We start from the raw sequence: 72,089 nt of genomic DNA on the forward strand, positions 1-72,089 counted from the left end.
TCCAAACTCAACCTTGGAACGTCCATGATTTGATAATAGGATGTATCAACACAGCGGGCACCAACAGCAAATCACCAAACCGCTGACATTCTTCACACCCCTTATACTGCTTGAAACAATTAGACATCATGGTATACTAATACAAATCGGCTCTTCTAAACAGCTACTTCATCTTGGAAGCCGATTGATGTGTACCACAAATGGCTTCATGAACTTTGATTATGGCAACTCTGGCCTGATCCGAGCTTAAACATTTACTTCGGCTGTTCAACGATAGAACTTATCATCGACTAAAACATTTTTTAGTGTTATCCGCCGAACATGCCTTTCTACACCACGACCAGGATCCTTAGATAGGAGATTATAGGAACCCTCCAATCCTGATCTTCGGATTTAGTGATGAATCACCTTTCATAGCCGAACTGGTGTCTCCAGTAGTATGGGCGGTCAGACCGGTTGCATCGACCGGTCGGACCGGTTCGTCCAGAACCTGCAACTCGGCTTTTGCTTGCATCGGCTTTCGAATATGAAAATATTTCATCACAATCGCTTAGCCAGATGCTTGCTTAGCTAGAGCAATAGCCTGTCCATTTTCTTCCCTTGGTATATATCTTATAACAAATTCATCAAAGGAAGAAATAATATCGAGGCACTTGTCAAGATATGCATTTAAATATCCATTGCATCATTAGAATACCTTGAATACTTGCTGCACCGTCAGAAGTGATTCACCAAAGGCTTCAACATGTTTCACGCCCATAGATTGCAGAAATTCCAAGACAAATAAGAGCGCTTCATACTCAACTCAAAAATAGCACCATTCAGAGAAATAAGAGCAGCACCATTTCCTTAACCATCATCACAAACCGATCAATCGAAATATAATTTTCATGGTGTGCAAGTAACATAGCCGACTTCCAAACCATGCTTATCATTAATCCGATGTTCAACAATGAAATCCGCTACAATTTGGCCTCTCATAGATTTCAAGGATTCACAAGCTAAATTATATTCAACTAAAGCATAAGCCCACTTACCGATTCTACCACTTAAAATCGGCTTTTGTAACATACACTTGAGAACATCGGTTTGACATACTACTATGCGAGTACTAGATAGTAGATAACGCCTCAATTTGGTACAAGCATAATAGAGAGACAAACATAACTTCTCAGTAAAAGTATAACTTATCTCCGCATCAATAAGTCATTGGCTTTATATAAGTGATGACATACTCCTTGTCTTTGGTTTCTTGAGTCAAAACAGCCCCAATGATCTTGTCTTCAGCACCCACATAAAGCCTGAAAGGAACCTCTCTCCTAGGCATCTTGAGAACCGGAGGTGAAGGCAAATATTGCTTGATCTTTTCAAATGTCTCCTGCTATTTTGTTCCCCAAGTAAATTCGGTTTCATCCTTAACCGAAGGATAGGAGTAAAAGCATCGATCTTTTCAGATAAGTTAGATATAAATCTTCTCAAGAAATTCACTTTGTCTAGAAACTTTCGTAAATCTTTCAACTTGAGCGCCCCTTGCAAACCGATCTCTTGAATAAAAACTTTATAAGATAAATTATCATTTGCCAATATTTTGCCCCCCGAGCACTTAAATCTCGTTGAGCTCCATATTGCTGCGTTTTTGGCGTAGCCTCATAATCCACTAGCTCTTCATCGCCCTGTACTGAGAACGCTAGCGGTGTTTTTCCATCGCAAGGAGCCGAAACAGGCATTGCCAATTCGGCTTTCTGTTCTGCTGCAACCTCAACCAGTCTGGCCAGTTTCTCTGGGCAGTCAGACCGGTCGCTTGTACCGGTCAGATCGGTCACTTGAGGCGGTTCGACCGGTCGTGCTGATTGGTCAATTGCTTTGACCCTCCATACCTTGCCCTGAGGGACCATAGATTTGTAGTTGTTGAATCGTTTGTCCCTCAGCCTCTTGAACTCCTGCTCCTTCTTCTCCTGAGCACGTAGGCGCTGTAGCTTTCTTCTTTGAGTACGAGTCAACCCTGGAGGACACCACCTTGGTTGAAAATACTTTGATGTTGAATTACTGCTGCTGGCCTCATGATCATTATCCATGATCGGCCTTTGAATAGAAGGATTGACCGATTTACCAGAAATCATCGGTCTTGTACCCGCATCATTAACAATCACTTTAATATTGCCGATCTGCACAACATCATCGGCTTTAGCTTTCTCTGGATCAACAGTGGGTTGTACCTCTTCTTTCTTCTCCTTGACACGGTAAACCTGTCTTAGAGAATGAGCTTTGCCCCGCCTCCGATGAGACCGGTCTGACCGGTGCAGGCTGGCGCCTCTGACCTGATTGGTAGGGTCCCAATCGGTCGTGCATTGATCGTGTCACTTTGTCGAACATAGGCCTCATGTGATCCTCCTCCCTATGGTTAGAAGGTGGGTATAGCATCGGATAACAATACATCCAAATTTCTTCATGCCCCCATGTAGGACAAGAAAGACCCAATGCCGGTGACGCCCACGGCGTAGTAGTACACACCTTCTGAGGAGGGAACACTTTAGTACTATCATCCCTACGCTTGCTGGATTCTCCCCTAGGAGAAGAACGCTTGTCTTGACGCGGAGGTGAACTTGATTCTTTTTTTAGTGACCGATCTTTTAGAACGACCTTTGTGTACTTGTTCAGTAGCTGAGCAAAGGTGAGCTTCTGCTTTGTAAAATTCCCTTGCAACTTTGACTCATTAACCTTCCTAGTACATTCTTCCGGGTGCCTAGGCTTGAAAGTTTTGGGTCGGCTTTTTGCCTGACCGGTCTGACCGGTTGATGCGACCGGTCTGACCGGTCGTGCCTGAGTTGCAGGCCGACTTGTCTTTTGAGAGGAACTCTCTTGCCCTTCGGGCCTTGAAGATTTGACAGTGATCTTCAGTGACTCCTTTCCATCAGGGGTCTTCTCCATCGTCACTCCCCTAGCCTGAATCTTGTCATTGATATTTTTCGGCCTTGGCTCACCAATGATAACAATTTTTCCTTTTGCTCCTTCGGCTTGTTCCGGCCGAATGAGTACCTTGACATTATCCAAATCAATCGTATGGGTAGGGAATGACGTCTTATCATCTTTCATCTCATGCATTGCTAATCGTCCTTCATTAACGGCCGATTGAATTTTTCGACGAAAGATATTACAATCATTAGTTGCATGAGAAAAAGTATTATGCCACTTGCAATATGCATGCCGCTTTAGCTCCTCAAGCAGCGGTATGGCATGAGACAACTTGATGTTTCCGCTTCTAAGCAATTCATCAAATATACGATCACACTTAGAAACATCAAATGTGAAATGAACTTATTCTTGCCGATTCTTCGAAATCAGCTTAAGCGATGAACAAGAACATGGCTTAGCTTCTAATGGCCATATAAATTCAACAACTTCTTTTTTCTCATCGTCCGAATCAGATTTATAATCAACATATATGGACCGTTGAGTATTATGGGCATCTTTTGCATTCTGGAGTCTAAATTCTATACCCAAGACTTTCATATGCATATAATTAACAGTGTGGTACTCAAAGCCTTCGAGTTCTTTTTTTTAAATAAGAATGCAAACCATCAAAAGCCAAATGAGCCAATTCTTTTTCTGAAACTGTTAAATTGAAGCATCATTTTTTTATATCTTTAAACCTTCGAAAGTAATCCGAAGCATGCTCATCTTGGCCTTGCCTAACCGACGCTAAATCCGACAGTTTAGCTTCATTGTGCCCATTATAAAAACGATCATGAAATTTATGTTCCAACTGATTCCAAGATTGAACAGAATTTGGGATCAATGAAGAAGACCAGGAAAAAACGGTTCCAGTCAAAGATAATGAAAATAAGCGAATGCGTAAAGCCTCATGGAAACCAGCCTTTCCTAGTTGTAAGATATATTGGTCAATGTGCTCCCAAGGTGCTTTATTATCATCACCACTAAATTTCACAAAATTAGGAACACACCAACCATCAGAAAAAGCAACCAAATCAAATTCAGTTGGATACGGCTTTTGTTATAATCTAGAATTATTCGTATTCTCACCAAGTTTGATTTTCATCGCACTAGCCGGATCCTCTTTTAACCTAGCGGGATCGGCTTCGCATCGACCACTCGTGGATGCTTGTGCTGCAGAAGTAAGATGATATTCTATAGGATCATCTTGTACCATCATCTGAACTGAACTTATTGGTGCATGCCTTGCAGAATTTCCATGTACATTAACAAAAATCGGTTCATGTGGAGGACCAGATTCTTGTGAAGGAGAAGGATGCACACAATGCCATCTCATTGGTTCGGCTAAGGGTTGCCGAGCAAGGAGTAGACGTGTTCGATGTAGATGTTACTAGGCTGACCGCCGATGCACCGGTCTGACCGGTTTGTTGGAAATATTTGAGTTGGTAAAAGATAATTAAAACAAGACATGCAATGCGCATTATATTTTTCAGTTTCATAGACTAGTCATAGTATTTGATTATGAGGCATAGGATTCGATACAATCGGACGAATTGAAACTCATTACCCCTGAATACAAATTTCAACATGCACTTTTCAATCTTGGAAACATTATACACTCAATTTCAACCTGATGAAATCCTTCCCTCTCACTTCGTTGTTTCTGTCGGTACGGCGGGTTGGCGGTAGTGGCGGGGTACAATCTATATCTATACCTATTACTAAAGCGAGTAAGGTCTCTATCTAAATTTTTAGTTTGATCTATCTTGTGACATTAACAGGTGGAACTTAGTTTATCTTGTATGCGAGTCGGACTGCCTTTCATCAATCAAAATCCTAACTCGAACCCAGACAAATCAACCGGAATCTCAATCAGATTCCGGACAATCAATATCTCACATGACCACAACATAGACTATATACAGAGTGAACGAGCACAAAGTTAGTAATATTACTTTGTTAATAATATTATGTAAATCTATTATATTACTCATAGCAACGCACGGGCACTGCTATTATATTGTAAAGTAACAAAATCCAGCTTCAAATTCTATAAGAAGGGATCATATGGTAAGTTGTTACATGAGTATATTGGGTTTCTTGACAAATTAGTGGAACGAATTTACAAATTACCCATATCATCAGAGGCAGACAATCCTTTTTTATTTATACTTGAAATAAATCGAATTGCAGATGATACACGCATGCATAATACATCATAGGGCACGCAGACTATTGCTCTCTCTTGAAAAATTATTTAGGGGATCATATGATTTTTCGTTCTTCGGCGCCAGAGAGCTCGGCGGCGTCCGATCGATCGCTTAGACCTGGAGGCTGGTCTTGTAGTCGGAGCCGGACTTGAAGTCGGTGGGGATGGCGTCGTCGACGACGCGGTAGCCGCCGGACTTGGCAGCGAAGCGGATGGAGAAGGGGCCCTTGAGCGGCTCCTTGCCCTCGAGCGTCCAGGTGCCGGTCGGCCCCTCCTTGAGCGCCGTGAAGTCGTCGGCGCCCTTCTCCTTGACCTCCACCTCGGAGATGGCCACGCTGGGGATGAGGACCAGCTTGGTGGCGCTGCAGCCCGGGCCGGTCTTGAAGGTGAGCGCCGAGGAGCCCACGGCCAGCAGCGCCGCCAGCGCCGCCGCGGCGAGCAGGATGGAGGACCTGGTGGAGGCCATTGCTGGTGGCGAGCTGTGGCTTGTTTCTTTATCGAAAGAGGGACGATGGAAGCTTGTGTGTATCAGTGTGTGTCGATCGATGTTGCAGCTGGGCATGTATTTGTAGGCGGCGGAGGCAGGGAAGCCGGGCATGGACGTACGGCGCGCCATGGAGATCGCTGGCCGGCTTGTTCGACGACCAACGCATGTACAGTTGCTACAAATAGATCCGATCGAGCTTGTCTCACTGTCAGGCGAAACCAGCGCGCTGGGCATCTCTCCTCTCAAAAAAGAAAAGAGAAGAACACACGGCATGCAGTCCTCATCGCCTCTCCACTTATTTTTCCATCAACTAAAAATGTAAATCACCTTCGCTTATGGATTTAGTCTATGGCCTCGAGAGAGAGAGAGAAATTCCACAATGTCATCAATGATGTATTTTTTTTTATGATACTACCATTTCCGACCTCTAACTAAATACTGATGAGAATTTGTTGTTTTACGAAATTTAATAGCAAAATGAGTCGTCATTTCACATTGGCTTTCTTGGCAGCGCATAGCATAGTATGGATAGTACCAATTCAGCTACCCGATCTTGATTTTACAGTCAACCGGAGGGTCTGATCCTCACGGTCGATCTGAACCGTTTCGTGTATAACTCATGTCATATGGCCCACAACTCCTTAATCCTTACCCTTTCGGCAAAAACCAGTCACTCATCTTCCTCCTGTCCATTTTTCCTTTTTCTAATTTCCCTTTCCAAAGTTTTTTCACATAACATTTCCTGAATTAGCTAGCGAAAGTTTCATATACAACTTTTCCACCAAAATAGTTAGGTATATAGCCATTTGGGTTGTTTTCTTTTTTGAATTCTTTTGTGCGAATGTTGGTTATCATTGTTCCTAAAAGTTGTTTTCCCTAAATTTTTAAGATAAATTTTGTTCTCATTTTTTTCTTTCCTAATGATTTGTTTACAACTTTTGCTTTAGAATTTCTTTTTCTGCCTAATTTTTTAATAATTGTTTTCTTCAAAATTTTCCAATTTTTATTTCTTTTGAACATTTTGCATTTTTTTGTTATTTCTAAAATATTTTTTCCTATTTTTAATAAAATTGTACTTAATTTTTTTATCGAAAGTTTTTGTACAATTTTTTTTAAAAGTATATGCACATTTTTTGCTTCCATTTTTTGTTTTTCTCTACATATTTATTTTAGAATGCAAGGTGCACATGAGAGCAAGTGGGAAGTTAACAGTGTGCAAGAGAGGCACAGCAATCGTGTCAGAACTTTTCAAAGAATAGAGTAGGGGTTCGCAGAGAGGAGAGGGAAATGGGAGTCGTGAGAGGCTGGGGCTCACGACTCTTGCACAAACAGAAATAGTGCAGGAAAACAAATCAATAATTCCAAATAAGGATGGTCGGACATCGACCGTACGTGGGCAAACTTCCGGGCCACCATAAATTAGCGATCGAGGCCCATTCAGCGATGGTGTTAAAATGACCACAATTGGAATTCTATTGTTTGGATGACTATTGTATTGTTTTTTTGGAACCGTTAGAAGCAGTCAAGTTCAATTCACGTTTGGATGTGCAAAAGGAAGATATTGGAATTTTCTCCACCATCAGATCCTCTGCTCGTTCAAGCTCAAGCTCAGCGCGCCGCTCATCCTTGACACGGTACTTCCTCATGGTGGAAATTAACCAACCCTCCGATCTCTGCCTAGAAAAAACAAGGACTAGCCAAATATTCTTACAAAAAAAGAAAAAAAATCTTTCGAAAAAAAGAAAAACGGTGGCCCTGGTAATAGTCTAGTACTCTAGTGCACTTAACTTTTTCAATCTTTCTTTCAAAGAAAAAACATTTTCAATCTTTCTTCCTCAAGATGGCACATTGGTGGATGCACCTAAGATCTTAGCGATGGAACGAGATATTACGTGGATTATAGCCAACGAAAAATCTTGAGATATTGTTGAATTTTTCGTGTGGGTCAAATTTAAAAGGCATGTTATGTGTATTAACGGAGCATTGATTCTCCTGCTTGCTGCCAAATTAATCGTCAGTTTGAATGAAACGAGATTTACAAATCCTCCATTAGCCGGTCATCAAATACAGACATTTAAATCCTTGGATTTCATTCCTTGACTGCTAATCGAACCACACGATTTGATAAATTTTCTCAGCAATTTGAACAATCACCGGTCGATAAACGCATGCGTGGACGGACGCTAGCAGCTGTACATTGCGCGATCGAGAGCATAGAGGAGTGATCGATAGATGGATCAGGTGATGAATGAATTCAGAACTGGCCCCTGCCCTGGAAGCTCTGGCCGAAGGCCCACCCCGGCGGCACGACGCTGTCCAGCTCCACGGACCGGCAGTCGCCGGCGACGACGCGGAACGAGAGCCCCTGCCCGACCTCCCGGCCGTCGCCGTTGGTCCAGATCTGGCCCCAGTTGCGCGACATGTCCGCCCACCGGGCGTCCCGGGACCCCCTGACAGCGAGGGCCTTGACGTCGCCGGCGCCGGCGACGTTGAAGACGAGCACGGCGACCCACCAGCGGTTGCCCTTCATCTCGAAGCGCACACCGCCGCGCCTGGCGCAGGGCACGCGGCGGTACTGCACGGGGATGATGCCGATGTGGAAATCGGTGACGAGGCGGAGGAACACGGGCTTGGACAGGTCGAAGTGCCGCAGCGGCGGGTTGCACCAGTTGCCGCTGGGCTTGGAGTAGTTGGCCGGGCACAGGTTGTGAAACGAACCGGGTTGTCGAACGGACAACCCGACTCCCTGTATTGTCATGATAGTCACTGTATCAGTAGCTATCACATACAGAACTCATTTCAATTACATATCGCAGTCATACTTCGCGATAAAACACACCAAAGGTTTAATTATTACATAATCCAGCGGATTGTTATACGAAATTCTGATACAAGCCCATTGGGTTAAAAGGGAACAAACAGAACTCGGAAGCGGTAGCTAGACTTCTGGGGTATCCTCCATCTTGACGTCTTCTTTCATCCACATGCAAACTTGAGCGAAGCACGAGTCGTCCTTAGTCCTTCCTTCAAAGTCATCGTCGATCTTCGAGTCGGATCCTGCACCTACCAAACTATCCCCAAGGACGGGATAGGTTCACGTCACCATCCGTATGCAAGCTTTAAGTGGATGCATTATGATATAAGAAATAGTCAACGGATAAGGCTAGGGTTTCCTATGCATAGCATCAACAAAGTATAGCATCTGCCAAGTCACCTGACACGGGCCATTCCGGCATCCCGGACTCCATTCCGGCATCCCGGACTCCCGGTCAACTCACACCTCCGAGACTCACCCAAGTCCCTGATAACCAAGTCGGTGCGAGAACTCTCTCTCCTCGCACCTCAGCTGCTATCCAAGCAGGAAAGTAGACTAGTGGGAGGTAGAAAAGTATCAAGTCACACTAACTAATGGTAGTAACAGAAGAGTAGGAAAGTACATGACCGAGTACGCGGCTATACGTATAGTTTTCACCCTGCAGGGGTTGTACACATGTACCCACTCGAATCGCTGCCAGCCGACTGACACCAAGACACCGGTCTACTGAGAACAAGAACTAGCAGCCATGGCACCATCCTGCTTTCCCGGGTTTGGGCGCGTTCTCTCGCAAGAGGTCGCCCCGGGACTGTGAAGCCATCAAGAATAGGATTCCCATTAATCCCGCGAATCGGGGAACGTCAGGTCCACACCTGCTCCCCTGCACTGATACTACATCCGCCTACAGGCTTGGCACCACGCTTACTAGCCTCGGACCGGATCCACCAGCATAGTGGATAAGTGGTGTGCACGCTCACAAAGTCCCACTAATCATAGTTACACCAACCGGTTCCTTATATGCCGGGGCGAGCATCTCCGTCCTCATGCGTATCCGCCACAGCGGTCCGCGTCTGGCACCCATTACAGGTAAGGCCCACAAAACACCTCAAAAGTCCAACCGTGTCCAACGACACAAACATGCACCCGCAACAGGTACTCGCAGGGTGTGCCCAACACACACCCCCAGCAAAGTCAACTTGCTCGCCCCCTGCTAAAAGCCCCAGTCATCAACTCCTGATATGGTGGATCTCCACACACGCCAAGACTATCATATCACGAGAAAATCCCACACATACACATGCAAGCACATGAACCACTCAAACATGGTTTATATTAGGAGTTCAAGGAATAAGGGTACACAATTGGCTATGCAGGTTCATCTCATAACAGTAATAAAGCGATAGAAGTTCTAGCAAGCAATGCCTAATAGGTAATCAAATCATAGATGGGCGTGAACCTGAGACTTCTTGTAGTCGTCCTAGGTCTTCGGAGTCTTCTCGTAGTCCGGTACGTCCTTCTGGGTCCTCTGGGCGTCCGGGGCGTCGATCAGCTCCTCCTCGCTAAGGGCCTAATCGTTAATACGAATTACTAAGGGGGCCAAAGTGCAAAAGTGCACAAAAGTATCCAAATAAGATCCAAATCACACCAAAACCTACTCTAACGGATAGATCATGATTTTAGATAAATTATGAAACTGGTTTCATAATTTTCGGAGCTCCGGTTAATTAATTAATAATTTTTGAAGCCTTAATCTATTTCTGAAATGATTAACTGATTTTCGGAAAAAGAAAAACACACAGTCAACGGTCAACGTCCAGGTCAGCGGGTCCACGGGCCAAGTGGGGTCCACATGTCAGCGGCATCGAGTCGCTGACCAGTGGGTCCCGCGTGTCAGGTCTGGTTAAAAGAAAAAGAAAAGAGAAAGGCCGAAGCGGTACTGGGCTCAAAGCAGATAAGGCCGGCTCGATCTGGCCCAAGAAACGTCGGCTCAGGCTTGGCGGGCTGACATGTCGGCTCGGGCTGCGGCTTCGGTCCGTGACTTGTGGGCCGGCTTGGCTCAGAAACACGGCTCGCAGGCCGGCTCGACAAATCGGGTCGGCGGCCCATTCTTCTTCTTCCCTTTTCTTCTCTTCTTTTCTCCTCCTCCTCCTCTCGCTGGCTCGTGGATCCTGGTCGGTGGCTGTGGCAAGACGACGGCGAGCCCAAGGGCGGCGGTGGCGGGTTCGCGTGGGCGCGTGCTGTTATGGGGCATTCGTTCTCGCGGTGTCTGGGCATCCCCTGTCCGCGGCGGCGAGGTGAAAGCGAGGCTGTGGGGCGGCGGAGCGGGGTGTGGGCGAGGTGAAGGCCGGACCTTGCGGCCGGCGTGACCGCGTTGCGTCGGCTCCTGCAGAAGAGGTAGGACGGGGCCTATGGCTTAAGTCATGCCCTTTGGCTTGTCCGGCAGCGGTGCAGAACGGCGGCACAACGCCCATGGCGGCGTGGCAGAGGACAGGGTAGGGCGAACACAATGGCAAGGGAACCACAGGGGTGCGGCAGTTGGGGTGCTTGCTCACCGGCTGGGCTCGAGGACAACGTCGCGACGCGGTGGCGAGTCGAAGTAGAGGAGATGCGGGGCTGTGTCGTGCCGCGTGGGATCGTCTGTGTAGCTGTTCGGGGCGCCGGCCTGGTGGAGCTCCTCGCGGCGGTGTGGCGTCAGGGTTCGGGCGGCGTCCTTCTCCTCCTTCCTAGTTCCGGCTCCTTGGCGCGGTGGCAACGTCGAGCTCCGCCTCCTTCCTTCCCTCTTCTCCTCTTCCCCTTCCGCCTTCCTCTGTTTCCTCGAATTGGCGGCGATGGCGCTCGATTGGGGCAAAGTGGAGGGCCTCTAGAGTTTGGAGGGTCGCGGGCGCTGGGCTTTATAGGGGGCGCCGGCTAGGGTTGAAGCTCATGGCGGGCCCGGATGCTGAGGGCGTGGATGGGACGCGCGCGCCGAGCTTGGACGCGTGGCGACAACAGGGCCTCCGCGGTGGGGCTTGGCGCGAAACGAAAGAGGGGACAGGGCAGTAGCGGGCATCGCGGGCGTCTGCTGGCATGGCGGGCGAGGCCGTTGGCCCTCTTTGGCACGGAGTGGAGGCACGCGCGTGGGCAGGTGAGAGCAGAGCAGGGGCGGCGTCACCCGCGTGGGCGAGCTGCTGGAGGCGTGAGGGGAAAGGAGGAAGAGGAAAGCTGCAGCATGGGACCGGCTAGGCAGCATCTCAGGGTGGAAGGGAGTGAGGGGCGCTGGTGGTGTTGGGCCGGACTGGGTCAAGGCGCGGCCGAACGGGCCGGTTTAGGTCAGGTGGGCCGCGCGGGTGAGGCTGGTTCGGCTGTGCAGGCTGGGCCGGGCGCGCGGGCTGTGCGCGTGGGCCGTGCAGGCCGGTGTGTGTAGCTGGGCCAGGCTGGTTTAGTTAGGAGGTTTAGGCCCAAGGCAAGTTAGAAGGCTTGTTAGCATTTGAACTTAATTTGATTGGTTCAAATCAAATTAAGTTCCACACGATTCAAACAAAAATAAATCAATCCAAATTTAAACACGGTAGATTCAAATAAACTCCAACTCCAAATATAGCACACTATCATTTATAAACCTTATATTTGTTTTGGTTTTAATTTACTAGGAATTTAAGGTGGAAGAGAGATCAACCTTATGTTGTTTCTACCTATTAGCACTTGCACACAAAAAAGTTTTTGAAATTTCGTATTTTTGCACTATATAACATTCCGTAAAAATACGGGATGTTACAGTCTACCCCCGTCACAAGAATCTCGTCCCCGAGATTAAAGTTTTACCTGGGTTTCGAAGAGGTGAGGGTACTTCTCCTTCAGATCAGCTTCTTTCTCCCAAGTGGCTTCTCGTTCTGTGTGATTACTCCATAATACCTTGCAGTACAGAATGGTGGTCCTTCTAGTTTCTTTCACTGCTCGGTCCAATATCTTCATAGGATATTCCACATATTCAAGAGTTTCTTGCAAATCTACTGCCTCAGTCGGAACTATCTTTGCTGGTACTCGCAAGCAGTTGCGTAACTGAGATACATGGAAAACGGGGTGCATTCCAGCAAGTTCTTCAGGAAGCTTCAGCTTGTATGCCAATTTCCCGATTCTCTGAATGATTGGATACGGTCCAATGTACCTAGGGGCAAGCTTCCCCTTCACATGAAACCTCCTGGTACCTCGGAGTGGTGATACCTTCAAATACACATGATCTCCAACTCTAAACGAGAGTTCTCTTCTTCCTTTGTCGGCGTAGCTCTTCTGCCTGCTATGGGCGAATTTCAAGTTCTCTCTGATCTTGGCCACATTCTCTTCGGCATCAATAATGGCATCTGGACCGAAATATGACCTTTCTCCAGTTTCTGACCACATTAGCGGTGTTCTGCACTTTCTGCCGTAAAGAGCTTCAAACGGTGACATCTTCAAGCTGGCCTGAAAGCTGTTGTTGTACATGAACTCGGCATATGATAGAATTTTCTCCCAGTCAGATCCATAGGTAAGTACACATGCTCTCAACAAATCTTCTAATATCTGGTTCACTCTTTCAGTCTGACCATCTGTCTGAGGGTGATAAGCGGAGCTGTACTCGAGATTAGTCCCAATGGACTTGTGCAAACTCTGCCAGAACTTAGCGGTGAACTGTGGACCTCGATCTGAAATAATACATCGCGGAGCTCCGTGAAGCTTCAGGATATTATCTATATAAAGCTCTGCTAGCTTACTCACGGTGAAAGTCGTCTTGACTGGTATGAAATGAGCAACTTTGGTCAAACGATCGACTATCACCCAAATAGCATCATGTCCTTTCTGAGTTTGGGGTAATCCCACAATGAAGTCCATGCTAATGTCATCCCATTTCCAAATGGGTATATCCAACGGCTTCAACAATCCCGCAGGGCGCTGGTGTTCAGCCTTGATTCTCCTGCAAATGTCGCATTTAGCCACATACTCGGCTATGTCCTTTATCATGTCTCTCCACCAGAAATGATCCTTTAGATCTTGGTACATCTTCGTACATCCTGGGTGTATCAAGTACTTGGAGTTATGGGCCTCATTCAGGATCTCCATTCGAATCTTCTGATCTCGGGGTACACATATACGGTTCCTTAGCCAGGTGGTACCTTGGTCGTTGACTCGGTAGTCGGGGGCCTTTCCGTTTCTCATTAACCTTCTCAATTTCCGAATTTTTGGGCACTACTTCTGAGCTAGTCTGATTCGATCTTCAAGATCATACTTGATCATCAGTTCGTTCAGTTGTCCTTGCTCAACAATCTCAAGCTTCAGTTTCTCCATTTCGTCATACAACTCAAGTTGTTCTTCGCGAACCATCAGATTGCTGCAATAGCTCCTCCTGCTCAAGGCATCTGCCACTATGTTGGCCTTCTCGGGGTGATACTGGATGTTCAGATCATAATCCTTGATCAGCTCTAGCCATCTTCTCTGTCTCATGTTCAACTCTACCTGAGTGAAGAAGTACTTGAGACTCTTGTGGTCGGTGTAGATATTGCACTTGTTGCCAATCAAGTAGTGCCTCCAAATTTTCAAGGCATGCACAACTGCTGCTAGCTCGAGATCGTGAGTAGGGTAGTTCTCTTCATGCTTCCTCAACTGTCGCGAAGCATACGCAACAACTTTGCCTTCTTGCATCAGTACACATCCAAGTCCTTGACGAGAAGCGTCACAATATACCACGAAATCTTTTCGGATGTCTGGAAGTGTAAGAATTGGGGTGGTGGTGAGTTTGGACTTGAGCTCTTGGAAGCTTACTTCACACTTTGCTGACCAAACAAACGGTACTCCATTCTTGAGCAGTTCCGTCATTGGCTTAGCAATCTTGGAGAAATTCTCGATGAAACGCCTGTAATATCCTGCCAATCCCAAAAAACTTCTGATGTCAGTAACATTCTTCGGTTGCTGCCATTCTGATACGGCTTCGATCTTTGCTGGATCCACTGCAACTCCATCAGCTGTCAACACATGTCCTAGAAAGGCAACCTTCTCTAGCCAGAACTCACACTTGCTGAACTTTGCATACAATTGGTTCTGCCTCAGCTTCTCGAGAACAATCCTCAAATGCTCGGCATGTTCTTCAGCAGTCTCGGAGTAGATCAAGATATCGTCGATGAAAACCACGACAAACTTGTCTAACTCTTCCATGAACACCTTGTTCATCATATTCATGAAGTATGCAGGTGCGTTGGTCAGTCCAAATGACACAACTGCTCATACTGCCCATATCTTGTCACAAAAGCTGTCTTCGGGATGTCACTCGGTCGAATCTTCATCTGATAATAGCCGGATCTCAAGTCAATCTTGCTGAAAAATTTGGCCTTCCTTAATTGGTCCAGTAAGTCATCAATTCTGGGCAAAGGGTACTTGTTCTTGATGCTTACTGCGTTCAAGGAACGGTAGTCGATACACAGTCTCATAGATCCGTCTTTCTTCTTCACGAATAAAATTAGTGATCCCCATGGTGAAGCACTAGGTCTGATGTACCCCTTATCCAGCAAATCCTTCAGTTGCTTTTTCAGTTCCACAAGTTCTTCTACTGGCATCCTGTAGGGTCGCTTTGCGGTAGGAGCTGTGCCTGGCACAAGTTCAATCACGAACTCGATATCTCTATTAGGTGGCATTCCTGGTAGCTCTTCCGGGAATACATCGGGGTACTCACAGACAACTGGCACGTCAAAGAGTGTCTTCTCCTTCAGGTTGCTCAAATTGCACACCTGAGGTACATCTTGGGACTTCAAAGGCTCTACTTCTATCTTCTTCTCACTGGGGTGTTCTAGAGTCACAAGTCTGGGTGAACACGAAATCACTCCTTTGTGTGTAGTCAACCAGTCCATTCCCAAAATGACATCTATCCCATCTGATTTCAGCACTGTCAAATCGGCTAGGAATGGTAACCCATGTATCATGATCTTCACTCCTTTGCAAGCATGAGTGCATCGGAGATCTCCCAACGGAGAGCTAGTGACAATGGGACGACTTCTGAGAGTCATCGGGAGTGCATTCTGTGCAACAAACTTAGTAGAAACATAGGAGCTAGTAGCTCCTGAGTCAAACAAAACTAAGGCGTTAGAGCCATTGATAAGATACTTACCTGTCATAACATCAGGTGCATCACGAGCTTCTTCTTCTGTGATGTGTGCGAGACGAGCACGATCAGTGGTGTGTGGAGTCTTGCTTGTAGAGTCGGAAGCTTGAGCTTTGGTCTGCGTCTTCTTCTCGGGGCACCTGTAGGACTTGTGCCTGGGTTGGTTGCAAGTGAAGCAAATGACTATCGGAGTCTCAACATTAGTTTCTTGCATCAGCGGTTGGTTGTGGTCTTCACCATCTTGGGTTTGTTCTTCCTGATCTCTGTCGTCGGTGAGCTGGTTGCCTCCTTCACTGATGTTCCTGCTCGGCTGGATGTGGCCAAAGCAGAAATTGTTCCTTGGTGGGAGTGGTGGTACACTTTCTGGGCTTCTGAAGAATTCGGTTGCGAGGCTGGTGATTGGCCTTTCTCTTCTTCTCGCGCTTGCGATCCTCCCATGCTAACCTTTCAGTCTCCACGGCGATAGCGCAGTTGATCAGATCGTGATACGACTGATGAATGCTTCCTGCCAAAATCTGACGAATCCCGTGGTGTAGATCGCGGTGAAACCAGAACTGCTTCTTCTCATCGGTGTTCACATCCTTGAGGGCGTATCTCATCATCTTGGTGAAGTGGCGTTCATACTCCTGAACCTTCATTGTTCCTTGGGTCATGGTGCGAAACTCTTGAGCCTTCTGAATGAGAAGTTGTCGAGGCACATGATGGTCACGAAACGCCCTGGCAAACTCCTCTCAAGTGATGCTCGCTGGGTTGGCGTGAGAGTTATAGTAACTGTCGCACCAAGATCTGGCGGTCCCTTCGAGTTGGTGTACTGCTAGTGCAACACACTCCTTGTCGGTGCAGTCGGTCAAATCCAGCTTGGACTCAATCACTCTTAGCCAATAGTCGGCATCCATAGGATCCTGAGAGTAACTGAAGGTCGGTGGCTTCAGACGAATAAACGTCTCGATCCTGCGAAGTAGACTCTCTGCTTGTAGGTCTGGGTGATGGTCCACATTGATCTGCTGCTCGGTCGCCTCGGTCAGGCACCGAAGTAGCTGAGTCTTTGCAACTATGCTCTCAGTGATGTCCGGTGGCGGTGGTGGATCTGCGTTGATCTCCTTGTTGACTCCTTCCCCGTCTTCTCTTTCGTCCACCTGTCCATTAGGACTGTTAGGAGCTCCAGCAGACAGGTCTGTGCCCCTGCTTTGCTCCGGGGGTGGAATAGGTACCTGAGCACGTCTGGGTGCTGCGGCGGTAGCTTCCTCTTGAGCGGTTTCCTCGAAACGTGCCATCGAGCGGCTGATTCTTTGATCTGACATCTTCTGCGAAGGATTGACTAAAGGATGTACTATTTAACGTACGTCACTCACCAAAAAGAGCACACATTCTAAAACCTACACTTAGTAGTAAGAACCATAGAAGCAGACAAAATCCAATCAAGAATCAGGCACTCAGCAATCAAACATCCTACGAAGACTATTTCGCACGCTATTAGTGCACGGACTTCTTTGAAAGGGTAGTCACTACTTTAAGGAACTCAGGGTCACTTGTCTGTCGACAAGATCGTCTCAATCTCATCCCAAGGGCTTTGTGAGAAGTTCGATAAGCACAGGTAAGAGAATGAGTCGGTAGTGTGGAAAAGAATAAAAAAGATAGAACTTATAGTTCAAGGGGGTATATAAAGTAGACGGAAGTGTTTAGAGAGTCCTAAATCTAACGACCATTGCTATCGCTCGTGCTACGGTCAAGTATGGCTCTGATACCAACTGAAACGAACCGGGTTGTCGAACGGACGACCCGACTCCCTGTATCGTCGTGATAGTCCCTGGATTAGTAGCTATCACATACAGAACTCATTTCAATTACATATCACAGTCATACTTCGTGATAAAACACACCAAAGATTTAATTATTACATAATCCAGTGGATTGTTATACGAAATTCTGATACAAGCCCATTGGGCTAAAAGGGAACAAACAGAACTCGGAAGCGGTAGCTAGACTTCTGGGGTATCCTCCATCTTGACGTCTTCTTTCATCCACATGCAAACTTGAGCGAAGCACGAGTCGTCCTTAGTCCTTCCTTCAAAGTCATCGTCGATCTTCGAGTCGGATCCTGCACCTACCAAACTATCCCCAAGGACGGGATAGGTTCACGTCACCATCCGTATGCAAGCTTTAAGTGGATGCATTATGATATAAGAAATAGTCAACGGATAAGGCTAGGGTTTCCTATGCATAGCATCAACAAAGTATAGCATCTGCCAAGTCACCTGACACGGGCCATTCCGGCATCCCGGACTCCATTCCGGCATCCCGGACTCCCGGTCAACTCACACCTCCGAGACTCACCCAAGTCCCTGATAACCAAGTCGGTGCGAGAACTCTCTCTCCTCGCACCTCAGCTGCTATCCAAGCAGGAAAGTAGACTAGTGGGAGGTAGAAAAGTATCAAGTCACACTAACTAATGGTAGTAACAGAAGAGTAGGAAAGTACATGACCGAGTACGCGGCTATACGTATAGTTTTCACCCTGCAGGGGTTGTACACATGTACCCACTCGAATCGCTGCCAGCCGACTGACACCAAGACACCGGTCTACTGAGAACAAGAACTAGCAGCCATGGCACCATCCTGCTTTCCCGGGTTTGGGCGCGTTCTCTCGCAAGAGGTCGCCCCGGGACTGTGAAGCCATCTAGAATAGGATTCCCATGAATCCCGCGAATCGGGGAACGTCAGGTCCACACCTGCTCCCCTACACTGATACTAAATCCGCCTACAGGCTTGGCACCACGCTTACTAGTCTCGGACCGGATCCACCCGCATAGTGGATAAGTGGTGTGCACGCTCACAAAGTCCCACTAATCATAGTTACACCAACTGGTTCCTTATATGTCGGGGCGAGCATCTCCGTCCTCATGCGTATCCGCCACAGTGGTCCGCGTCTGGCACCCATTACAGGTAAGGCCCACAAAACACCGCAAAAGTCCAACCGTGTCCAACGACACAAACATGCACCCCCAGCAAAGTCAACTTGCTCGCCCCTTGCTAAAAGCCCTAGTCACCAACTCCTGATATGGTGGATCTCCACACACGCCAAGACTATAATATCACGAGGAAATCCCACACATACACATGCAAGCACATCAACCATTCAAACATGGTTTATATTAGGAGTTCAAGGAATAAGGGCACACAATTGGCAATGCAGGTTCATCTCATAACAGTAATAAAGCGATAGAAGTTCTAGCAAGCAATGCCTAATAGGTAATCAAATCATAGATGGGCATGAACCTGAGACTTCTCGTAGTCGTCCTAGGTCTTCGGAGTCTTCTTGTAGTCCGGTACGTCCTTCTGGGTCCTCTGGGCGTCCGGGGCGTCGATCAGCTCCTCCTCGCTAAGGGCCTAATCGTTAATACGAATTACTAAGGGGGCCAAAGTGCAAAAGTGCACAAAAGTATCCAAATAAGATCCAAATCACACCAAAACCTACTCTAACGGGTAGATCATGATTTTAGATAAATTATGAAACTGGATTCATAATTTTCGGAGCTCCGGTTAATTAATTAATAATTTTTGAAGCCTAAATCTATTTTTGAAATTATTAACTGATTTTCGGAAAAAGAAAAACACACATGCAACGGTCAACGTCTAGGTCAGCGGGTCCACGGGCCAGGTGGGGTCCACATGTCAGCGGCATCGAGTCGCTGACCAGTGGGTCCCGCGTGTCAGGTCTGGTTAAAAGAAAAAGAAAAAGAAAAGAGAAAGGCCGAAGCGGTACTGGGCTCAAAGCAGATCAGGCCGGCTCGATCTGGCCCAAGAAACGTCGGCTCAGGCTTGGCGGGCTGACAGGTCGGCTCGGGCTGCGGCTACGGTCCGTGACGTGTGGGCCGGCTCGGCTCAGAAACACGGCTCGCAGGCCGGCTTGACAAATCGGGCCGGCGGCCCATTCTTCTTCTTCCCTTTTCTTCTCTTCTTTTCTCCTCCTCATCCTCTCGCTGGCTCGTGGATCCCGGTCGGCGGCGTGGTCTTCGAGCGGCGAGGGTCCCCCGGCGGTGACGACGGCGACGGCAGAGCCCAAGCGAGGAAAAAGGCGGAGGCAGACAGGTCAAGGATGGGGGCGATGCGGGTTTGCGCACACGCGCGCGGGTTCCTGGTACACCAGGTCCGCGACGTGGCCATGGCAAGGCGACGGCGAGCCCAAGGGCGGCGGTGGCGGGTTCGCGTGGGCGCGTGCGGTTACGGGGCATCCGTTCTCGCGGTGTCTCGGCGTCCCCAGTCCGCGGCGGCGAGGTGAAAGCGAGGCTGTGGGGCGGCGGAACCGCGTGTGGGCGAGGAGAAGGCCGGGCCTTGCGGCCGGCGTGGCCGTGTTGCGTCGGCTCCTGCAGAAGAGGTAGGACGGGGCCTATGGCTTAAGGCATGCCCTTTGGCTTGTCTGGTAGCGGTGCAGAACGGCGGCACAACGCCCGTGGCGGTGTGGCAGAGGACAGGGCAGGGCGAACACGACGGCAAGGGAACCACAGGGGTGCGGCGGTTGGGGTGCTTGCTCACCGGCTGGGCTCGAGGACGACGACGCGACGCGGTGGCGAGTCGAAGCAGAGGAGACGCGGGGCTGTGTCGTGCCGCGTGGGATCGTCTGTGTAGCTGTTTGGGGCGCCGGCCTGGTGGAGCTCCTCGCGGCGGTGTGGCGTCGGGGTTCGGGCGGCGTCCTCCTCATCCTCCTTCCTAGTTCCGGCTCCTTGGCGCGGCGGCAACGTTGAGATCCGCCTCCTTCCTTCCCTCTTCTCCTCTTCCCCTTCCGCCTTCCTCTGTTTCCTCGAATTGGCGGCGGCGGCGCTCGATTGGGGCAAAGTGGAGGGCCTCTAGGGTTTCGAGGGTCGCAGGCGCTGGGCTTTATAGGGGGCGCCGGCAAGGGTTGAAGCTCGCGGCGGGCCCGGACGCCGAGGGCGTGGATGGGACGCGCGCGCCGGGCTTGGACGCGTGGCTACATCAGGGCCTCCGCGGCGGGGCTTGGCGCGCAAGGAAAGAGGGGACAGGGTAGCAGTGGGCATCGCGGGTGTCTGCTGGCGTGGCGGGCGAGGCCGTTGGCCCTCTTTGGCACGGAGCAGAGGCACGCGCGTGGGCAGGTGAGAGCAGAGCAGGGGCGGCGTCACTCGCGTGGGCGAGCGGCGGGAGGCGTGAGGGGAAAGGAGGAAGAGGAAAGCTGTAGCGTGGGACCGGCTAGGCAGCGTCTCAGGGTGGAAGGGAGTGAGGGGCGCTGGTGGTGTTGGGCCGGACTGGGTCAAGGCGCGGCCGAACGGGCCGGTTTAGGTCAGGTGGGCCGCGCGGGTGAGGCTGGTCCGGCTGTGCAGGCTGGGCCGGACGCGTGGGCTGTGCGCGTGGGCCGTGCAGGCCGGTGTGTGTAGCTGGGGCAGGCTGGTTTAGTTAGGAGGTTTAGGCCCAAGGCAAGTTAGAATGCTTGTTAGCATTTGAACTTAATTTGATTGGTTCAAATCAAATTAAGTTCCACACGATTCAAACAAAAATAAATCAATCCAAATTTAAACACGGTAGATTCAAATAAACTCCAACTCCAAATATAGCACACTATCATTTATAAATCTTATATTTGTTTTGGTTTTAATTTACTAGGAATTTAAGGTGGAAGAGAGATCAACCTTATGTTGTTTCTACCTATTAGCACTTGCACACAAAAAAGTTATTGAAATTTCGCGTTTTTGCACTATATAACATTCCATAAAAATACGGGATGTTACTGGTTGGTCGCCTCACCGTCACCGGCGCGCCGCCGGGCGCGCAGTAGCTGCTGCCCCGGCACCGCACCACCTAGCAGCCGCCGCAGGACCAGCCCTGGTTGAAGAGCGCCACGCTCAGCGCCGTCGTGTCCAGCCCGTACCGCTGCTCGAACAGGTTGCCGTACCCGCACGCGCCCTCTGCATGCAAGGTCGTCAGACCAAGGGTTGTTAGCTAGAGATCCACGTGGTGATGAAATCAAGAGCTAGATGGACGCCATGGCAGCAGCTTTCTTACGCATGGTCTCGCCACCGGTGTCGTCGCCGTAGAACGTGGCGTGCGCGTCCGCCCAGTCGTCGGCGGCTGCCAAGGCCGGCAGCAGCAGCAGCGTCGCCGCCGCCGCCACGACAGCGACGGCGGACGCCGCAAAGCGAGACGACGACGCACTTGGATCCATGTCAACCACTACTAGTATACTAGCTAATGCAACAAGATTTTGGACTGGGGTCGTCTAGCGATGGCCTATGGGTTCGGCTTGGCGAGCCTGCAGCTTTATATAGAGCACGAGCAGCCACAGCATGCATGCTTGCACTTGGCGACCTCTTGTACATGTTGCCAGAAACTGATGAAATCCCACGTGGATTTTGACCGGAACACACGTAGTCAAAACAACCTTTGACACGATTACGGACGTGATCGCAGGGGGAGATTTGGTATTAAACGCGGTTGCTAAATCCAAATTAGAGCGATTTATCGCTGGAGATCGTGTAAATCTGCTGCGGGGTTGGTGTATCCGTGTATATGGGCCAAGAAATTATCTACTCCATCCGTTCTAAATTAAATTACTATGTGCATAGTTTTTCTACGTATAGTTTTTAGCATTTCTATATGTATAGGTTTTCTATGTATCTATTTCGCAAAAAAAAGGTTTTCTACGTATCTGGACATAATGTACATCTAGATATGTATAGCAAAATCTATGCACCTACAAATGTTAAAACGATCTATAATTTTGAACGGAGAGGGAGTACTGCTGCATTTGTGTATCACACATGGAGGCCACTTGTTACGGGTTGATGCATGCATTCCACCAGGTATTTTGCCATTGATGGGTAGCTTGTGGATCTCGGCGTGTCCTCTAGACCTCTACTACATTTATCCTCAAGATGTAGTAATCCGAATTCACTAGTGTTCCGATGCTATAGCCACCCCACTAAGTGAGCAGGGATATATTCACGGACATTAACTTGTTTGTAAATTAACATACTTAAAATGTCGCTGGAAATGGAAACTTAATTAGTGGGGATTTATTTTATTGCAAACCGAATATCAGGCGAGGCTTACTACACCAAATTGGATTTGCTGGCGGCCAAAATTCAACCGCCAAGGAAACTGTAGTTTCCTTGGCGGTGCTTGTAAACAGCCAAAAAATGTATATATCTTGGCTAGTTGAAAGAACTGCCAAGAAAAGTTCGTATTTCCTTGGCTGTTAGGTTAGACTGCCAAGAAAATGATGCATTTACTTGGCGGATTCATTGAACTGCCAAGATAATGGTGCATTTTCTTGGCGGTTTATTTACACTGCCAAGAAAAGGTGCATTTACTTGGCAGTTGGAGGCCAAGGAAATGATGGCAGTTGGAGGCCAAGGAAATGATTATTATGTGCATATCATCCGTGTTTTCACTTCAACATATACAATACATATAGATATTTAAGTGATGTTTGTGCCTTTTGAGGTTCAACAGTATATATGGCACTTAAATTTGTTGAACTTGCTGCGCTCGAGCAAGATTCAAACTAGGAAGATATATGTCATGCTTGTGAACTCTCTCCTCTCTATCAAGATTCATGATGATCAATAGCTAAGTTTATCTTTTTTGTACAAAATTTAATATAAACTTGGTTTAGCAATGTTAGTTCATGAAAATAAGTTAATTATAATTATTCTGCAATACGTATTAGGATTTAAATCCATTTATGTATATTTATTGGAATTACTTCTCATTTGAATTATATGTATTGCAAAAAGGATCTTTAAGTGACAAAAGAATATATATTCAAGTGCATTTCTGCATTTAAATACCACATACGAATTTGGAAAGATAAATTCATATGTTTGTTTACTTTCAATTATATTCTCTTAGACATTTTTTTAGTTTCTAAAATTTCATAATTTTATAGGAAAAATCTAAAATCTAGATTGAGGTGAAACTCCATACTTATGACGTCCCCAAATAAGTTTCAGCAAGAAAATGGAAATAAGGAAATGGTTTGCTACATTTGGTGTTCACTCAAAGCACATGTTCACGGTCAACTCTCTCCTCTCTTACAAGATTCAATGTAAGTAATACCTAACTTATCATTTGTAAACCAAAATTTAAATTAATTTTGGCTTAGTATGTTTGTTTACATAAAGAATTTAACTATAATTTCTATGCAACAATATATCCTTTGGGGAATTTAAATGAATTTCCGCTTAAGTAATAATAAGAATTGTAAAATTTTGTTTTTTTTGAGAAAACCGGGATTTCATTCTTTAATATTCGGTGATTACAGCCCAAAGTGCAAAGACATCCTTAAAAGAAAAAGTAAGTACATTCCAGTCCTTGAGCACTCCCGGTCGTTCTCGCCGCCGGCGGCCTGAGCTCCCAGCTTGATGCCGACCACCTCCCTGGCGAAGAACAAGTTTTTTTGGCGCCGTCTTGAGTGGCATGTCAGGAACAACATGCTGTTGAAACGCTGGACGAGCCGGCAAACAATCGACAGGCAATGAGGGATCCGACGCATCAAGGACCTCCAGGAATCCCACATCGCCGGGCGACGAAGAACCCAAAAGGGTAACTGAACCACCGAAGGTGGGAACAAGCAACCAACCCGAATCCGATTCGAGCTGGGACATAAAGCTCCTCCGATGAACCAAGGAGTAGCAGCAAAATATTCCGATGAACACATCACCAGCAAAAGCACCGAAACTCCACCAAGCAGCAGGCCTGATGTAGAAAACAGATTTTGCGCCGCCAAAGACATGGGAAGCACAAGCAACCCAAGAAAGAACACAGAGGATTTGAAAATCGGCGCAGAGGAAAGGAACAAAAAGAAGCTCGCCAAAGTCAAAGCCCCTGCATATGAATATGTTGCTATGCAACCCACGCTCATGGAACAACACAGAAACCCATTTCCCAACAGCAAACCCCATGCTAGAGAAGCTCGTAAGAGATTGGAACCCTAACCCTAACCTTGAACTGTCACAGAAAACGGAGACAGGGAAACCGAGAACGGCAAAGAAGCTCCCATCAAAGACCAAATGGAAGACATCCTCACCACCTCGTCGTCGTCCGTCGGAGCAGCACAAGCACCGGTACACAGGTCCTCTCCGCAGCACCGGAGAAGGAAGAAACAACCCTAATCTACGAAAAACACTCCTAATAGATACGGGTATGTACACCGCACGGCGAAATCGAGGTTCCCCCCAACCTCCAGAGCCAACGAGGCCCCCGGAGGCAAGGGGGAACCAGCGAAATCGCCGCCGGAATCGAGTTCGCTCTCGGTTCGCCCTTTTCTACTGTAGATGAGGAAGAGTGGAGAGGAACGACAAGAATTGTAAAATTTTGTTAAAAAGGAAAAACCTACGCTTGGGCCGTTTTGTCGGCGCGTCCTCACGGCCTGCACGGCCCAACTCTTCGTACCCGTCCATTTTTTATCCAACGGCTCGCGTCGCGCTCGCGTTGTATAAAGGTGTGTCTTCTGACTGCCTCCAAAACCCTAGCTAGTACTTCTCATCCTCTGTTCCCTGCCGGCGGCGGCTGCGCGCGTGCGAGAGCGAGCGAGCAAGCGAGAGGGAGACGGCGAAGAGGGCGAAGGCGTGATGCAGTCGAGCTCGAGCCGGGCTTGGTTGAGGCCGCACCGGTGTGCGACAACGCGAGGACGGGACCTACCTTCCGCCCCCACGCCATCTCTCCCCAAATCTCGCGCAGCAGCAGCAGCTGAGGAGCTCTGATCTGGCGCCGCTCCGCCGCTTGCTTCCAGCCTGGTGGATCTGTGCGTATGGGCCTGCAGCCGGCGAGTGCGGAGTTCCGGCGGGGAACTGGACGACCCCAGGTCGGGGCTGCCGAGGACCTCCGCTGCCTCTGTTTGGCCTCCCTGCAGTGATGTGCGCGGAGTTGCGGCAGGGAGGCACAGCATGCAGGCCCCGTGCGCGGCCGTGATTCCAGCAGCGACTAGCGGTCAGTTTCCTCCCTCTCCTCAATTTTACCGTCCCCGAATGAAGCCCGAATGAAGCTGTGCTAGCTAGTTAATAGAATTAACTAATGGTGAGTGCACGGAATGGATCTATGTGCTTATGCTACTTTTGTTACTGATACCGCAACAAGTGTGGTGGCTAGAAGAGACAAGTGATGAGTCACAATAGAACAGGTTTTTGTAGGATAGCAAGTTATTATTTTCTCTGATGTTTCCAATTCATTTTCCTTCCACGTAGCTCAAGTCCATAGTAGTTGGGCAAACCTTATTAGTTCATCCCTGGGTAGTAGCATAGAAATCGTGGACAAGAGAAGAGGCTTATCTCTGAGAGATACTTGTTGTCTTCGTTTTGGTCACTATCTGATTAATCCTGTGACTTACTGAAGCCTATAACTATATCCTGCCTTCCTGACTTAATAATCTAGGGGGAAAGATTTTGACTAAAATAGATGATGAACTAAGAGATAAGGTATGCTAATCTCTTGTTTCTAGCAAGGGGCAATATTAGGGAAACAATACATCACATGGATTCATTCTTGCATCATGCACACAGGTGTCACATTGGTGCATTATATTGATCTCATAGTTTTATTATTAAGGAAACAACACCATTGTTCAGTATCAATTTATTATCCATGTTTCTTTCCATTTAAAAATGATTCTTCACTCTATATTATTAGTTAGTAGTGGATCAAACATGCGTATTTCCATCCTTTAACATTCTTTCTACAGGACTGATTTCATCTGGTCAAAACTTTCATTGCAGGTAGCCACAATGACATCGGCAAGAATATACTGTTCTTATTTCGATTGCAGCATGCAAGTTTAAGGTAGAAACTTTGGGTAATTTTAGGGCTAACACTTTGGCAATCTATATACAAATATGTCAGTAGAGGACATGTAAGTTCCATTGTGGAGGATTGTGGGCACTCTGTGAGCAGTATGATTGTCAATTGCTCAAATGCTTATTCATTCTCTAGTTAAATGCGGTAGAAGTTTGCATTGTTGGAATATTAAAATGAACAATGTACCGAATTGATTGACCGAAATGATGAATTGATTGTTGCCATGCAATGATATATGAATGAGTTGAATTTATTGATTATTGTGAGAGCAATTTTTTTTGATGGCTGCATGTTTTTTCTTGGCGGTTGGCAGCCAAGAAATCACAATTTCCTTGTGGATATGAGCTGCCAAGGAAACATATTACCTTGGTTGTTGAGGGCTGCCAAGGAATGTGTATTACTTGGCGGTTGAGGGCTGCCAAGGAATGTCTGTTACTTGGCGGTTATAGGCTGCCAAGGAATATCTATTACTTGGCGGTTTAGGGCCGGCAAGCAATGTGTATTACTTGGCGGTTGATAGCCACCAAGGAAATTCATTTACTTGGCGGTTAGGATATTTTCTTGGCACTTAGGAAATTTTGCCATCGCCAGAGTTTACCTGGCGGCCACAACACTAAGGAAATTATCCTTGGCGGCTAGCTGGCAAGGTAATCCAATTTCACTGGCTCTCTATTCTTGGCGGATTTTGCTTGGCGGCCGGCTGCCAAGAAATATTTTCTTGGCGGTTTTGGCACTTTCTTTGGTAGTTTTTGGCCGCCAAGGCAATTCCAGATTCTGGTAGGTCAAGTACTATGTTGATACCACCAATTTTTTTAGATATCTGCCAATTGTGGCTGCTGTGATGCATAGATTTGTAGGTTAGTCCTTAATTATGAGCTGTTATCTTATAAATCAGTGGTTTGAATTCGCCATACATTTTCTATCTTCATTGTTCCCACTTCCTTCGTACACGTATTTCTCCAAATGAAAAATATAGAGACCATCATCACTGTCGTGATTCTCTTCACTGCCCCCAGAAGTTTCAAATCATAGGCAAAACTTAGTTTTGACTCGCAAAAAACTCAACATTCCTTCCCCCCTTTCTCTTTCCTCCTCTTCTCGCCTGGTCCAGAGCAGCGAAGGAAGCAAATGGAGCATGGAGGGATGAAGGATGGTGTGGTGATGTGGCAAGAGCACGACGGTGACGGCAAAATCCCGTGTGCGCTAGCAAGAGGAACGAAGAGTGGCGAGTCCGGAGGCTCAACAGCCTCCATCGATTCTATGCTCATTTTGCATTTGTGCTTCCTTTTTTTTCCTTTTATATTTCCATTGTCCTATTTTCCATAATTTAAAAGTCTTCTAAGGAACATGTTCTGGTAAAAATTTTAAAAAAACTTTTTCTAGAATTTTGTAGTAGAAAGCTTATCGAAAGTTTTCTACAAAAGGTTATCAGAAAATAGAATAAATTTTTGAGGATAATTCTTTTCACAAAATTTTCCCCACAACATTGTTGTTGCAAAAAAATTTCGTAAAAAACATTTAAAATTTTTTGTCATTATTTTTTCAAATAACTTCTACAGAAAATTTTAAATTTATCTTTTATGAAAATATAAAATATTTTTTATGAATAATGTTTCCCGTGCAAATCACGGCAAAAAAGTCATCTAAATTCACCAAACAATCACATATGTAGATGATATGATGATACACAATCTTGTAGAAGAACTTGTCCAAACTTGACTTCGTTTGTGAGATATAAAAATAACAAATTTCAAGCCAGAAAGCTGTCCAGATGGTTTGTTAGAAATTTGTTATTTTTATATCTCACAAACGAAATTGAGTTTCGACAAGGTATTTTACAAGGTTGTGTATCATCATATCATCTACACGTGTGATTTTTTGGTGAATTTAGATGACTTTCTTATCATGGTTTGCACGAGTTTTCACGAAGGTTGTGGTTTTCACCAGATATGTTCCCCTCTAACTATCATGAAAATCTATTTTTAACCTATAGCTGCAAAATCGGGCTTCGGGAACCATTCAAATATTGAAACCAGACAAATTTGCCCCTTGAGTGGATTCAAATGTGGTTTTCCATTTTGTGAAAATTCAAAAAAATAAAATTTACATTAAAAGTTTCATAAATAATTTATTTTAAATTAGAAAAATATGAAGCTAATACAAACTTTTCTCTAAAAATGTAGCATACCGCATGTACTTGATACTCTACTTCAGCTACTTGGGCCTAATTTGTTCCCCATCCTTTTTTTTTTCATGTACTCACATTTTTCGCAAAAAAAGAAAAATATCCAAATAACTCAGAAACGATGGTGAGAGATGAGTCAATTTGCATTGCTCGATTTCTCCCATAGAGCCATATTGGTGATATGTTGGACCTGATAGATGGATAGGAGCTCGATCCTGCCCAAATGCACTAACGGTTGTCCACCTGTACATACATCTTCTAAAACTTGACTGGAGATTCAATTCTTTTTTTCCCCCGAGATTTGTCGAATCTCTGCGAATACGAATTCCTTCCTTTAACTGAATGCCACACACATATATAGCAGCTTGCTTTTTTCACGGTTCAAAAAGATGGCATCTCACGAGAGAGATTTACTCCTCCAACATTGCTGGCCTTGCCTTGCATGGATACTAATGATCTCCTCTAATGATAATTAACCCTACCTAACCGCAGCATATATATAGCCCTAGACAGCATCACAACAGCGGTCTCACAAGGTCAACCTCGCGTCCAGTGTTTTTTGGTTGGATCGAGAGCAGGCCAGCCCAATGGATCCAAGCCCGGCGTGTCGCCGTGCAGCCGCGGCCGTGGCACTGCTGCTGCTAGTCGCCGCCTTTCCGGCGGCGGTCGACGCCGCCGCCGGCTGGGAGGAGGCGCACGCCACGTTCTACGGCGACGAGACCGGAGCCGAAACCATGCGTGACTAGAGAGACTAGAGGCCACACCGGCCGGCCACATTCTTGTGCATGCGTTCTTCAATTCCTAGGCTTCTTGCTCGATCTGATCTTGCACGTAATAATACAATGGCGTTCTTGCTGGATCTGATCTTGCATGCAGAGGGCGCGTGCGGGTACGGCAACCTGTTCGAGCAGGGCTACGGGCTGGACACGACGGCGCTGAGCGTGGCGCTCTTCGACGAGGGCCGGTCCTGCGGCGCCTGCTACGAGCTGCGGTGCCACGGCAGCGCCTACTGCGCGCCCGGCGGCGCGCCGGTGACCGTGACGGCGACCAACGCGTGCCCGGCCAACTACTCCAAGCCCAACGAGAACTGGTGCAACCCGCCGCTGCGCCACTTCGACCTGTCCAAGCCCGTCTTCCTCCGCCTCGTCACCGACTTCCACGTCGGCATCATCCCCGTGCAGTACCGCCGCGCGCCCTGCGCCAGGCGCGGCGGCGTGCGCTTCGAGATGAAGGGCAACCGCTGGTGGGTCGCCGTGCTCGTCTTCAACGTCGCCGGCGGCGGGGACGTCAAGGCCATCGCCGTGAGGGGGTCCCGGGATGGACGGTGGGCGGACATGTCGCGCAACTGGGGCCAGATCTGGGACGGCGACGCGCGGCTCGTCGGGCAGGGACTGTCGTTCCGGGTGACCAGCGGCGACGGCCGCTCCATCGTCTTCGACGACGTCGTGCCGCCGACGTGGACGGCCGGTCAGAGCTTCGAGGGAAAGCACCAGTTCTGATTCATCGTGAACCGATTCACGTTCGAAGAAATGCCGACAAGTTTAATGTGTTTTTAGGACATATTACAAGATAAATGTTCGGAGCATCTATCACACGTTTGGCTATTTATGTTTCTCCGCTAAAAAAAGAGTTTTAACCAATGGAAAAAAATGTCATGATGTGATTTAAGTCATTCTGCAAGAACTATAGAAAAATGAGTGAAAAAGTTTGAATCTCATCAGTTTTTTTTTGGCATAAAGCCAATAACATTGTTTCCTATCTAGTATACATAGAAAATGTTTGATTTTCCTTTTTGAAAATAAGGGAAATGGAAACAACATGATACAAGCTGGGCCTAAAGTAATTTTGAAGCCCAAGAAGAATACATGACAAGAGATTTGAAGGAGATGAACAATTAACCGAGGCATGGGCTGAAACGGAAAAATGGCAAAACACATGAAGCAAACCAACATACTAGAAAAACAAAGTTACCGACAATTCAATGCAAGGACAGGGAGCTAGACTAGCTCTCAATTCAATTGTTAAAATCCTCCTAAAAAAAGTCGATTGTTTAAAAGATTTAAGATGGGACTGTGGGAGAGGTGCATGGACAAATCGATAGTAGCACCCAGCGGTTAATATGAGTTAAAATTATTTTATTTTTCTGCATACTAAGGTTCTATTTGAATCCCTCTAGTCCCTCCACTAAACTTTAGTCTAAAGGCTAAACTTTAGTCTCTACCATGTTTGAATGGAGGAACTAAAGGTGTGCACAAACACCATATTACCCTTGCTCATGTCAACCCTCCACCCTTCCACCCCTCCACCTGACCCACCTCGCACCTTCTGCTTCTGCCTCCGCTGAGTGCACTGCCCTCCCGTCGTGTGGATCTGCGCCTTCCTGTTGTTTCGAGCTGCCTCGCCCTGCACCGCCACCGTCGATTGTTGGGGAAGCCACCTTCGGGCTGACTGCGAAGCCGCCGGGACGCGACGAGGCACGATGCGGTCGCGCGAAGACATCGAAGCGATGGTCTCGAGACGAAGTGGCTTCGGCGAAGGCCCTCCAACACCGAAGCGGCGATCGGCTTTTGCCCAGCACAAGTGTGAAAGGTACACGGCGAAGGTACAAGGACGAAGGGACACCGAGCAGAAGAGGAGCGAGGGACTCGCATGGCGAAGTTCCAGGGCCGAAGCCCCGGTCGAAGGCATCAGGCGGCGAAGGACCTGGAGCGAGACTGAGGCCGACATGTCGGGCCTGCTGTAATCCATTAAATGGTTGTAGACTTGATGTTACCTAAATGCCCAAGGAATATTCTGTATTTGTGGCGGCTAAAGGGCATTATAGGAATTTTGGCAGGTGGGTAGGTGAGCAATTGAGCTATAAATACCCCCCTTGTAACTGTACATTGATATGGAATACAGAGCAATTACACTGTTGCTTTGATTTTCGTACTGTCACTTTGGTTATGGTTATTTTTCCTGGGCTTCGCCCCTGACGTATCGAGCTGTTGTGACACCTCTTCAGTCCGAAGAGTGTCCTACACCAACAGTTTTGGTGCCCACCCGCGGTTCGTCCTAACACGACCACATGACAGCGAAGAAGAAACCAAACCCTGGCGCTTCGGAAGCTAACGCTTCGACCGAAGCCCCACCTTCGACTGACAACGCCCTCGTCCCAGCGAACAACGACAACGAAGACCGAGGCCAAGATCTTGAGGTTGAAGACCTCGCCGATGGAGAATTCGAGGTCGACCTCCATGACCTCGGCATCTCCGCTGAAGACATCCTAGCCATGAAGAGAATCGACGCATGGCTCACCGAGCATCTTCGCAACGTGCAGCAAGCTCAAGCAGGCCCATCAAATGTGCCGGTAACAACAAGATCGAAGGGAAAAGGTCGTCAGCTCACCGCCAAAGAGCTAGAGGAACAACTCAATAAGTTAAAAGAAGAAGAATTCCACTGCAAGGCGATGCGGCAGGCCATACGAGATCGTCTGGTAATGATGAAACCTCTTCGCCAAGACCCCAGGCCCGTGCAACAGGCGCCTCAACCTCAAGGGCTTCACCAACAACCAATTATCATTGAAGGAGAACAGTACTCGGATGAAGAGGAAGGTGATTATAGGATGCCACATCAGCTTCATCCGCAACAGATTCGCCAGCAACAAGACCTTGCAACTCCTCTCTCCGTAGAATTTGAAGAGCTCCCGTGGCCTCCCCGATTCAACCCAACCATTCTCCCGTAGTTCGATGGAGAATCCAACCCAAAAGATTTCCTCCTCAAGTATGAAGCAGCAATCGAAGCATCCGGAGGTGGCGCGGCGTGCAAAGTCAAAGCGTTTGTCCTTTCGCTCAAAGGCCTCGCTCAGCATTGATACTCCAACCTCCCAGATGGACACATTCACACTTGGGACCAGCTCCGAAGAGAGCTCACAGCTGCTTTCAAAGCGCCGAAGCTCGAAGAAATCAACTCATGTGACTTCCACAACTTGAAGCCAGAAGGATCCACTCTGCCCCCTCGTCAAGGAGAAAAAAGAAGAGTTGGATCGAGCCGCAAACTCTGAGCAGTCGCCGAAGCCCGTCAACTATACCCACACCAACCAGCCGCAAGGCCCGCCATCGCAAATTCAGTGGCAGCCTTCGCATCAACCCTATTGGACTTCGGCATATCCCACCCTCTCATCAGCCTTCCCAACTTTCCATTACAACCCCACATACACCCCTCCAGCCCTCCCAGCACCTTCGGCGCCCCAATTTCCGCAAATCCAAACCCCTTTGGTGCCACATCAAGGGTGGCGCCCACAACCCCAGCCACAAGCATCCAACTACCTCCCTCCACCGCCGAAGCTAGAACCTGGTACGATCCCAGAGAGAGCCAATGATCCCGTCGGAGGCACGATAAATGTCATCAATGCCATCTCCGGTGGATCGAATGAGCCAGTGCACGAGACAAAGCGTCAGAGGAAAGAATACCTACGCACCATCTCGCATGTCTGCGAAGGCAAGCATTTCCGCACTCCCTGGTCCCATGTCCCGATCACCTTCTCCGAAGCCGACCTCAGGCTCCAATACTATCCGCATAACGACCCCCTCGTCATCCGTGCAAACATTGGCAGAAATTATGTACACTTCGCAGGAAACGACGTAGGACGGATCCATGTTGACAACGGCAGCTCTGCAGATGTCCTCACTTAGCAATGCTTCGTGAAGATAGGTTTCTCAAAGAAGAACTTGCACAAGTCTCAATACCCGCTTATTGGCTTCGGGGGCAAGAAAATCGAAGCCCTCGGAAAAATAGAGTTGAATGTAACCTTTGGCGAGGGCAACACCCAGAGAACAGAGCTTGTAACCTTCGACGTGGTAGACATTGCCTATCCATACAACGCCATCTTCGGCCGCAACAATATCATCAAGTTCGCAGCAGTCATCAACCAAGCTTACTTGTGCATGAAAATCCTGACAGCTGGAGGAGTCATCACGATCCTCGGCAACCAAGATGAAGTTAGGAGATGCGAAGACAATGCAGCGTGCACCAAGAAAGTTTTACTCTGCGAAGATATTCCGGATCGCACAGTAACGATAGGCAGAGGCCTAGAAGAAGCCGAAGAGACCAGGTTGATTCAATTATTGAGAAACAATCAAGATGTCTTCGCATGGTCGTCTTCGGACCTGCGAGGAGTCGTCGGGAAGTCATGGAGCATGAGCTGAGAGTAGATTCAAAGGTTAAGTTGCGTAAGCAGCGTCTTCGCACAATGTCCGAAGACCGTAAGAAAGCAGCGCAAAGCGAAGTAAAAAAAGTTACTTGATGCGGGTGTAACCCGTGAAGTGCGGTACCCAGAATGGCTGGCTAATGTAGTTATGGTCCCGAAGAAGAATGTAAGTTGGAGAATGTGCATTGACTTCACCACCCTCAACAAATTTTGCCCGAAGGATGAGTTTCCGCTGCCTCGCATTGACACTCTAGTAGATGTGGTGGCAGGGTCGGAGATGTTAAGCATGCTAGATTACTTTTCCGGCTATCATCAAATCTTCATGAAGAAATCAGACGAGGAGAAGACCAGTTTTACCACTCCCTTCGGCACTTACTGTTATGTAAGAATGCCTGAGAGGCTTCGCAATGCAGGGTGCACATTCAACAGAACCATCACAGCAGTACTTGACACCCAGCTGGACAGGAATATCTCTGCGTATGTCGACGATGTCGTCATATGAAGCAAAAAAACGTGAAGATCATATATCAGACCTCCGAGAAACCTTCGCTAACGTGGGCTCAAACTAAACCCAGAAAAGTGTGTCTTCGGGTCAAAAGAGGAAAACTTCTAGGATGCATGATCACAGAGAGGGGCATTGAGGCAAATCCAGTAAAGATCGAAGCCATCAGAAGAATGCGACCGCCTTCGACCAAGAAGGAGGTACAGAAGTTGACAGGCCGCCTGGCTTCGCTGAACGGATTCATTTTGCGGTCCGCAGAAAAGTCTCTCCCTTTCTTCAAAGTGTTGAAGAGCACAGAAAATTTTCACTGGGGTCCTGAGCAAGACAAATCCTTCGAGGATTTGAAGAAATACTTGGAAAACATTGCTGTAATGACAAGCCCTTCGCCTAGAGCAGAGCTCTTGTTATACATCGCAACTTCAAGTTCCGCGGTGAGTGCGGCATTAGTCGAAGAGAGAATGGTCGAAGGAACCTTGAAGCAGTTACCAATCTACTTCGTATCTGAAGCACTAAACGGATCAAAGTTGCTCTACTCTGAAATGGAGAAGATGGCATATGCAGTGGTAATGGCAGCCAGAAAGCTTCGCCATTATTTCCAGAGTTTCAAAATCAAAGTCCCAACATCTTTTCCTCTTCGGGACATGTTTGAGAACAGAGAGGCCTCAGGAAAAATCAGAAAATGGGCAACACTATTGGCATCGCACTCCATAGATTTTGTCCCACGAAACGCAATTAAGTCTCAGGTCTTGGCAGATTTCGTTGCTGACTGGACACCGTCAGCACCTTCGCAGAGCCCTCCGGTCATTGAAGCAATCTGGCAGTTATAATGTAACGGTGCCTATTGCAAGAATGGTTCAGGGGCTTCGGCAGTCCTCACAGCACCTTCGGGCACTCAACTCAAGTACGCAGCTAGGCTGGATTTTCCAGGATGTACAAACAATGTCGCTGAATATGAAGGTTTGCTTCTAGGTCTTCGTAAAGCAAGAGCACTTGGGGCGAGGAGGCTGTCCATCAAGTCTGACTCCGAGCTCATCACAAACCACATTGGCAAGACATACAGAGCACTTAAACTAGAGTTAGCGAAGTATCTGGTAGCTATCCGCAGCATGGAAAAATATTTTTTAGGTTTCAGTGTGCGAAGCTTCCCGAGAATACAGAACAAGCAGGCAGATATCTTAGCAAAAGCAGCAGCAGAAAACTATCCATTGCCTCCGGATGTATTCTTTGAAACAATCAGAAGTAGTTCAATAAATTGCACCGAAGAGCCAGCGAAGTTTGTCAACGCTATTTCAAGCGAAGACTAGAGGTCAAAAATAATGGCTTACCTTCGGGGACATTTTGTTCCGGAGGACGAGAAAGAGGAAAAACAACTTACCCTTCGGGCACAAAGCTACTCAATAGTCAATGACACATTGTATCGCGGGGGTGTCTGCGCACCGCTGCTGAAATGTATTTCACAAGTCGAAGGCAGGCAGCTATTGCAAGAAATTCACGCAGGAATGTGCTCTTCGCACATCGGAACGAGGGCTCTGGTGGGAAAAGCTTTCAGCGAAGGGTTCTACTGGCCTTCGGCCGTGGCAGACGCCCATGAAATCGTGCGCACTTGCCCAAATTGCCAGAAGCATGCCCACTACAGCTAATTCCAACCCGAAGAAGTCCATCTCATACCCCCAGTCTGGCCTCTCGCACGATGGGGCATCGACATTGTGGGACCCCTGCCAACAGCACCAGGCAATTTCAAGTATACAGTAGTTGCTGTAGAGTACTTTATAAAGTGGATCGAAGCCAAGGCGCTTCGCGACATTATGGCCGCCACACTGCAGAAATTCTTCTTGCAGTATATTGTATGCCGTTTCGGCGTACCCAAAGAAGTCACAGTAGACAATGGCAAACAGTTTGACTGCACAACATTCAGAGAGTTCTGTCAGCAATTGGGCACCAAGCTGTGCTTCGTCTCAGTGTACCATCCGTAGTCGAATGGGGCAGTAGAAAGAGCAAATGGAATCATCTTCTCCGGAATTAAAAAGAACATCACAGAACAGCCGAAGGGTAAGTGGGTTGATGAAATACCAAAAGTAATTTGGTCTCATAACACAACAGAATCAAGGGCCGCAAAGTTCACTCCCTTTAAGCTCCTTTATGGCGAAGAGGCCATGACACCAGAAGAACTTCGCCACGGGTCTTACAGGACCGAAGCACCTGACGAAGACATCAAGCCAACAATCGATACAATCGAAGCTATCAAAACACAAGCAGCAGTCAACCTGGGCAGGTATCAGGAGGAAACCCGAAGGTGGCGCAACAAGAAGGTGAGACCTCGGGAAATCAAGGAGGGCGATCTCGTCCTTCGACGCATCCCAAAGAGCAAGCAACAAGGTAAAATGCACAACAAATGGGAAGGACCTTTCCTGGTCACTTCGATGGCAAGGCCTGAAGCCTGCAGGCTTCGCACACTAGAAGGAGTCGAAGAGCCGTACTCTTGGAGCAAAGACATGCTTCAGCGCTACTATGTCTAGTCTCCCGCTGTTTTCCCTATTTTTTTAATAAATTGTAATATTATTTAGTTTGAACAATGTATTCAAGGGCCCGTACTCTTTTCCTCACAGGGGAAGTCTTCGCGCAATCGTTGTGATTGCCGAAGGTGTGAGGTTTTTAACGAGGCGGCAACCCCATGTAACCCCTTGTGAAATATAAACAAGGTCCCCACAAAAAGTTAGCATCTGAGAAGGCACTGAAGCATCTATCCCTTTTCGTCATGGCGAAGGGGGGAGTCATCGGTGCATTGTGCATGGTTAACACTTCTAGAAATGAACCCAGGGCTCGCGGAGCTGTGCGGCCCGCAGCACCCTCGGTCTTCAGTTCTTATTTTTTTCCCAGTCGAAAAGATCTTCCTCACAGAGCGCCGAAGGCAATGAAAGAACCTCTGCGCCAAAGCGTCGAGGGCATGGAAAGTCCTATCGTACGAAAGCCGAAAACCAAGGGCTCGCCTAAGCGTGCTAAAGAGCCGAAGGCCCCTGTAAGGATCGATGGACCAAGAGGGGGGGGGGGGTGAATTGGGCCTTTTTCAAATTTCTAAAGCAATTAAAACAACCTTAACCTATGCAATGCTAGTAAGGCTCAATTCACCAACCGGCTAACTAAGCAAACTACACAAGCTACTAAAGATACAACAAGAAAAGAAACTAAGCAAGGTAGAGCAAAGTTATGATCTCTAAGGTCAAGCACACGAAAAGTTGCATGAAAGTAAATGCTTGAAATGAAAGAGTGGGCAAGAGACAACCGGATTTTTTCCCGTGGTGTCGATGTGTTGGCACACACCCCTAATCCACGTTGTGACACTCACTAAGAGTCTTGTCACATCCCATGTCACCGAGACTTGGGTGCTCACTAAGAGTCTCCGTTCACCATCCCGGCGTGGTGGAGCTCAAGGCACGTACAAACTTCTTCGGGCTCCCACAATCCTTGGTAAGCTCCGGAAGAAACACCTTCAATCACCAAGATCGTCTAGGTGCTGCCAATCACCAAGAGTAACAAGCTCCTTAGCCTTCACTTGACCTACACTCAGTTGGCCCTAGCTCAAGCACACTTGCTACACTTGCAAAGGATGAATTCTTCAAGGTTGAAGCACAAACAAAGTACTAGATCTTCTCTCTTTTGCTCAAAGCACTTTCTCTTCTTCTCAAGGGTGGCCTCAGGTATTCAAGGTGTCAAAGGCAACTGAAATGAGCCAGGGGGTGCCCTTTTATAGAGTGGAAAGAGTTACATAGCCGTTGGAAGTCCACTGCAGAAAAACCGTGACCACCGGAAGAACCGACGGGTGACAAAGTTGAGGCGTCGGTTCAACCGGTCTCTCTGTGTCCAAATTGTAGCCATTGGGGTTCTGACACAGTATCCAGGCTTGCATCATTGCACCGGTGCATGCTCCGTAGGGGCGTCGGTTCAACCGGTGCTGAAGAGGTTCACTGATCAGCTCAAACAAGCTCTTTGGAACAAAGTACATTCAATGCACCGGTGCTTTGCTTCTGAAGCGTCGGTTCAACCGGTGCTGAAGGCGAGTTGAGGTCCACCAAAACATACTCTCTGGAACAAAATACTTCCATTGCACTGGTGCTTATCTTTAGACCATCGGTTCAACCGGTGCTATAGAGTTTTTGACTTGATTCCTGCCTGCATCCAGAGAAGATAGACCGATAGGGCATCGGTCCTTCCGCCAAGCATCGGATGCTCCGATGCTAGGGCACCGGTTCAACCGGTGCTGCTGTTTTTCTTTGTTTTCAGCTGAATTGACTTGGATTTGAATGTAACTTCGATTGTTTCTTCTTCCAAGCGTTGTGTTAACTTCTATTGACCATCTTAGACTGTTTTTGAGCGAGTGTGCAAGATTTCTAAGGCCAACTCAATTTTGATCAAACTACTAACTCATGAACCCCTCTTAATAGTACGATCAAGAACTAGAAACTATAAAACCTAGCCAAATCATGTGTCTTTCATCTCCTTGTGACACTCGAGACTAGAAAGGTACTTAATCTTTCAAATTGAGTCCTTGGCACGCATGATTGTTTCAAATTGAGGGGTCTCCTTTCATATTTCATATGAGACTAAACCAGTCATTGAGTTTTCCTTTAAAACACACGTTAGTCGCATACGGTTGTCATTAATCACCGAAACTTACCATTAGCATCTATCGGCCTAGATGCACTTCAATCTCCCCCTTTTTGGTGATTGATGACAATACAAAGTAGAGATACATACTATATGAAATTGAAAGCGATAAACAAGCATGCAATACTCGAAATAAAGCACATGTAGGGACATGTCAACATAGAGCATACACAATATCCAAATAACATGTCCATACACAAAATCCATGAAGATCCAAAAACACAACAAACCACCAAGCTCCCCCTATCTCTACTCCCCCTATCTATCTCCCCCTTTGGCAACAAAGCACCCAAAAGAAAGGCGATCTAATCCTGAGCTAGAGAAGGCGGGGTCTTCAGGCTCAGTCCGGTGGAGAACTGAGCGGCGGAGTGGTCGGCGTCGTCGTCCGTCCAGTCGTCGTCGACCGAAGAGGACTTCTGCTCGACTGGAGTCGTCGGAGCAGCAGAAGTAGCTGGTGTAGCGGTAGTAACTGGCTCGGCGACGACCGTGGAGTCCGTCGGAGGAGCAGACGTGACGGGAGTCAGGTCTGGCTGTGTAGGGCGCACGACGGACGGACGGAGCACCTCAGGCTGAGAAGGTGAGTCGAACGTGAGTGACTGAGCTGAGGGGTGCTGTAGCTGATGCAGAACCTGCTGCTGTCTGAGGAACTCGGCACGCTACTCGGCGGTCCAGATACTAGGCTGTGGAGCATGAGCCGAAGCAGCAGTGGAAGTATGAGCAGGACTGGCAAACAACCCGGTCTGAAGAAGGGGTGACATCGGGAATGACGCCAAGGGTGTCTGCACAAAACCGCCAACAGGTGGAGCAGGAGCAGTGGGGTCGAACTGGAGCTGCTGGGGTGTAGGGAGCTGAGGCTCAGGCAGTCCAGTGTGACGGTACAGCTGACCGAAGCATCCCGAGAAGAAAGTGAACATCTGCTGCTGGATCTGGGACTGCTGCTGAAGCTGTAACCTCATGGCCTCCTGCTGCTGCCGAATCCCCTCAAGCACTAGAGTCTGGGCCTCCTGCTGGCGAGCCTGCTCGGCTTGCATACTCAGCTGAGCTGCAGCAAATAGGTCCTGCTGGTCATATAGCCTCTGAAGAATAGTAGCGAGTGCATCGGGCTGAGTGACCTGAGCAGTGGTAATCGGAGGAGCAGGGGTGCGGGCTGCACCAGAGGATCCTGCCTCATCGTCATGAGCTCCTCGAGGGACGGTAACAGTAGGTATGAAATCCTCGTCATCCTCCGAGTCCTCTGAGTCTGTGACCAGGTAGTGTGGGAGCTGGGCCTCTGCTGCTGCAAGTGAGGCATCCTCGGCTGCTGTCGGATCATCTGCAACTCTGCCCTCAGCCAAGACACGCTCATCCAAAATCCGCTGTGCCCTGCGCTGGCCTCTTGAGCCACGACGACTGTCTCGAGGAGTAGCGGGTGAGTAAAAACTGAAGTACGTCCTCGACTGCTCCAGCTCATCCATATGCTCATTCTGACTGAGCTGAGCAAGTATCCAATAGATCCAATGAGCAAAAGGATGGCGACGGTGAACTGTCATCCCATCCAGAATTACGTCCTCTAGCTCGCAGATAAAGAAGTTGACGAGGTCAAAGTCACGACCTGTCATGATGTATAGTAAGAGCCACTGCTGCAGAGCTGTAATCCCCTCGTTGTATCCAATCCGGAACAACAGACTCTTCCTCAAAGCTAGGTGGATAGAGTGTGCCACGAGAGTCAGTCTGTTCGGGGTCCTCGGCGTGCCAGGCAGGAAAGGCTGCTGAAAGAGAATGCTGATCTCCTCGTCAGACGGGACGTGAGACTCATGAGGACGACGAGGAGGCACTGTGTTGCCATAAGCCTGATAGTGCACGAAGTGTGGCTCCTCGGCAATCTGAACTCCAAGCAGGATATCCAATCGTGTTCGAGTCAAATGATAGTGCCTCTCCTGGAACATAAAGTCAATAAACTGCCAGTCCTCCTCAATAAACAGAGTGGCGTAGAAGACTCGAACCCACTCTCGAATGTATCGGGACCTCTCATTGAGTTGAGCAGGCAATCGATCATATCTCTCGAAAAGAGGAAGCACTGGAATCCCTCCTGCTGCCACACGAATAGCCACCCAGTGGAGCATCTTGTGCTCACTGATCTTGATATCCAACTGGCAGTTGGTGTGGTAAAAAGTCTCCTGAAGCAGAGTGTGAAAGCGACGATCAACTCCAACGTCTCTCTGCTCGGGAAACCACTGCTCCGGGGTGACATATCTCAGTCTCTTGACCCTAGGTCCTGGAATACCCCTGAGATCAAATAACTCAACCTCGGGCAGCTCCTCACCACTGTCCTGACCTCCTGTCTGAGTGCCACTGCCGGTGTGCTGCTGCTGCTGTGCATGACCTGCTCCCCTCTGAGTACCACCACCTCGAGTCCGTGGACGTGAGCGGGACTCAGGTGTGGTCTGAGCTGTCTGAGTACGTCCTGAGCGACGTAACTGCTACTGTGGCTCCCCATGAGCCTGAGTGAACCCTGCCTGTCTGCTGCGTCTGCAACTGCCTCAGCTTGCTCTCACTCGCGGTCCTCACGGATGCGCTTCTTCTTCTTCTGTACAACCATCTTACCCTTGCCCTTCTTGGCACCAACCATCTGTCATAGAAGCATAGCATGGAATGATATGAGCCTAAAGCACGAAATCTAGTGGATATCCGTCGAAACATCACACTAAAAGGGGTTTGCAGGATCAAGAATGGGTGTGTGTGTATATGTGCATGTGTGCAAAGGATGATGTATCAAAGGAACTTCACATGCCAAAGAGTGTGTAGGCCATACCCTTGCAAATCAGGGAAGAAATCGAAGAAATAGCCTAAGAGGCAATTCCTCGAACACCTTGTGTGCACTTGAATCAAGGGTGGAGAGAACTTGAAACGGCCTTGAATGCACGCGCGTGGTTGTAGAACCGCTACTGCGGCATCGGAACATCCGACGGGCGTCGGTGCAACGGCAGGAGTAAGGTCCAGAGACGCTGCAAGGGCTATTACTCCACGCAGTAGCACCGGTTGAACCGATGCAAAGGCGTCGGTTCATCCGCCAACCATCGGATGCACCGGTGGCCATCGGTGTAACGGTCGGAGGTTGTTCCAGAGATGATGCAGAAACCGAGCCACGAAGACTTAAGCACCGGTTGAACCGATGCAGTGAAAAACAAGGCGTCGGTTTAACCGGTGGTTAAGGAAAATTTCTGCTGAACTACAAACTCTACTTCTGATCCAAATTTTCGAAACCAAAGCCATAAACACTCAATTTGGATCATTTTCGAGAGACAACCTCACCCCTCAAACACTCATATTTATAGTGCTCGCAAGCTTTTATATTAACATAGACAAATTAAGATCCAAGCAAGGTTTAAACACAAAAACCAAATGTATGAGCCACTTTGCCTATGAACTTAGAGATTGAAACTTTAAGTTCGATAGGACGTGACTCAAAAGGCATGAAAGCGCAACATTGATCTTATCACCCTTGTAGAGATGATATGTCATATTTAGCATGAATATCCTTCTCGAAGTGTGATTTGCTCCCTTGTGATACTACTAACGTGATGCAATGCCAATGCAAAGGTAGAATTAAACATGGATGCATTCTATATGACAAGCACATGCATTGCACAAATTTAAATCTATCTTGTCAAGTTTGAACCCTTGGCAAGCTTCTTCATGATGAACCATTCTTCATGCCATGAGCGAAACGAAGACCACCAGCTCATGCAAGACCCATGTTCATCACTATCTTGACAAGGTTAGACAAGTGTCCTATATGTATGCATTTTTCTATATGACAAGGCAACTTACATGACGTTTGTCGAATCTAATACATTAAGCTCATTCCTTAGCCTAACAAAAGTACTCTCGTCTAATGGTTTTGTGAAAATATTCGCCAATTGCTCCTCGGATCTCACACCTTGAAGAGATATGTCTCCTTTAGCTTCGTGATCATGCAAGAAGTGATGGCGAATATCAATGTGCTTTGTGCGAGAGTGTTGAACCAGATTTTTGGTAATTTTTACGGCACTTTCATTGTCACAAAGGAGTGGTATCCTATCTAGTTTCACACCAAAGTCCAAAAGGGTTTGCTTCATATATAGGATTTGGGCACAACATGCACCGGCCGCTATATATTTCGCTTCCGCGGTCGACAAAGCCATGGAATTTTGCTTCTTACTTGACCAAGAAACTAGAGAACGCCCAAGCAAGTGGCAACCCCCGGAGGTACTCTTGCGATCCACATGGCTTCCGGCAAAATCCGAATCTGAGTATCCCAAGAGATCTAAGCTAGCGCCTTTGGGGTACCACAAGCCTATGCTTGGGGTGTGCTTGAGATACCGAAGGATACTATTCACAGCCGAGAGGTGTGATTCCTTTGGGTTTGCTTGAAAGCGGGCACATAAGCACACACTAAATATTATATTGGGCCTAGATGTGGTAAGGTAAATCAAAGACCCTATCATAGAACGATAGAGGGATTGATCAACCGATTTACCGTCCACATCCAAGTCGAGATGCCCATTAGTTGCCATGGGTGTCTTGATTGGCTTGCACTCATCCATCTTGAACTTCTTCAAGATATATTTAGTATACTTTTCTTGATGGATGAATGTCCCTTCCTTCAATTGTTTGACTTGAAAACCAAGGAAGAAGGTCAATTCGCCAATCATGGACATCTCGAATTCCCTAGACATCATGGTAGCAAACTCATGGCTTAGTGAATCGTTAGTTGAGCCAAAAATAATATCGTCAACATAAATTTGACAAATGAAAAGATCCCCGTTGACATCTTTTGTGAACAATGTGGTGTCCACCCTCCCGATCTTGAAGCCTTGCATGATTAGCAAGTCACGAAGCCTCTCATACCAAGCCCTTGGAGCTTGTTTGAGCCCATAGAGTGCCTTGTGCAACCTATAAACATGGTTAGGATTCCTCGGATCTTCAAACCCGGGAGGTTGCTCAACATAAACAAGTTCGTTAATTACGCCATTTAAGAAAGCATTTTTCACATCCATTTGATATAACTTAATATTGTGATGTGAAGAGTAAGCAAGAAGGATGCGGATAGCTTCAAGTCTTGCGACCGGAGCAAAAGTTTCACCAAAATCCAAACCTTCAACTTGAGAAAACCCTTTTGCCACAAGTCTTGCTTTGTTGCGTATCACCACCCCATGTTCATCTTGCTTGTTCCGAAAGACCCACTTAGTGCCGATGATGTTCTTGTCTTTCGGAGGAGCTTCGAGGACCCAAACTTCATTGCGGGTGAAGTTGTTCAATTCTTCTTGCATGGCCATCACCCAATCCGAGTCCTCAAGTGCCTCCTCTATGCTAGTGGGTTCAATACAAGAAACAAACGAGTAATATTCGCAAAATAAAGCATGCTTAGAGCGAGTTCTTACTCCCTTAGAAGGACTACCAATGATTTGACTAATTGGATGATCCTTGGAGATACGACCATGCTTCACTAGCAGTACTTGCGTGGATGCTTGTTGAGGTGGATCATGGGTGACTTGTGCTTGTGGTGGAACATTTTGCTCTTCTTGTTCTTGGACTTGGGGTGTTGGCATTGGCACACTTTCTTGAGGTTGTGGATCATCCTTTTCTTGATCTTTATTCATTTGGGGTGCCGTGGAGGTGCTTGGTGTAGATGAGGAAGGTCCTCCCCCTTGATCATTGCCTTCATGCACCTCTTTTGGCTTTATATCCCCAATGGACATCTTCTTCAAAGCTTCATCAATCTCCTCATCACCTACATTTTCATAGCCAACAACCTCCTCTTGGGAGCCATTAGATTCATCAAACTCCACATCACATGTTTCTTCAACTAACCCGGAGGTTTGATTGAATACTCTATATGCTTTGGAGTTTGATGCATAACCAAGAAAGAAACCCTCATCACATCTACTTTCAAACTTACCGAGCCTTTTCTTCTTATAGATGAAACATTTGCAACCAAAGACTCGACAGTAGGATATATTTGGTTTCTTCCCGGTGATGAGCTCATATGGAGTTTTCTTGAGGAGTCAGTGGGGATACACTCGGTTGGATGCATGACACGCCGTATTGATTGCTTCCGCCCAAAACTTTTTGGATGTGCCATAATCATCCAATATTGCTCTTGCTAGAGTGATTAGTGTCTTGTTCTTTCTTTCCACCACTCCATTTTGTTGAGGCGTGTAGGTGGCGGAGAACTCATGCTTGATGCCCTCTTCATCGCACCATTCTTCAATCTTCATATTTTTGAACTCGGTGCCGTTGTCACTCCGGATCTTCATAATTGGGGAGTTGTACTCCCTTTGAGCTCTTCTTGCAAATGTCTTGAAAACTTCCGGAGTTTCACCCTTATCGCCTAGAAACATGACCCAAGTATAGCGTGAAAAATCATCAACGATTACTAGGCAATAGAGGTTACCACCAATGCTCTTGTATGTAGTTGGACCAAAGAGATCCATGTGTAGTAGCTCGAGCGGCTTGGAGGTAGACAACATCGTCTTGATGAGATGATGTGTTGCAACTTGCTTTCCGGCTTGACATGCTTTACATAGTTTGTTCTTGTCAAATGTGACATCCTTCAAGTCGGTGATCATCCCTCTCTTGTGGGCTTTCTTGAGGTTGCTCATGCCAATATGAGCAATTCTTCTATGCCAAAGCCACCCAAGAGACGACTTGGTGAAGAGGCATGTCATGGAGCTTGTTTGCTTTGAAGAGAAATCCACCAAGTAAATGTTGCCATGCCTAAACCCCATGAATACCAATGACTTGTCTTCTTCAAGAGTTACTACAACACCATTCTTGTCAAAGGTACACGTTAGTCCAAGATCACATAATTGAGCAATAGAAATGAGATTAAAACTAAGTGCTTCAATAAACAAGACATTAGAAATAGATAAATCTTTAGAGATTGCTATTCTACCCAAACCTAAAACTTTTCCCCTTAAGTTATCACCATAGGTGACATGTTCATGATCGCCGGAGTCTTCAAGAGATGTGAACATGCTATCATTGCCGGTCATGTGTTGAGAGCAACCGCTATCAAGTACCCAATGTTTTCCACCGGCTTTGTAGTTCAACTACACACATGAGAATTCACTTTTGAGTTTTTGGAACCCAAACAAGCTTTGGGCCTTGCACATGTGTGACAAGAGCTTTTGGGACCCAAAGTTGCTTGTGGAGCTTCTTCTTTGACTCCTTAGCAATTTTGCCAATGAATTTGGCCTTCACCTTGCCCTTCACTTTACTCAAGAGAAAATGGTTATTTTGAAACATTGATGAGTAATTCTTAGGTAAAGTGGGAAGAGGGCGTGATGGTAAGGTGCACTCTCTAGTGTGGTGTCCGGTGACTTGGCAATGTTGGCAATATGAACCAACTTTCTTGATGAAGCTAGTCTTGATCTCCGGAGAAGGAGTAGTGCCTTGATTTGGCTCCGGAAATGAACCAAGACCTCTCTTGCAATAGTCACGAGCATTATTGAAGAGAATTTCCTTGTGGATGTATTCTCCTCTTGAGAGCTTCTCCACACTATTGAGGCTTGCTACTTGATCCATCAATTCCTTTTCCCTAGAAGGAGCAAGCTCGGGCACAATATTAGTGGCATTTGCATTAATGAGTAGGTCCTCACATGAAGTAGAAGCATTGACCTTTTCAATAGTGTCATTGACAAAGTTCTCAAGACTTGGGTCAATTGCTTCATAGGCAAATTCAAGTTCTTGATATTTATGAGCCAACTCCCTATGCTCTTGTTTAAACTTTTTATGGCTCTCTTCAACTTGCTTAGCAAGTACAAGTGACTCATTGTGCTTTTTGAGCAAGTCATTGTACTTGCCAAGCAAGTCGGAGTGGGCAAGCTCTAACTTTGCATGAGTGCTCTCAAGAATCTTGACTTTGCCCTTTTCCCTCTTGATAACGGATGTATACTCATTAATGAGGTTAGTAAACTCATAAGGGTCAAGCTCATCATCACTATCATTATCACTATCACTATCCTCCTCACATACCTTTGTTTTACCTTTTGCCATGAGGCACATGGGAGGTGGAGGTAGCGATGATTCTTCATTGGTGAGGGCGATGGTGACAATATCTTCTTCCTCATCACTTGACTCTTTGCTTGATGAGACATAGGTCACCCACTCTTGTTTTTCTACCAAGAAGCTCCTCTTGGTGTTGCCCTTTTTCTTTGGGAAGAGTTTGGTCTTCTTGTCATGGCTCTTCTTCTTCCCAAATTTCTTGTTTTTGTTCTTCTTTTCATCTTCATCATCATCATCGCTTGAATCATGGCGATGCTTACTTTTATTGTCCTTCTTTCTCTTGTTCGGCTTGGGGCAATTTGGAGAGATGTGACCTTTTTCTCCATAATTGTAGCAAGTTTTGTTCTTGATATCTTCCCTTGGCCGGAACATTCTTCTTTTAGGGTCAAAATTGTAACCCTTCTTGTTGATCTTGTCACTCAAGCGTGTGAACTTTCTCATCATGAGAGCAAGTTAACCATCTTCTTCATCATCGGATGAGCTTTCATGATGATCTTCTTCTTCATTGCTTGAGCTTGATTCTTGCTTGATCATCTTGAGCTTGCGGGTCTTGTTGGCCTTGGTTTTGAGAGCGATTGACTTACTTGTAGTTGGCTCTTCGGACATACCAAGGATACCCATTTCATGAGCGCGAATTTCGCCCACAAGCTCTCCCACTTCCATCGTATCAAGATTCTCTTTTTGAAGCATAGCATTGATGATGTTGTATTTGGGCTTCAGAAGGAGCATGAGAATCTTGCGGTTGATGGAGCCACTGTCAATTTTAGAAACTTCAAGAGCATTAATATCCTGGACAATGACATTCAAGCGAGAATACATATCATTGCAATTTTCATGAGCTAGCATCTTAAAGGAATCATACTTAGCTCTAAACAAGTGATATTTTTGTTCACGAACTTTTGTAGAGCCTTCATGAATTTCAATTAGCTCTTTCCATATATCACTTGCTAAGTCCATGCCATTTACTCTAGCAAAGACTTCCTCACTAATGGCTTCGAAAATTGCATTTCTAGCCTTAGCGTTCCATTTTAATTGCTCCGAGGTGGGAGTTCCGGTGAACCCGGTCTTTGTTGCCAACCACACTTCGGGGGCAATCGCATCAAGGTATGCGGCCATACGAACTTTCCAATAGGCAAAGTTCTTGCCCTCGAAGTGACGCGGCGAACCTCCCATCTTGGCCATAGCTCTAGGCGGTGAAGCCTAATGATCCAAATGAGCAACGAGGCTCTGATACCAATTGTAAGGATCGATGGACCAAGAGGGGGGGTGAATTGGGCCTTTTTCAAATTTCTAAAGTAATTAAAACAACCTTAATCTATGCAATGCTAATAAGGCTCAATTCACCAACCGGCTAACTAAGCAAACTACACAAGCTACTAAAGATACAACAAGAAAAGAAACTAAGCAAGATAGAGCAAAGTTATGATCTCTAAGGTCAAGCACATGAAAAGTTGCATGAAAGTAAATGCTTGAAATGAAAGAGTGGGCAAGAGACAACCGGATTTTTTCCCGTGGTGTCGATGTGTTGGCACACACCCATAATCCACGTTGTGACACTCACTAAGAGTCTTGTCACCTCCCATGTCACCGAGACTTGGGTGCTCACTAAGAGTCTCCGTTCACCATCCCGGCGTGGTGGAGCTCAAGGCACGTACAAACTTCTTCGGGCTCCCACAATCCTTAGTAAGCTCCGGAAGAAACACCTTCAATCACCAAGATCGTCTAGGTGCTGCCAATCACCAAGAGTAACAAGCTCCTTAGCCTTCACTTGACCTACACTCAGTTGGCCCTAGCTCAAGCACACTTGCTACACTTGCAAAGGATGAATTCTGCAAGGTTGAAGCACAAACAAAGTACTAGATCTTCTCTCTTTTGCTCAAAGCACTTTCTCTTCTTCTCAAGGGTGGCCTCAGGTATTCAAGGTGTCAAAGGCAACTGAAATGAGCCAGGGGGTGCCCTTTTATAGAGTGGAAAGAGTTACATAGCCGTTGGAAGTCCACTGCAGAAAAACCGTGACCATCGGAAGAACCGACGGGTGACAAAGTTGAGGCGTCGGTTCAACCGGTCTCTCTGTGTCCAAATTGTAGCCATTGGGGTTCTGACACAGTATCCAGGCTTGCATCATTGCACCGGTGCATGCTCCGTAGGGGCGTCGGTTCAACCGGTGCTGAAGAGGTTCACTGATCAGCTCAAACAAGCTCTTTGGAACAAAGTACATTCAATGCACCGGTGCTTTGCTTCTGAAGCGTCGGTTCAACCGGTGCTGAAGGCGAGTTGAGGTCCACCAAAACATACTCTCTAGAACAAAATACTTCCATTGCACCGGTGCTTATCTTTAGACCATCGGTTCAACCGGTGCTATAGAGTTTTTGACTTGATTCCTGCCTGCATCCAGAGAAGATAGACCGATAGGGCATCGGTCCTTCCGCCAAGCATCGGATGCTCCGATGCTAGGGCACCGGTTCAACCGGTGCTGCTGTTTTTCTTTGTTTTCAGCTGAATTGACTTGGATTTGAATGTAACTTCGATTGTTTCTTCTTCCAAGCGTTGTGTTAACTTCTATTGACCATCTTAGACTGTTTTTGAGCGAGTGTGCAAGATTTCTAAGGCCAACTCAATTTTGATCAAACTACTAACTCATGAACCCCTCTTAATAGTACGATCAAGAACTGAAACTATAAAACCTAGCTAAATCAAGTGTCCTTCATCTCCTTGTGACACTTGAGACTAGAAAGGTCCTTAATCTTTCAAATTGAGTCCTTGGCACGCATGATTGTTTCGAATTTAGGTGTCTCCTTTCATATTTCATATGAGACTAAACCAGTCATTGAGTTTTCCTTTAAAACACACGTTAGTCGCATACGGTTGTCATTAATCAATGAAACTTACCATTAGCATCTATCGGCCTAGATGCACTTCAGCCCCCTACAAATAAAACTCCGTGCCAAAGCGCCGAGAGCATGCAAAGTCATATCGTGCGAAAGCCGAAGGTCAAGGGCTCGTCTAAGTATGCTAAAGAGCCGAAGGCCCCCCTACAATGAAAGACCCTCCGTGCCAAAGCGCCGAGGACAGAAAACGTCCTATCGCTCTAGAGCCGAAGGACCATGCCTCGCTTAAGCATCCAAAAAAGCCAAAGGCTCCCAGCAAATAAAAGACCTTTTGCACCAAAGTGCCGAAGGCATAGACCCACCACGCGAAAATCATTGGCAGTCTCAACAACAATAAAATCATGGGCATTACCTTCACAATAATGTGCCACACTCCTCCAAGAATGCAAAGGGTGGGGGGGGGGGGGGGTGGCGCTTCGCGAACAGAAATATCGCGTACTTGCAGTCATGGGGCACCCCGAGTTAGAAAAAAGGGGTGGCGCTTCATAAATTATAAACGGCTTCGCAAAATGTCTCCCTCGGAGAATGCAAAAGGGGGGTGGCGCTTCGCAAACAAAATAATGCGTCCTCGAAGGGACAAATACTAACCTCAATAGGGGTATCACTTCGCAAATTAAGAAAAAGTGGGGCTTCGCGCAGCCGAAGGCCCACATACCCGAATTGAAAAGTATCACCCTCCAAGCACAGTGAAGGGGGGGGGGTGGCGCTTCGCTTACAAAATCAACACTGTCCTCGAAGGGACTCGCTTTCCAATCAAACAACATTTACAAGATTGTATTTATAAAAAAAGCCTTCACCCATCAAATCGATTACATTGTTACACTCGATGCTTCATCCTCGAAAACAATGTGGTCCACATCCTCGATGACCATGCGGACCGCGCGGTCAACTATCTCTTCGGCCGTCCTCCGCAAATATGCTTCGAAGTCCAGGCCTGAAAATGAGCGAAGCCTGTCGTAAGTCTCATTCGGTGATAATGTCCCCTTGCAGACGATATGCAAAACATCCGACGTCAGAGACTTCGTCGACGGGCTCCGGCTTAGGTTCGAGAAGACCCCTCGCGGGAGTATAAGGCCGCTCCGTGTCTAAAATACGCTTCGCCTCACGACAAAGCGACCTATCAGCAAGAATCTTCGCTTGCAACTCTGGATCACGCGAAAACTCAGCCCAAAATTGTTTGGAATTCGCGTTATCCCTATCATATCTTCGTTCCAAGTGCTCCAACCATTCCGCAAACGAACCCCAGGGATGTTCATAATGATACTTAGCCCAAGCCTGACCGGCAACATGAAAGGAACCAAATCACATCCATAAAGGCAGGGTACCTTCGGTGATCCACGCAGGTTCTAGCACAGGGTCCTGCGCAGACACCGAAGGCATTAGTTTCTTACAAAAACATGGTTTCCCTCAAAATAATTACACCCAGGTATCACTGTTCTATGGCATTTACATCGTTTGTGGAGGGAGTGCCATCTTCGCCCCCAGCGGTCGATGCAGCGCCACCTGCCGAAGCACCCTGAAGATTCCCAGCATTGGCAGGTCCAAGGAAGGCACGAGCGAAGGCTTCGGCATTATCTTGAAGCTGTACAAAATACCAAGATTAATAACAAAACAAAATAAAATGACACTCCCCAAAAAACTACGGACAAACCTATTTCCGAAGTCGCTCCGTTTCGCCCCGGACCAGGTCTCTCCCACATGTCTTGAAAAAGCTTGAAGTAAAATTCTTGGCAATATTCTTGGGAAGAGGGGGGGGGAAGAGCTTCGGGTCGAACTTCATCTAGCGAAGGCCATACAAAGGTTGGATCACGCATTGACCGTAGCTGGGCCTTCGTCACAGCAGAATCAGAACCACCCCCTTCGGGAAGCAATTGGCAAATGGCAGTGCTAAGGGATCGCACTGCCACCGCAGCGCTCAGGTCGCCCATTGCGCGACTGCCGGAGGTAACCATGGACACACAAGCGCGAAGCCAACGAAATAGCTCAGATATTGAAACAGAATTGGCTGTTGGAGAGAGGTCGGGGGGTGACAGGCCCATTGTTTCAAGGAAGGCGGCAATATCGGGTTGCAAGGGCTCAGTATCGGTACGAACAGCTTCGCGATAGGCATTAACCGCCTGCGAAGCAGGCTGCTCCCGACACTCAGCATCCTTCAGCTCTAGAGCCTTCGCTTCAAGCGACCGGCGAAGCTCGGCTGCCTCAGCTTTGCGGCGGGCGGCTTGCAGCTCCGTCTCTGCACTGGCACTCGAAGCCTCAAGTGAAGTCTTCTCTTCTTCCAGACTACGAACTTTCTTCTCCAGACTCGTGATACGCAAAGGTTGGTCTCACTCTACCCTAAAGAGTCGGCTAGCACACCTCGCCGCAACATAAGACTTCAGCGCGAGGTCTTCGGCACATTGAAGAGCATTCGCAGCCCCGGTCAGCATGAGCCTTCGCTCCATGAGCGGAAAGCAGAATGAGTCACCCGCTTCGACCAAATAGTCCCATTCATGCTGCCCACTCTCAAAGCGAATTTTCCAAACAACTTGGCCACCGATTATATTCGCATTCCTCATCCCAAGAATCTCCGCAATCTCCGAAGGGTTAGACTGACTTATCAAGTATGCGCTGCTGTCCGTCTCCGATTCGCTAAATTGAAGCGAGAAGGCAGGAACGGCACGCACCGGAGCTACGTTAACCGGAGTAGTGGGGCTTCGCACAGCTGTCGCACTGTCCCCACTCGATTCCACTTTCTCTTAGGAATCCCCCTTGCTACGAAGAGGGGACTGCGTGAGCACAACATCAATGAGGCGGGAATGCTTCTTGGGAAGCGCCCCGCCACCTTCGCTCCTGCGCTTCTTCTTCTCCAGGGCCCCGATGCTGCCGCCGCCGTTGGATGTTTTCTTGCGCTTGCCCCCGGCAGCACCCGAAGGCTCCCCTTTTGCCTTCTTCTTCTCCTTGGCCTCAGCCAGTCGAGCATCGGCGGCGTACTGGGGGGCCTCGATCTCAAAAAATATGAATACTCGGTTGTTCCGAGTGCCCCCCATCCGGGACTCAAGCAGGGTCCGTTCCTTCACAGCCTCGGCCCCAATGGCTTCGTCCGCAAGAATCCCTATGGCGACGGGATCAACCCGTGAGTAAAATATGCAAAGGGTAAGTTAATAAAAAGAGCGAAGGCAAGGCCTCGAGGGGCTTACCGTCCTTCGTAATCCCAAAAGATGTGGAGAAGTTGGGCATTGGAAGACCACCCACACGCTTCTCTTTTCCCGCCCACAACGTTATGGACCACCCTTCGCGAATGGGAAAACACTTGCAAGCAACGTACTCTTCCACAATGTCTCGTGTCGAAAACAACTTGGACACCTCGCGGAGCATCGCGATGTGAGCCTTCGCTTCCTCCATCCCTTCGTCCACCTCCACGGACGGAGGCTGCTCCCGGAGCGGACCAAACTCTTTCAACACCAGGGGATGGGTTCGCGTGGCACCGTTGAGGGGGACTTTGTGGTAAAACCACATTGATGTCCATGCACCCCACCTATTCTGATAAGCAACGACCGGGCTCGGAACATTGGTGTGGAAAGCAAAAGTGTACACACTGAATTGAGGCTCCGCCTCTGAAGCTTCAGCCTCTTCGCTCGGCTTCACAAACACCGTCTTCGGCTAGAAGTGGCATCTGAAGAGGCGGGCGAAGCCAGTGGCGGTAGGCTTTAGTTTATGGGTCTTCGTCAGCCACATGTACAGGTTCAGCCGAACGAAGCTTGTTGGCGTCATCTGATGGGTGTAGACGTCGAAGAGCTTGAAAATCTCCACAACTACCGGATCCAGAGGAAAGCGAAGGCCCGCAATAAAGAAGTCACGAAAGACCACAACTTCGTCAGAATGAGGCTTCGCTTCAATTTCACCGTCCGGAGGAGGCCGCGCCATACCAGCTTCGAGGACACCTCGCTTCTCCAAGTCTTCGATCATGCCCTGAGTCATGTAGCTTTTTCCGAGAACCTTCGTGGGAGGAAAACGAGCTCTATCGCGGGACGCCATGTCCTCGGAAGACTCCGTCGCGCCGAAAAATAGGAAGCTGCAGCGAGCCACTCAACCAGCGCTTCGCGAAGATGTTGGCGAACAAGAACAAACAAAAGGCAAGGGGCTGGGGGCTGAAGCGTGGGGGGTGTGATCTCTGGCCCCCCCGGGGGGTCAGTTTATATAGTGCCGACCCCCAGCCCATGGCGCTTGGGAGGGCGAACCAGTAGCATAAAATGTCGACTTTACCCTCGCACAACGCAGAAGGAATCCGAAGAGGCGCGGGGCAACGACGACTTTGCCAAAAACCTTTTTTTCCGTCATCTTTAACTTTTATTATTCTCTTCAAATTGGCAAAAAAAAAACAAAAACATAAACTAACTTCGCCAATAGGCCTTACTCTTTTGTTGACTCCACAGATTTTCAGGTCGTCCTCGCGCGCTCGAACGCTCGAAGGGTGGCGCTTGAGGCTGCGTTTCACGCGCCGGATAGTCGAGCCTTCGGGTGCCCCGAAGGGCATCCAAAGCCTCAAGGGGCTGCTATTGGGGAAGCCACCTTCGGGCTGAGTGTGAAGCCGCCAGGACGCGACGAGGCACGATGCGGTCGTGCGAAGACATCGAAGCAATGGTCTTGAGGTGAAGTGGCTTCGGCGAAGGCCCTCCAACACCGAAGCGGCGATCGGCTTTTGCCTGGCACAAGTGCGAAGGGTACACGGCGAAGGTACAAGGACGAAGGGACACCGAGCAGAAGAGGAGCGAGGGACATGCGTGGCGAAGTGCTTGGGCCGAAGCCCCGGTCGAAGGCATCAGACAGCGAAGGACCTGGAGCGAGACTGAGGCCGACATGTCGGGCCAGCTATAATCCATTAAATGGTTGTAGACTTGATGTTACATAAATGCCCAAGGAATATTCTATATTTGTGGCAGTTAGAGGGCATTATCGGAATTTTGGTAGGTGGATAGGTGAGCAATTGAGCTATAAATACACCCCTTGTAATTATACATTGATAGGGAATACCGAGCAATTACACTGTTGCTTTGATTTTCGTGCTGTCACTTTGGTTGTAGTTATTTTTCCTGGGCTTCGCCCCTGACGGATCGAGCTGTTGTGACACCTCTTCAGTCCGAAGAGTGTCCTACACCAACATCGATGCACCACCCTCCCATCGTGTGGATCCAGCATCTTCCCATCTTTCTAAGCTGTCTCGCCCCGTGCTGCCACCCGCACCTTCCCCCTCTACCGCTGCGTCGCTAGGTCATGACCCGAGCCCACCCTCCTCATTCGCGCAGTAGGGTCACGACCCGCAGGAGACTCCTGCACCGTCACTCCTCCGTTGCACGCCCTCCCCCTCCTCCATCGTGACCCAAGCTCCTCGGCGGCTACCTCGAGGTGGAGGCGAGGCATGTGCGGTTGCGGGGGCTGCAAGTGGCGGTGGCCGGTGAGGCACGGCAGCCGTGGGACCTCAGCAAGGCGGATTCCAAGAGGTGGGCTCCGAGCGGTGGTGGCGAGCTCCTCGAGCGTGGATCCGGCTAGAGAGCGTGCGGCGATAGTGGCTGCTCCGGCCTCTGTTCACCTAAACGGCCGTTTAAACGGTGTTTAAACGGTAAACAGAGCTCACCCGTGTCGTTTAGGCCATAAACTGTTGGACCGTTTAAACTGTTAAAGTTCATCTAAATCATCTAAACAGAGTCGAGTTAAACATGGTTAAATGAGCTAAATGATCATTTAATTCATAATTTAGTCCATAGGAGAATTATAACAACCATAATCAATACCGAACCAAGTAGGATCGTAAGTATATGAAATGTTGTGGGATTTAGATTTCTTCCAAAAAAATTATTTGGCAGAATAGTTACATTTTACATATGCAAATATGTAGACTTCTAGCATATTTGACATTTACGTGTGTGTCTATATATATATAAATAAAACCATTTAGACTGTCTAAACGGCCTAAACACTAAACAAAGGGTGACTGACTGTTTACCCTTTAACGTTTACGATAACATTGGTCTGGTAGCCGCAATGACAGCCGGGCACATTCATTAATTGGGGGCTGTGGTGGAAATCTGAAACTTTTAGTCCCCTTTAGCCAGACCCACACCCTTTTGGTCCCTCTTTTAGCCCCTTTTTCCTCTTTTAGCCCTTTTATTTGGCTACCAAGGGACTAAAAAGGGGCTAAAAGAGGGGGGCTAAATGGTTTAGCGCCTCCTCCAAACATGCCCTAAGAATGTTTGATCTAGCTAGTACAGTATTGAGAAACTATTCTACCTTAATCAGATTAATTAAGGATTAATTGGAGCATATGCAGATCATGCATGGCTCTGTCATCTGTCAAATTTAATCATTTTAAATCACGCTAGCTCAGTGGTTATTGAATAGATTAGCAGCAACTGGAAACTAGTGGTCATGCACCAGAAGCACTGATTGGGTCCAATTAGTGGCTAAAATGATATCTAATTGTCAACAACCAGTCTAATGAAGGAGCCTACAAAATGTATGCGAGTCTAGAAATTGATTGAAATTTATGAGAAATCAACATTTATACGAGCACGAAATGTCGAAATCCATGGATCGGATCGCCCAATGCCCAGCGTTTACTTGTCAAAGTAAGCAAAAAAAAAAGCACTGTCACTATGTTTTCATCCACCAAACATGATCAAGGATCTTCTATGAAACAATTTATGTCAGGAAGCCATCATCCTAAAAGAAAGGAGGAAAACCTATTTACGGCACCTTCTACCAATCAAGCAGCTCTTCTTTGTTCCTAGATATATAGGAGTAGATTCCTTAACTTTGCCATGCATGTTTATCATTATTGTACCCTTATTTCTGCTGCAATGCAACCTCTAAAGTGAGAAGGATGCTGGATTGCTGGTCAGTCTATTTTCGGTTGACAGTACCAAAGCTCTTTGTGACACCTAGTGATCAGGAGACCAGTTCCTAGTCAATAGTGACAATACAAACCTGTTGATTCAAAAGAGGGATACATGGCCTGCCTTTAGCCCTTTTCCAATGGGGACACTTTCTTTCTCTGCCCGTTTTCTGGGATCTAAAAAGCTGGAGAGCAAAGCCCTCCGCTGCTCCGGGCAAGGTCTCTTTTCCTCCGATGGATCAGCTGATGGTAGCGACAGCCAACAACAATGTGTGTGTGCGCGCGCGCACACACACACATCTCCAGTAGATGTACCTGTAGATTCATCGATTCTTATATATAACCATGGCAGGTGGTAGGTGTTTAATTAACTCCTTGTTGATTTTTTCAGTGATTCGTTCATGAATTCCTCAAAACTGCAAACATCATGCCTTAAGCTTTGGTGTCACAAAGTGAGTGGGTGAGTACTGTGGAAGCAGAAGATGACAACGGTCGAGCTTGATGGTTTGGATGCATATTCGGTGGCATGATTATTGCCGATATCGGCATCCTTTTATTTGGTTCTGATGTCTCCATGGAGAGAGATGGAAGGGGAAAGAGAAACAAAGTGAAAAAGCATCAAAGGCTCAATCGAGTTGATGAGTTTCTCCAGAAAGGAGAGCTAGTCAGATCACTTGTCATGAACTGCTCAAGGCTTGATTGGTTACTAATAACGAAAGTTGTAAAACAATAAATGGAAAGAAACATCAGATAGTGTCAGTGCCTTCTGAAGATGTTTCACCGTACGATCTCTGTAGCCGACTAGCTGTGTTGAATTTGGACCCTCATCACGTTGCATCTATCTAGAAGCAGATCTTGAGCTGAACGAGAAGGCAAATGCACAGTTACTAGCGTACCAGGACCAGCAACAGCAAGCACCCCAAAAACTCATGTTGAGGCACAGAGTCTGCAGGTCGAATCGTAACTGCATCAATCGATAGGGTCGTCAGAGAAATAAAGTGAACCGAAATTTTTTTGAGAGTAGGAGGTTGAAACGAATTGATGTAACTAGTCCGTCCAGTAAGGATCGGAGCTATGTTGTGTTCCTTTACAACCGGCTGAGAGATTGATGTTTTACCCTGTAAAGTTGCAGAGAAAAGGAAAGAGACGACTAAATGATAAAATTGATTAACCAACAAGTTCACGCCATATGAATGTGTTGCTCTCATTCTTTTTTAGCAATCTCTGAGAGGCTGAAAGTCCTTCTTTATATAAGTGCAGCACAAAAAGAGAAGAATCCTTCTTATATATATATAAAATCCTTGGATATGAACAACAAATATGGCTAGTGTGCTAAACTATTGGCAGGAGTGGAAACTGCCGCGGTTAAGAAATTGCAACCTTAAATAGAAACTACCCGATTCTCGAGGACTGTTACATTTCTCGTGCTCTAAAGTTTGGCACCTCTGTACTAGTTATTAGGTTTAAATTTTCTGTAGCTCCTAGTTATCTCCCAACAACGAGACTATCAAAAGTTCAAAACACTAAAAAAGAAATAATTGAGATAATATCTTCTGCTGATCGTAGAAATGAAACCACTGTAACTCAACTAAACATTTCTAGCTCGTCATTCCATCTAGAAGCAAGTGTGGACACATCAATTCTTCTCGTTCAGCTCAAGCCTCCATGTGATTCTCGTAGCAAGCACTTAAAGTACACACATGGATTATTGGAGGTATATATGTGGAACAAAACAAAGATTTGGTAGCATGTATGAGTATGACGGCCAAAAACAATTGCGTAGAACTGTGCTGCAACGAACAACAATAGCTAGAAGAATAAAACAAATATCTGCAGCGTCGCTTGGTAGCATGTTATAGCGACAGAATTCATCTTTTGGCGCTGTCAGCCAGGGCCTTTTTGACAAGCCATGCAAGCATCACCTTGCAAATTAAGTGCCCTCGAGGAAAACATGGTGCCCTTTTTCGCTGTATAAGCATGTCATCCTCACTACCATAGTTTCAGTGATTCAATCCATCATATAATCACACATAAGTTTATATATAATTGCGTGTATATATATATATATATATATATATATATATATATATATATATATATATATATATATATATAAAACCTGATTTGCCATGTAGCACTTTCTCGTGTGTCAACAAAAGCATCTCTGATTCCTTCTGATTGGAAGGTAGAGAATGAAAACGCCAAAAAAAAGGAAGCACTACTAGAAAAATGTCTAAGGGCACCGGTTGTATGTGCCCTTTGGTACCGGTTTTTTGAACCGGTACCCCGAAAGTGGTACCAATGACTCGAGCTTTTGGTACCGGGTAAAATAACCGGTACTTAAGCCTCGTGACCTCTAGCCTAGTGCGTTGCTTCTTTACCATCTCAGCTACACAGTTGTTCTGATGGAGAAGGAAATATATTCCTTTTAAAGTAACACATGGATGAGTCTAAGGTACCGGTTGGTAACACCAACCGGTACCTAAGGCTCGTCTATAGGTACCACCCGGTACTAATATAAAAATTAACACCCGGTATCTATGGAGAGACTTAGGTACCGGTTGATAATATCAACCGGTGCCTAAGACCCATTCAAAGATTCTATCCACCCCAAAAGTACCGGTATGGAGATGAACCGGTACCTATACTACCATAGATACCGGTTCATCTCCATACTGGTATTTTTGGGATGGACCTAAGGCTTTTTTTTTAGTAGTGTCAAGTGATCATCAGCAAGGAGACAGACAAAAGGAAAAAAGGGCTTCTGCTGCTAGCTCGGCAGTCATCTTCTCTGCAGGCGTAGTTCTGATCCGGTGAAAAGATCGCCTGCATATAAATGCCTACGAGGACCCATGTGTTTAAATGACTCAACAGCTGACCTAACGGCCACTGTACAGCTCTACTGCCTAGCCTGACCTGTTTCGTGTTACTCAAACATATGCAGCTAGCTGGCAGTGTACCGAGCCTACTCTTACAGCCCTTCCCAAAAAAAATTCTACAGTACCCATCACATCGCCACATACATGAAGTATTAAATATAGTTGAAAAAAATAACTAATTACACAGTTTAACTATAAATGACGAGATGAATCTATTAAGTCTAATTAGTCCATAATCAGATATTAATTGCCAAATAACAACGAAAGTGCTACAGTGTCAAAATCCAAAAAATTTCACTAACTAAACATGGCCACAATGCAAGAGCTGCATCGATGCATGCAGGTTTCAAATAAAGTTCTTGAACACAAATAAACCTGCCGATTTTTTTTGTGTCTTCCTGAAGAATTCTTGAACACAAATAAACCATTCAAGTATAAGAGTTACGTTGCGATCATCTTTTCCTATCATCTTAATTAAACTTTTGGATCCGACTGGTCGGTATATGCGCGCAACTCAATATCTATAAACGTATACATGAGCTTGCTCCTTTACGTTGTACGTGGACAGGTCCCATGTGTACCATGTCCATTGTCTTGTTGGCTCGACGTTATAAATTGCATCTAGAAGAAAATGCATGCATGATAGCTACGGAATTAGGTGAGGTAGAGAGAAAAGCTACCGTGATGCTCTTTATTTTTTATGTTTTACCTGATCGAATATCATGCTGGAAAGTTACCTGGCCTGATTTAATTACTTTTTACCCTGCTGGCACATGATTCTCATGACAACGACCTCCCAACGGCATATTGCTCTTTTTTTTTTGTCACGACGACCCCGGCCGGCATTAGCTTCCTCGCACCAAAAAGCCGAAGCATTCTCGAACAACTTCTGGATTTTTCTGGATTTTTTGACGTAGAAGCTGGGATGTGAACTAAGCCGACGCATATGCTGCCACTCCTTGTACTGGCTTCTCCCATAAGCCGCTGGATTCTTGACGAGGCACAGCTACCAAATTATGGGGCCCATGTTGCCATCACCCAACACTTTTTTTTCTTTCCTTTTTTTTCTTCTTTTCAGTGGAAGCCATCAGCACGATGCTCAATTGTTCAGAGTTCTGGTGCGTGCAGTATATATGTCTGATAAAGGTTTACAGGTTATGAAGGTGGCATCATCATGTGGTGGTTACAAAAGGGAGAGGTCTAGTGGATGCTGTGTGGTCTGATCGACCATGATTAGCTTAGGAGTGTTGCATTGGGCCATGTGCATGGGGGCACAGCTTTGTCCTCTGGGCCGACCCATTTCATGGGCTCTTGCCCTAAGCCGTTGAGCCTAATAATGGACTCTTCTGTGGTCCTCCTTGTTGCCTATAGGGTTGACTTGCATGCATTCTGGTGCATGATGCACTATCTACTACTTGTGTGCTATACCACATTGGCAAGACGACACATTCTTTCCATATGAACAAGCAAATCCATTTACATATATATAATAACTTGGTACTGTATTGAGTTCAAGTCCTGGTTCGTACCATAAATTTTTCAAAAACAAATTCCAGCAATGTATTCCATATTGTTTGAGGGATAGAGGAGAGTGCATTGAGGGGGGTGTTGAATTAGGAGTGAGTCTGCACAGTAACTCAACGAGTCTCACTAGAACAGTTGAAGATTTTGCCACATCAAACTAGCTTAGCAACTAGAGCTAGCTGTTTGATGGGATTTTGTAGCCAATTGGTAGAGTTTCTCCTTTACCATAAACCACACATATGTGGTTTATCTGATAATTATTAATGTAACCGATGAATCTTTTGTGTTGTTTGTAAGATAAGTCTCCTAGGCTACTAGATAAGAAGTTCTAGGCTACTGGCAGCTTTTTTTTTTGGTATTGGGAATTAAATGAACAAAAGCTGGGCCTCAAATATAAATATAATGGAAATTTGGGTATATACATGCAGTTTGTGGTCCATGCATTATATTATTTTTAAGAAAACTCCAAAACATGATCAATGCACAATGGCTCCACTTATAATGCATCTCCTGGTGAGAGAAAGGGATGCAGCTAGTAGGCAAATCGTTTCTACTCAATCCATGATTCATTGATTCTCTGAATAAGGAGCCAAATGCACCTATATATGTTCCAATTGTTGTCACAAAACTCCCATGCATTATTCTATATCCATGCTCTTGTCTTCTACTGGACAACATTCCCTTTGGGAATATGTCCCTAGCTAGACTTTCGGGGGTATAGTCACCTTTTCCACATGAACACAAACATGCATGTTCACTGTTTGTGGTGCTTTCTTGCCACTTGCCAAACACGCCTACATATATGCACCCACTCGTCGTAGGACTATATGGCATAGCTAGAAATAATAATATACACATTCTATTTGTACTTTAGCACCAACCTTGACAAAAACTTACACTCAGATATTCTCTTGTTCCTCTTGTCAGCTACTGTATACATCAAGTGATTCACTCTCTCTCTCTCTCTCTCTCTCTCTCTCTCTCTCTCTCTCTCCTGACCTTTTACACAGTATATCAGTAGGGTAAGCAACTAAGCAAGGGCACACTAGCACAGAACCCGTAATCACCACTGCCATTTCCAAACCGACCATCACTGCGGACTTGGAACCAGCAGCTGACAAGCGTCGCTTCCGGTTTGTAGCTCAACCTGGTAGTGATAGCAATATTATCACTGTCTGTTTGTTTGAACCGACAATGATTGCACTTTTTGTAGTAGTTTCAGCAGTTAAAACCAGCCATAAAATATGTGGCACGCCCTTTTACTAGTTACTAGCATAATGCCCGTGCGTTGCTAAATACGGGTAACATATATAGTAGATCTACAAAATATCACCAATTTTGTGTTCGTTCACTCCATGTATATGCTGTGTTGTGATCATGCGAGGCATTGATTGTCCGGGATTCGATTGGGATTAAGATTGAACTGTCCGGATTTCGATTGATGAAAGACTAGTCGGACTTGCATACGGGATGGACTAAGATCCACATGTCAATGACACAAGACGGATCAAACCAAAATTTGAGGTGGAAACCTTACTCGCTTTAGAAATAGGTATAGATGAAGCAATTCACCATCATTACACTTTCATCAGCCTTATTATGGGTTTGCCTAGCGCTTCCTTATATTATATTATCTATACTCCCCTCAGTATGCATATAGTATGTTTGTATCTGAAGTAAAAGCCTGATATTGCCTTCATAATTGGTCAATAAGCGAGGTCTAGTTTCTGATGCCTAAACGAATAATTTAGCATCTATGCATGTATCAAGTATCATCAATGAGAAAATTACATTTGTTTTCTTGAGAAATGCATACAATGGCTAGGAACCGGACAGCACAAGTTCATTAGTTTAGCTTTTTCAGAGTAGCTGTAGGATAACATGCTTTAATTTCCTTTTCCAAGAAGGGCAAGAGAAACAGCATGCATGGTCCAAGTCCAATAGTGAAAAAAAGTCAAGTATCTAGTATACCTAGTTGTAAATTAAAGCGTAATCTTGGATATTCTGACATTTAACCAAACACAATGATGAGCATAACTTGAGATGTGAGTTGTAATTTGCAAAGCATTATTATTTGACCATACACAGCGATGGTGCATACCATGCTAGCTAAATTTTGGCCATGGATGCCATATCAAATCAAAACGATGTAGCTAGCTAGCGAAACCTATGTGTTTACCATCGACAAAAAAAAAATACATTTTTATATCAAGGGTACAAACATGACAACACAAGCTCATTAGTTTAGCTTTCTCAGAGTCGTAATAGGATAACCATGACCTTTCCTTTTCCAAGAAGGGAAAGAAAACTGCATGCATTGTCCATGTATTAAGAAACTCAAGTAATCTAGTATCCCCAGTTGTAAAACATTAAAGTAAAGCATAATCTTGGATACTTCGACATTTAACCAAACACAATGATGGGTATAAATTAAGATGTGACTACTAGTTGTGAAACAGAGAGCTCATATATCAAGCTAGCTAAATTTTAGCCATGGTTGAGATATCAAATCAAAACGTCATAGGTAGTTAGGTAGTATTATTGGTACTTATGAAGTAATTATATAGCTGCTTGCAAAATAAAATCAAGTAAACACATTTTGTGAGAAGAAGGAACTAATAATGAAGTAGCAAGAGTCCAGTAATAATGTGCCTCAATAAATACTCATCTACTAAATTGGATTTTTTACCTTTAATGTGGATAAATATAATTAGTGACTATCTAAAAATAAAGAAATACAGGATTAGCGCGGTATGTAGCAAATTGGTCGAGTCCCTCATTTGTATTATGACACCCTTTGGCTCTTAAAAAAATTACAGATTTCAATTTCAAACTGGGAAGGACAATCAATATATCTCTTGTCGTCATTTCAGAATTCATGAAGTCAATCAAAGAGAATTTTAGAAGCAACAAAGACTGAAATTCAAAATTGCATAAATAATACATATATACACCAATGTGAAATATACTGAGGTGATGGCCACAACTTTCAATTGTTTTTTTTGTGATAGTACAACACTGACACTCACAATGCACATACACACACTCACCCCTAAGAATGCACGTACGCAAACTCTACCCTTATGAGCATCTTCAAAGACTGAGTCGGTGAATCCTCGAGATTGACAAAGTCGCCACAGACATCTCACATATCAGCTCATGTGATCGAATTGAATTCCTCAGAGTCTTGAATCCAAAAAAAATAATTTAACTCCCATATCCCTCAATTTCTTTTCCCCATCATTGTATTTGGAAATTATATTATATCAAAATTGATGAAGGTATAAATGTCTGACATGTGATGGATCGATACCTAGTCAGAGACACAAGTGCACCTAGGTATGTAGATTTATTATCACATAATTTATGGGACCCTGCATATGTGATGCCGACCATTGATCAAACTCAACGATCAACTAACCTCCTACTAGCTTGTGACGAAAGCTCCTTTAAATTATTTAATGATGAACATGTTAGATGTCTACATGTCGCCGATATGGCACCAAACTAACAATTTTGTGTTTTCCATATATATACGTCCACATTGGCATGTGTAGTTTATTTACCTACGTGTAGTTTCTTTCAAGCACACAGAGCTTCAATCCCATGAACAAGCTACGAGTAGTTTACCAAAAGAAAACAAGATTGGCATGTGGACAAGCATGTACTTCCATTCAGTGTGTCATGCATGCTGCGTATTTAGTCAGAGAGAAGATAATGCATGCAGGTGAAATGTGGTGAATAATTTGCAAGACGTTTCTTTCCAGAAAGAATTTTCTGACAGATCGTGATCTTGTAACTTAAACCGATGCTTGCGTCTTGACCTAGAAATCTACCACTACTCCAGCACCCCCCATAACCGCCGGTTCGTAAGGAGCATCACCAACGGTTCGGGAGGCGTTGGATTTATGTCGTTGGTGATGAGAGGGCTATCACCGCCGGTTATTGTAGAACCGGCGGTGATGGGTGGAGCATCACCGCCGGTTAAAAAACCGTTGTTTAGAACCGGCGGTGATGACTATTTTCCAACTAAAAAAATATATTCAGATATCAATAATACAACATTTGTATAGCATATATAATACATAATTATTGCAGCAGAATTGAACCATAAGATATTATACATTGAAATCAAATGAGAGAGTTAAAACATCATAATAAAAAATATAGAGTCCACGCATCAAGTTTAAGAACATCTAGTCCATACACCAAATATATTACAATGCTTGACAAGAACGATACGATCTAGACATTACACCTAGATTATGCTGTACTCAGATCCTGGCTTCACCACGTAGTCCACAAGCCATCCAGCTAGTTCTTCTTGAAGTGCTACTAGCTCGCCCATGAACAATTCACGTGAATCCAACTCAGTGTTCTGAAAAAAAAATGACACAACAACAAGATATTAGACAAGTTAGATAATTCAAGACACAAGAACATATATCAATTAACCATTTCATACAAACCATTTCGGCGCTTCTGCAATCACCGGTGTAGCAGTGCATGTAATGCATTACATAGAACCCACAGTGATAATGCATGTATACTGGTATATATACTCCAAAAGAAACTCCAAGGAGATAGGAGCCATGCTTACAAGCAGCAGGTGACACAAAAAAGTTAAAACGTCTCATCAAAATTTATACTAGAACAATGAATGTGCTCCTCCATATGAGCTAGGTGCATTATATGCTTGATATATAATAGATTAATAGAACATTTTCATATGCATATGCATAAGCATGCATACCCCACGAGCTGTAACATCATACAATCAATTCAAAAGGTATTGTGTGTGATCAGCTCTGATAATTTAACATACATGATGCTATAGCTTTGGCTTAATTATTATATGATGAGGAGGAGATGCCAGAGGGTGCTGGCCAGGCCATGCATGGCTCCTCCTTTTTCTTGTGGAGTTTGTTATATTACGTGGGACCGACCGATGAACATATATGCTACAACTTGTTTATGATATGTTTGGGTGCTGAGTTTTAGAATAGTGTTGATGGGACCAAGAACTGAAAGCAATATCGGACCCGTAAACCATATATATATATTCCCACATCGATATATATAATCTCTCCATATATATCATATCCTTCATCAGTTATTTCATCTTTCCAACTAATTTATCCTTCATCATCCTTGAGTCCTTCAAGTTGGATGTAGCAGTAGTAGTAATCGTCGTCGTAGAAAACATCCCTACTTCCTCCGCATATTGGCTATAGAGTGGTTCAAACAAAATGGCATCCTTGGTTCATCGTTCTTGTGTCCATAACGTGTCCCATCATATTTGTGGCTTGTTACATACAGGTTTTCAACTCTCTCTCCTAAGGTGTGACAAACAAATTATTAGCCACACTTTGGGCATAGTTTGGCAAAGAGCCGTGACATGAATACAAAAAAATTGCAAGAGCAATTATTTAGGATCCTTTTTCTTTGTTTAAGATCAAAATTTGCCGCTAAATATGTTAGTTTTGGTAACAAATTAAAATAGATGTGCTACTGATTAATTGAAGCTGGAACCGAACAATTTACTGGTGATATCATATATAAAAATTAACTGTAATTAATTAGGGGCATCTAAGTGAATTTACTTCCAAATAAACTAATCTATCTGAAAGTACTAGAATTGTATTATTTGTGACATAAATGTAGTATATATCAAAATATATGAAAAGCTCAGTGAGGGACCGAAAAGACGACCAGAGGGGGGGTGAATGGGAGCCAATTAAAAAATTCACGAGCGAAACCGATTTGGTCAAATCCCAAGAGTACACCCAAATCCTCTCTTCTAGAGTGTGCAAAGTGTAGCTATTGCTGAGCTAGACACCAAGCAAAAACTCTAGGAGCTAGCCGCGAAGAGATCGGATCAAGAGCGGAGAGCAAGCAGCAAAGATAGCACGGTATATGAACACTGGTTAAACCGACGTGCGAAGAAAATCTTCACCGGTTCAACCGAGGTCACAAAGCCGGCAGCAGATAAGAATCACTCACCGGTTAAACCGACGCTACGGTTTAAACAGCGTCGGTTCAACCGGCGATAGTACACCGGATGATCCGACAAAATCAAACCCAAACGCCGGTGCAGTTTTCCAGAGAGACCTCAAAACGATACAACAAGCACCGGTTGATCCGACGATCAAAAAACAGAAGCTCAATGCACCGGTGTATGCAAAAACATTAGCACTGGTTGATCCGACGAAGTGAAAAGCGAAGATTCAAGAAATCAACCGGTGCACACGCAAGAAACCCTGTCACACTGAGAAAACCCTGATCACCGGTTGTTCATTGACGAACGCCGGTTCAACCGGTGATAAGGAAAAATTCTGCCCGAGAAAAACTGCTCGATTTTTGGTTTGAGAAATCGACGATCAGATGATCAAACGAGGTCCGAAACCCACCAAATTTTGCAGGCATGATCACAAAGACCTTGTGAACATGTCCACCGAAGGAATTGAAGAATCACTCCATGAGAAAGGAGGAATCGAAGAAATACCGATCAAGAACGGGGTTTTCTCAAGAACGCGAAAATTTCGAATTGAAGTGGCTCGTGATTCCGGGGATTTTAGCACTAGGCTAGATGGATTAGAAGCACCCCAAGGAGTCACAAAATCATCTAGAAACCACCCTCAATCTCATGCACAAAGAACAAAATGTGGAGAACCAAAACTCAACTCATGGAGGCCACAAAGTATGAAATTGATGCAAATTCAAAAGCCCGGAGGGCACAAGGAGGTTAGGGCCTCCTTTTCCGATCAATTTCAATACAAAGTCTCAAAAATCCATTCACCAAAATCCTACTGTAAGGAGAGGAAGGAAGAACAGAGAGAGAGGGAGGAGGCGCACGGAGGAGAGGTCTCCAGAAAAGAAAAGCGCACCCCTTGCTGCTGTCCTCCTCTCCCTTTTAATCTCCTAACCTCCTTGGCTAAAGACTAAACTACTCCTAAGAGCTAAAATTAAACTAGAAAGCCCGTAGGGGCAAAACCTGAAAAAGATACAAGGACTCATCCGACGGCCAAGGTTCTTTCTTCGAGTCGAAGTCTTCTCTGCGATGGCGCCGTGGGGATGAGGATCCGGTCCGCGGTTTTTGGAGGGTCCGCGAAACCCGGGTAGGTGGCCGGTTTTGAGAAAACCGCCAAAACTCCACGCGCGGGAAGATTCCCGCCTCCACGCCGTGGCCCTGGATGCCGTTCCCGCCTCGGCCTTCTGACGGCCCTAGACGCCGCCCGACGCCCGTCACCTCCTCGCCCGCAGCGAGGCCCTAGACGCTGTCGACGCCCGTTCCTCTGCCAGTCCCGAGACCGACGCCCGTGCCTCCACGACTTGGCGTCTTCAACCGCCGCCCGCCAACTTGGTTTTGTGGCACAAACCAAGAAACCCGCCATCCACCGGTGCTTGCGCCCTCGATCCAGGAGTGGACGCCATAGCTGCCGCCCGGCCCGAGCTCCGGTCCCGGCTGCCCTTCATCGCCATCCACCGCACGGTCCATCGGCCACAGCACCTCCACGGTGGCTCTCTATCGACACTCGACGCCCGTGTACCTACAACCAAAGACCAAGCACATGATCACACCGTACGGTTGACAATTCACTCATCACAGTCAGGAGAAGGTACTCAACATTCCTCAATCTCCCCCTTGATGAGTGCATTATCAACACACCACAATCGAACCAAAAACGAACTAAGAGAGAATAAAAAACCGAGAAGAACAAAGAAGATGAAGAACTTGAACAAGTGACAAAAGCTCGAAAGAATCAAGAACAAGTCACTTGACCAAGCAAAAGATCGATTCCCTAAGACAAGGGCAACGGCTCGACACAATCGATCAAACACAAACATGACTCCTCAAAGATAGAGGCAGGGCTCGACACAGTCATGCCAGAAGCAAAGAGAAAACCAGGAGCTAAACAAAGCAGAAACTCCCACTGAAATGCATTTCCCTCTTACCAGTGCAACTCTCACCACATGTATGCACTCTCAAAGCCCTGTGCACAACAAGTTTTTGAAACTCTCAAAAATCAAACAATTCTCCCCCTTGTTCAATCACTAAACTTCTCCCCCTTGTTTGCACATGCACACATCAAGGCTAAACAGACCTAAAACTCCCCCTGAAACTGACACTCCCCCTGAAGGTATGCTATGCAATGAATGCAATGCAGGAGGTGTAAGTGAAAGCATTCAGGGATACAAGGATATGAGCAACATCTAGTCGCAAGCACGTGTGCATCCATAAACAAAACCTGCATCTAGCTCAACAGGGTATATCAAATCATGTCTAGAGCTTAGCAAGTTCAGTTTAGCAGAAATAAAAGCATCACCCATGATCTAGCAATAACAAGTAGGGAATGGAAATCAGTGCTAATCAAACTCATACAGGTGAGCCAAAAACAGCCAAAACATGTTGCAAACACCCATTTTGCAATCAAATTATATCAAGCAATTATTAATGCCAGGGGTTGAAAGCTTGTCATGCTTTATTTAGCAACGAGGCCAAGCCTATGCCAAAGGCAATCAGAAGCTTAAGACACTCGTTTCAGTCATGCACAGCTTTGCCCGGGTTCTCACAAGTGCAAAGTGAGCCGTCCCGAAAGCTCGATCAGTGCGACAAGCAATCCCACCTGGATCTTTCCATTCCATTTCAAGCACAATTCAAGCAATTTTATTAATTTTACAAGTGAAGTTTCAAGAAGCTACACTAGCATGAATAAGATAGCAAAGCATATCAACACGCTCTAACATGCTAGTAGCCAAGACAGGGTGACCATGTTTTCGAATTTTCAAATCAAAATAGCTGAACTCAGAGGATATCATATACACAGTGGAGCAAGCTTTTCATGATCACGTTTATAAACTCACACTAGCAAGCACTAGGAGGTCATAGCAATGTATACAAAAATGCTAGTGCAAGTGAGGCAATGCAAAAATGCTGAAATGTACAATGCAAGTGCATAATGCAGATACCAAACCTAGAAAAATGAAGAGAAAAAAATCAAGCCCTACAAAGCTAACCAAAGAAAAATTAGCAACTAAAAGGGGTAACAAACCCCAAGCTCCCCTCGCAAGCGAGCAAAAGTCTCATGCTCAAGTGGTTTGGTAAAGATATCTGCTGTTTGCCTCTCGGATGGTACATGGATCATGTCTATGTGGCCTCTCTCATGGTTATCTCGCAGGAAGTGGAACCTGATGTCTATGTGTTTAGTTCTGGAGTGGAGCACTGGGTTCTTTGCAATGCAAATGGAAGACATGTTGTCTACAAAGATGGGAACCCTACCAAAACTCAACCCATAATCCTGTAAGGTTTGTTTCATCTAAAGAATCTGAGAGCAGCAGCTAGCAGCGGCAATGTATTCGGCTTCTGTGGAAGAGAGCGCTACACTAGCTTGCTTGTGAGAGGACCACGAAACCAGCAATGTACCGAGAAAGTGACAAGTGCCGGAAGTCGACTTACGATCCAGCCGACACCCGCCAAAATCGGCATCCGAAAAGCCAACCAAGACAAGAGATGAATCCGCAGAATACCAAAGACTGAACTCAGGAGTGAACTTGAGGTACCTGAAGATGCGTTTCACCACTTGCTTGTGGGAGGTGTGCGGCGAAGCCTGATACCGCGCACAGAGGCCGACACCGAACTGAATGTCCGGCCGCGTCGCCGTCAGGTACAGGAGGGAGACGATCATGCTCCTGTACTCCTTTTGGTCCACCGCCTCGCCATCCAAGTCCGCATCAAGCGCCATCGATGTGCTGATCGGAGTCGACTGAGGAGACAAGTCACTCATGTCGAACTTCCGCAGCAAGTCCTTGGTGTACTTGGCTTGATGGACGAATGTGCTCTGGGAAGTTTGCTTGATCTGCAGCCCGAGGAAGAACTACAGCTCACCCATCATGCTCATCTCGAACTCCCTGGACATCTACTCAGAAAACTTGGAAACAAGAGCGTGAGAAGAGCCACCAAAGATGATATCATCCACGTAAACCTGAACCAACAAAAAGTCAGAGCCAAAGCGCATGAGGAACAAAGTTTTATCAATACATCCCATTTTAAAACCTTGAGCAAGCAAGAAATTTTTAAGCCTATCGTACCAAGCTCTAGGCGCCTGTTTCAAACCGTAAAGAGCTTTCTGAAGTTTGTAAACTCGGTTTGGAAACTTGGGATTTTCAAAACCAGGGGGTTGTTTCACATAAACTTCCTCTTCAATAAAACCATTTAAGAAGGCATATTTCACATCCATTTGGAAAACTTTAAAACCCTTGGAAGCAGTAAAAGTAAGAAAAATTCGAATTGCTTCTAAGCGTGCTACCGGGGCAAAAGTTTCCTCATAATCTATCCCTTCCTTTTGTCATAACCCCTGGGCTACAAGTCGAGCCTTGTTCCGCACTACCAACCCATCTTCACATTGCTTGTTCTTGAAAACCCACTTGGTTCCATTGGGGTTACAAGCAGGCGGAGGCTCAACCAAAACCCAAACCTGATTCCTTTCAAAATTTTCGAGTTCCTCATGCATGGCATTGACCCAATTGGAGTCAGAAAGTGCGTGTCCAACATCTTTGGGCTCGAAAAAGGCAACAAACGCTGAATGAGCAAAGCCAGCGATACTTGTTACCTTGGACCGTGTGACTCACTCGTTGAGGTCACCTATCATCTGTTGAGGTGGATGACGACGCTGAATGTGTTGTGGTACTTCCCTTGTCGAAGTCACCTCCTCCTCAACCAAAACTGGTGTCTCCTCAGATGCAGCTGGTAAAGGCTGAGTCACCTGCACGATCGGCCCCCGGGAAGTAGATGTAGTCGGGTCGGGGCCGTCATCATCGTCCGAGCTTGTGGCGGAGGCAGCTGGGTCCACAGCACGCGTGGTAGCCTCAGCATCACCCTCCGCAGCTTCTTCCTCCTCATCTTCAAAGATGGAGGTGCCGAGCTCATCATCTCCTGCAACTTCAAAGATAGAGGCATTGCACGGTGCAGTATCGTCGAAAGTGACTTCACAAGTCTCTATG

At 46.4% G+C, this 72,089-nt stretch overlaps 2 protein-coding genes, 1 long non-coding RNA gene and 1 pseudogene across 3 annotated transcripts; 2 read left to right on the forward strand and 2 right to left on the reverse strand.

Moving 5' to 3' along the window:
* Window positions 1–5,090: 5,090 nt before the first annotated feature.
* LOC120679564 (pollen allergen Lol p 2-A-like) lies at window positions 5,091–5,681 on the reverse strand. The gene has a single exon (XM_039961174.1). The coding sequence runs from the start codon at window positions 5,625–5,627 to the stop codon at window positions 5,274–5,276; it is 354 nt and encodes a 117-aa protein (XP_039817108.1). The 5' UTR covers window positions 5,628–5,681; the 3' UTR covers window positions 5,091–5,273.
* A 2,221-nt stretch (window positions 5,682–7,902) lies between these two features.
* LOC120677495 lies at window positions 7,903–21,736 on the reverse strand (annotated as a pseudogene).
* A 3,210-nt stretch (window positions 21,737–24,946) lies between these two features.
* LOC120680019 lies at window positions 24,947–26,624 on the forward strand. The gene is made up of 2 exons (XR_005677432.1): window positions 24,947–25,503; window positions 26,286–26,624. It is a non-coding gene; the product is annotated as an uncharacterized LOC120680019 (long non-coding RNA).
* A 2,512-nt stretch (window positions 26,625–29,136) lies between these two features.
* Window positions 29,137–30,048, forward strand: LOC120679732 (expansin-A4-like). Its single transcript, XM_039961387.1, has 2 exons — window positions 29,137–29,287; window positions 29,426–30,048. The coding sequence occupies exons 1-2, from the start codon at window positions 29,137–29,139 to the stop codon at window positions 30,046–30,048; spliced, it is 774 nt and encodes a 257-aa protein (XP_039817321.1).
* Window positions 30,049–72,089: the final 42,041 nt, after the last annotated feature.

This window comes from Panicum virgatum, chromosome 6N (assembly GCF_016808335.1).
Source record: "Panicum virgatum strain AP13 chromosome 6N, P.virgatum_v5, whole genome shotgun sequence".
Lineage (NCBI taxonomy): Eukaryota > Viridiplantae > Streptophyta > Magnoliopsida > Poales > Poaceae > Panicum > Panicum virgatum.

Bases quoted from the DNA above. Each gene is read 5' to 3' on its own strand.
- LOC120679564 (XM_039961174.1), bottom strand. From the start codon at position 5,627: ATGGCCTCCACCAGGTCCTCCATCCTGCTCGCCGCGGCGGCGCTGGCG.
- LOC120679732 (XM_039961387.1), top strand. From the start codon at position 29,137: ATGGATCCAAGCCCGGCGTGTCGCCGTGCAGCCGCGGCCGTGGCACTG. The intron at 29,288-29,425 runs GTGACTAGAGAG...TCTTGCATGCAG, and splicing joins GACCGGAGCCGAAACCATGC to AGGGCGCGTGCGGGTACGGC.